Genomic DNA, 72,089 nt, shown 5'->3' with positions numbered 1-72,089 from the left:
ACTATTATATAATTGAATACTTGTAAGAGTAAGATCCACCTTGATACCCTTCCGAATGGTTGTGGCTTGTGGACCAAATATAGTAGTGCCTAGTGGTTGACATGGAAGACCACTATGTTAAGAAAAACATAGTGCTGGAATTTCTGCAAGGCATATATCATGCCCAAGCCTTCCCTTTCAGTTACTAAATAGTTTTGTTTGACTGGTGATAAGGTACAACTGGCATAGATAACCAGCTGGACCCACCCTTTTTTCAAGGTTTGCATTAATACTGCCCCCATGGCAATGTATGATGCATCCACAAAACATGAATCTCCCATGTCAAGTCTAATGGAATAAGAATATGTACTACTACCAACATTTTCTTCAGTAACTGAAATAATATTTGTTGCTCTTCTCTCCAATAAATTGCTCATTGGGATTAACCAATCTTGATAGTGATTGACAAACACAGGACAGATACCTGAGAAATTATTATGCCATTCTACTTGCCCGATAAATCTCATGACTTCTTTTGTGTTTCTAGGCACTTTAGCCTCTTTGGTTGCCGAGAATTTCCTTGGATCTATATCCATTCCTTTGGCTAAATGATGTGTCCAATTAAAAAATCCTGACAGACTACAAATGCACATTTCATCATATTTAGGCTCAATTGGGATTCCTGACATGTTTCAAAATAGAGTCAAAGATGTTCGATGTGTTCATATTTTGTTCCAAACACACCAAAGCCATCTAGAAACACTCTCAGGTATGGTGTGAAAATTCTATTCATCCATCCTTGAAATGTGGGTGGAGAAATTTTTAATCCAAAATTCATGACATTGCTTGCATATACTCCCCATTCTATGACAAATGTCATTTTGTCCTTATCTTCTTCAACCATTTGAATCTGATTATACCCACTAAATCCATCTAGAAAACTACACACCTCGTGGCCCACTACTGCATCTAGCATTGTGTCACAAAAAGGTAGAGGAAAGGAATTGGTTATAGGGGGTGCATTAAATTTTCTATAGTCCACATAGACCGACAATTTGCCATTTTTCTTGGGAACTATGATTATAGGAGAAAGCCATGTCACATTATCCACCGAGTATATGAAACCTACTTTGAGCAATTTATCAATTTCTTCTTTGACCAACTTAGCATAGTTGGGATTCATTTGGTATCTTTGGTGCACTACTAGAGCTTCATCCTTTTTCAAATTAATACGGCAAACACAGACAATCGTATCTATGCCCTCCATGTCAGTGTATTCCCAAGCAAAAATATATTTAAATTACATTAGTAATTGCATCAGTTTTGTTTTGAAAGTACCTTCCATATGCACACTCAATTTTTAGTCTGTAGCTTTTCTGTCGTACCCAAATTTAGTTCTTCCAACTCATCTTCTTCTATCCTTGTTGTTTTTTGCATCTACTCCTCATAAGCTTCTACTTCCTTACTAGTGATATCTTTGCCCCATTTTTGCTGGGCGGATTCCTCATCCCAATTGTGTTTGGATTCCATATTAGCCTTATTTTTTTCAGACCTTTGTTGGACTTCCACTAGCTCTCCCAACATTACTTGATAGGCTTCCACCACTTTTACATGTTGCTGCTCTATATGGCCAACATCTAACTCAAAGAGTGGAATGATGGTTTGGATTTATATCCAAAAATTCTTGCTCCTCATCATCATCCATTTTTTACAGCACGTTGATGCACTGCACATTCAATGGTCTATTTTCCTTTTCCAATATCACTTTTGGGACCATGTGTATGCAGAGTTTCTTTTTCCTAATTTGGATTGTGGTTTTAGAGGCACCCTAATCCTATATCACCTTGGATGTTTTAAACCATGCCCTTCCTAGCAACATTGGATAGAAGAAATGTCTCTTTTCCATCTAAAGGATCACAGAATTTAGTTTAAATGACATGCCTTGAATTACAATTAGCTGATTTCGAACAATACCTAGTGGTGGAACTCTCTTTGATTAACCATTTTGACCCAAAAAAGTGCTTCATTCATCTCTCACAAATTGATGGGAGAAATCCAAGGATCCAAAAACAAGATCAACACTTCCTGTGCTCACGAGCAGCATCTACTGGGACAATTAGAACCCTCCAAACTTCTCTTTCATAACTACGATTTACTTATGCTGAGCTTGAGCCAACGAGCTACCCTTGATCAAAGAACTAGCAGCTCCTCTTTGTTTCTCGTGAAACAATAACTTATGGAACCACCACAAGGTTTCCTAACCAAAATATGCCACCCACAAAAATTGATGGCACATCCTCATGTGAAGAGAGTGGGAGAGAAGGAAGGAGTCTCACTTGCAGCGTTCTCACATACACAATGAGGGAATATACACAAAAGTGGAGGCTGAAAATAGTTTTTCTCTTCTTAGTTGTGAAAGCCAAAAGAACTCTCTTAGTACAAAAGAATAGGTGAACCTTATATGTGGGTCTCAAACCAAACTCGGCTAACTAAGGTGGCATACTAACTCAGCCACTAACTAGAGTACATAAAGAAAGCTATCATCTAGCTATTATTCATGGGCGGTGTACCAATCGCATCTGCAGCTAACAAGTCGGTGACATAAATGCACAATGGTCACCCTGGCATATCATTAAAATAACTTGTTTTAAGACCCTTGCAAAGTTTGGTGCTGATCCAACGGTCTGGTATTAGGATCTCTGTGTCCATTGTTCTTGATTCCTTCACATACATAGCATCCATGTGTGAATATGCACATTCTTATTCCCCGGTGGCAGATCTGGCATCCGCTGCACCTAATCCTTTCCAAGGACATTATTACCACTTGTTCTAAGACCCTTGCAAATTTTGGTGCTTATCCGACGGTGGGATATTCGGATGTGGATGTCAATTGTGCGTTCTTCCTTCACATACATAGCATCCACATGCAAATACGGGCATTCTTGGTCCTCGGTGTCCCATCTAGCATCCAATGCACCTGCCACTTTGCAAAGACAATAAAACAACTTCTCTTAAGATCCTTGCACAGTTTGGTGCTGATCTGGTCTGGTATTAGGGTGTGCGCTTGTTTCCCTCACGTACATAGCATCCACATGCGAATAAGCACATTCTTGTTCCCCGGTGGTAGATTGGGCATCCAATGCACGTAATCCTTTGCAAGGACATTAGTACCACTTTTTCTAAGACCCTTTCAAATTTTGGTACTTATCCGATGGTCGGATATTCAGATACGGATGTCCATTGTGCATTCTTCCTTCACATACATAGCATCAACATGCAAATACGGGCATTCTTGCTCCCCGGTGTCACATATGGCACTTGATGCACCTTACACTTTGGAGAAACATTAAAACAAAGTGTTTTAAGACCCTTTCAAACTCTAGTGCTGATCTGACAGTCTGGTATTAAGATCTCGGCGTCCGTTGTGCTTGTTTCCTTCACATACATAGCATCCACATGTGAATATGCATATACTTGTTTTCGGGTGGTAGATCCAACATCCGATGCACCTAATCCTTTGCAAGGACATTAATAACACTTGTTCCAAGATGCTTGCAAATTTTGATGCTTATCCGACGGTGCGATATTTGGATGCGGATGTCGATTGTGCATTCTTTCTTCACATACATAGCATCCACATGCAAATACAGGCATTCTTGCTCCCCGGTGTCACATCTGGCACCTGATGCACCTTACACTTTGGAGAAACATTGAAGCAAAGTGTCTTAAGACCCGTGCAAACTCTAGTGCTGATCCGACAGTCTGGTATTAGGATCTCGATGTCCGTTGCGCTTGTTTCCTTCACATACTAGTATCCACCTGCGAATATGCACATTCTTGTTCTCCGGTGGCAAATCTGGCATACCATGCACCTAATCCTTTCCAAGGACATTAATACCACTTGTTCTAAGACCCTTGCAAATTTTGGTGCTTATCTGACGGTGGGATATTCGGATGCGGATGTCCATTGTGCATTCTTCATTCACATACATAGCATGCACATGCAAATACGGGCATTCTTGCTCCCTGGTGTCACATCCTGCATCTGATGCACCTTACACTTTGCAAAGACATTAAAACAACTTGTTGTAAGACCCTTGCAAAGTTTGGTGCTGATCCGACGGTGTGGTATTAGGATCTCGATGTCTATTGTGCTTGTTTCCTTCACACACATAGCATCCACGTGCGAATATGCACATTCTTATTCCCCATTGGAAGATCCGGCATCCGATGCATCTAACACCCTTGCAAATATTGGTGCTTATCCAACAATGGGATATTTGGATGCGGATGTCCATTGTGCATTCTCCCTTCACATACATAGCAGCCGCATGCAAATATGGGCATTCTTCCTGCCCGGTGTCACATCTGGATCCGATGCAAGGGTCTTGAAACAAGTTGTGTTAATGTCTATCCAAAGTGTAAGGTGCATCGGATGCTACATGTGACACCGGGGAGCAATAATGCCCCTATTTGCATGTAGATGCTATGTATGTGAAGAAAGAATGCACAATGGACGTCCGCATCCGAATATTCCACCGTCGGATAAGCACCGTCGGAGAAGTGTATGTTAGAATTAGTGGTGTTAATGTCCTTGCAAAGGATTAGGTGCATCGTATGCCGGATCTACCACCGGGGAACAAGAATCTGCATATTCACATGTTGATGCTATGTACGTGAATGAAACAAGCACAACCAACACTGAGACCCTAATACCAGACCGGATCAGCAGCAAAGTTTGCAAGGATCTTAAGACAAGTTGTTTTATTGTCTTTCCAAAGTTTAAGGTGCATCGGATGCCAGATGTCACATCGGGGACCAAGAATGCCCGTATTTGCATGTGGATGCTATCTATGTGAAGGAAGAACGCACAATGGACATCCGCATCCAAATATCCCACCGTTGGATAAGCACCAAAATTTGCAAGGGTCTTAGAACAAGTGGTAATAATGTCCTTGGAAAGGATTAGGTGCATCGGATGTCGAATCTGCCACCGGGGTATAAGAATGTGCATATTCGCATATGGATGTGATGTATGTGAAGGAAACAAGCACAACGGACACAGAGATCCTAATACAAGACTGTTGGATCAGCACCAAACTTTGCAAGGGTCTTAAAAAAAGTTTTTTTAATGTCTTTGCAAAGTGTAAGGTGCTTCGGATGCTAGATTTGACACCGGGGAGGAAGAATGCCTGTATTTACATGTGGATGCTATGTATGTAAAGGAAGAATGCACAATGGACATCCACATCCGAATATCTCACCGTTGGTTAAGCACAAAAATGTGCAAGGGTCTTAGAACAAGGTTTATTAATGTCCTTTCAAAGGATTAGGTGCATCGTATGATGGATCTGCCATCGGGGAACGAGAATTTGCATATTCACATGCGGATGCTATGTATGTGAAGGAAACAAGTGCAATGGACACCGAGATCTTAATACCAAACCATCGGTGGATCAGCACCAAACTTTGCTAGGGTCTTAAAACAAGTTGTTTTAATATCTTTGCAAAGTGTAAGGTGCATCGGATGCCAGATGTGACACTAGGGAGCAAGAATGCCCGTATTCACATGTGGATGCTATGTATGTGAAGAAAGAATGCACAATGGACATCCGCATCTGAATATTCCACCGTCGGATAAGGACTAAAATTTTCAAGGGTCTTAGAATAAGTGGTAATCATGTCCTTGCAAAGGATTAGGTGCATCGGATGCTGGATCTGTCACCGAGGGACAAGATTGTGCATAGTTGCATGTGGATGCTATGTACGTGAAGGAAACAAGGGCAACAGACATCGAGATCCTAATACCAGACCATAGGATCAACACCAAACTTTGCTAGGGTCTTAAAACAAGTTGTTTTAATGTCTCTGCAAATTGTAAGGTGCATTGGATACCCAATGTGATAGTGAGGAGCAAGAATGCCTGTATTTGCATGTGGATGCTATAAATCTGAAGGAAGAATCCACAATGGACATCCGCATCCAAATATCCCACCGTTGGATAAGCACCAATATTTGCAAGGGTCTTACAACAACTGGTAATAATTTCCTTGCAAAGGATTAGATGTATTGCATCCAAATAACCCACTGTTGGATAAGCACCAAAATTTGCAAGGGTCTTAGAACAAGTGGTATTAATGTCCTTACAGAGGATTAGGTGCATTAGATGCTGGATCTGCCACTGAGGAACAACAAGGTGCATATTTGCATGTCCATGCTATGAATGTGAAGGAAACAAGCGCAATGGACACCGAGATCCTAATACCAGACCATTGGATCAACACCAAACTTTGCAAGGGTCATAAAACAAGTTGTTTTAATGTCTTTGCAAAGTGTAAGGTGCATCGGATAGCAGATGTGCCACGAGGGAGCAAAAATGCCCGTATTTCCATGTGGATGCTATGTATGTGAATGAAGAATGCACAATGGACATCCGCATCCGAATATCCCACCATTGGATAAGCACCAAGATTTTCAAGGGTCTTAGAACAAGTGGTATTAATGTCTTTGCAAAGGATTAGGTGCATTGGATGCCGGATATGCCACTGAGGAAACAAGAATGTCCATATTTGCATGTGGATGCTATGTACATGAAGGAAAGAAGCGCAACGGACACCGAGATCCTAAGACCAGACCATCGGGACCAGCATCAAACTTTTCAAGGGTCTTAAAACAAGTTCTTTTGATGTCTTTGCAAAGTGTACGGTGCATCAGATGGTAGATGTGACAGCAGGGAGCTAGAATGCCTGTATTTGCATGTGGATGCTATCTCTGTGAAGGAAGAATGCACAATGGAGTTTCGCATCCGACTATCCTACTATCGAGTAAGCACCAAATTTTGCAAGGGACTTTGAACACATTGTATTAATGTCCTTGCAAAGGATTAGGTGCATCGTAAGCCGGATCTGCCACCAGGGAACAAGAATGTGCATATTTGCATGTCAATGCTATGTATGAGAAGGAAACAATCACAACAACATACACCAAGATCCTAATACCATACCGTTGGATCAGCACCAAACTTTGCAAGGGTCTTAGAACAAGCTGTTTTAATGTCTTTGCAAGGTGTAAGGTGCATGGGATGTCGGATGTGACACCGGGGAGCAAGAATGCCCGTATTTGCATTTGGATGCTATGTATGTGAAGGAAGAATGGACAATGGACATCTGCATCCCAATATCCCACCGTCGGATAAGCACCAAAATTTGCAAGGGTCTTATAAGAAGTTGTATTAATGTCCTTGCAAAGGATTAGGTCCATCGGATGCCGGATCTACCACCGGGGAACAAGAATGTGCATATTCGCATGTGGATGGTATGTACATGAAGGAAACAAGCGCAACGGACACTCAGATCCTAATACCAGACCGTCCGATCAGCACCAAAGCTTGCAAGGTCTTAAAACAAGTGGTTTTAATATCATTGCAAAGTATGAGGTGCATCGGATGCCAGATTTGACACGAGGGAGCAAAAATGACCATATGTCCATGTGGATGTTATCTATGTGAAGGAACAATGCACAATGGACATCTGCATCCAAATATCCCACCGTCGGATAAGCACCAAACTTTGGAAGGGTCTTAAAAAACGTTTTTTTAATGTCTTTGCAAAGTTTAAGATGCATCGGATGCCTGATGTGACATTGGGGAGCAAGAATGCCCGTATTTGCATGTGGATGCTATGTATGTGACCGAAGAATGCACAATGGACATCTGCATCCAAATATCCCACCGTCGGATAAGCACCAGAATTTGCAAGGGTCTTAGAACACGTGGTATTAATGTCCTTGCAAAGGATTAGGTGCATCGGATGCCAGATTTTTCACTAGGGAACAAGAATGTGAAAATTTGCATGTCGATGCTATGTACGTGAAGGAAACAAGCGAAACAGACACCGAGATCCTAATACCAAACCGTCAGATTAGCACAAAACTTTGCAAGGGTCTTAAAACAAGTTTTTTTAATTTCTATTCAAAGTGTAAGATGCAACTACAAGATGCATCGGATTCGAGATGTGAGACACGGGAGTAAGAACGCATGTATTTGCATGTGGATGGTTTGTATGTTTAGGAAGAATGCACAATGGACATCCGCATCCAAATATCCCACCGTCGGATAAGCACCAAAATTTGCAAAGGATTCAGAACAAGTTTTATTAATGTCCTTGCAAAGGATTAGGTGCATTGGATGCCAGATTTGCCACCGGGGAACAAGAATGTGCATATTCGCATGTCGATGCTATGCACGTGACGGAAACAAGCCCAACGGACACCGAGATCCTAATACTAGACAGTCAGATCAGCACCAAACTTTGCAAGGGTCTTAGAACAAGATGTTTTAATGTCTTTGCAAAGTGTAAGGTGCATCGGATGACAAATGTTACACTGGGGAGCAAGAATGTTCTCTGCCATCGGGGAACAAGAATGTGTGTGCATATTGGCATGTGGATGCTATGTACATTAAAGAATCTGCATGTGGATCCTATGTATGTGAAGGAAGAATGCACAATGGACATCCGCATCTGAATATCCCATCGTCGGATAAGCACCAAAATTTGCAATGGTCTTAGAACAAGTGGTATTAATGTCCTTGCAAAGGATTAGGTGCATCGGATGCCGGATCTATCACCGGGGAACAAGAATGTGCATATTCGCATGTGGATGTTGTGTACGTGAAGGAAACAAGCGCAACAGACAACGAGATCCTAATACCAAACCGTCGTGCACCAAACTTTGCATGGGTCTGAAAACAAGTTTTTTTAATGTCTTTACAATCGGTAAGGTGCATCGGATGCCAGATGTGAGACCAGGGAGCAAGAATGCCCGTATTTGCATGTGGATGCTATGTATGTGAAGGAAGAATGCACAATGGTCATCTGCATTCGAATATCCCACTGTCAGATAATCACCAAAATTTGCAAGGGTCTTAGAACAAGTGGTATTAATGTCCTCGCAAAGGATTAGCTGCATCAGATGCCGGATCTGCCACCGGGGAACAAGAATGTGCATATTCACATGTGGATGCTATGTACATGACGTAATTTGCATGTGGATCCTATGTATGTGAAGGAAGAATGCACGGTGGACATCCGCATCCGAATATCCCACCATAGGATAAGCACCAAAATTTGCAAGGGTCTTAGAACAAGTGGTATTAATGACCTTGCAAAGGATTAGGTGCATCGTATGCTGGATCTGCCACCAGGGAACAAGAATGTGCATATTCACATGTCGATGCTATGTACGTGAAGTAAACAAGCACAACGGACATCGACATCCTAATACGAGACTCTCAGATCTGCACCAACCTTTCCAAGGGTCTTAAAACAAGTTGTTTTAATGTCTTTGCAAAGTCTAAGCTGCATGGAATGCCGGATGTGACATTGGGGAGAAAGAATGTGCATATTCACATGTTGATGCCATGTACATGAAGGAAACAAGCTCAACGGACACTGAGATCCTAATAGCAGACCATCGGATCAGAACCAAACTTTGCAAGGGTCTTGAATAAGGTTTTTTTAATGTCTCTGCAAAGGGTAAGGTGCATCGGAGGCCAAATGTGACACTAGGGAGGAAGAATGCCCATATTTGCATCCGGATGCTATGTCTGTGAAGGAAGAATGCACAATGGACATCTGCATATGAATATCCTACCCTTGGATAAGCACCAAAACTTGCAAGGGTCTTAGAAAAAGTGGTATTAATGATCTTGCAAAGGATTACGTGCATCGGATGCCAGATTTGCCACCGAGTAAGAATGTGCATATTTGCATGTGGATGCTGTGTATGTGAAGGAAACAAGCACAACGGACACCGAGATCCTAATACCAGACCATCGAATCAGCACCAGACCTTGCAAGGGTTTTAAAACAAGTTGTTTTAATGTCTTTGCAAAGTGCATGGTGCATTAGATGCTAGATGTGACATGGGGGAGCAACAATGCCTGTATTTGCATGTGCATTCTATGTATATGAAGGAAGAATGCACAATGGACATCCACATCTGAATATCCCACCGTTGGATAAGCACCGATATTTGAAAGGGTCTTAGAACAAGTGGTATTAATGTCCTTGCAAAGGATTAGGTGCATCGGATGCCAGATTTGCCACTGGGAAACAAGAATGTGCATATCCACATGTGGTTGCTATGTAGGTGAAGGAAACAAGCAAAACAGACATTGAGATCCTAATACCAGACCGTCGAATGAGCACCAACTTTTGCAAGGTATTAAAACTAGTTGTTTTAATGTCTTTGCAAAGTGTAACATGCATCTAATGCCAGATGTGATACCAGGGAGGAAGAATGCCCATATTTGCATACGATGCTATGTATGTGAAGGACGAATAGACAATGGACATCCGCATCCGAATATCCTACTATCGCATAAGGATAAAAATTTGCAAGGGTCTTAGAAAAAGTGGTATTAATGTCCTTGCAAAGGATTAGGTGCATCGGATGCCGCATCTATCACTGCGGAGCAAAAACGTGCATATTCACATGTCGATGCTATGTACATGACGGAAACAAGCGCAAGGGACACCAAGATCCTAATACCAGACCGTCGGATCAGCACCACACTTTGCAAGGGTCTTAAAACATGTTCTTTTAATGTCTCTGCAAAGTGTAAGGTGCATCGGATGCCAGATGTGACACCAGGGAGCAAGAATTCTTGTATTTGCATGTGGATGCTATGTAAGTAAAGGAAGAATGCACAATTGACATCCGCCTCCGAATATCCCACCGTCGGATAAGCACCAAAATTTTCAAGGTTCTTAGAACAAGTGGTATTAATATGCATTCAAAGGATTAGGTGCATCGGATGCCAGATTTGTCATCGGGGAACAAGAATGTGCATATTCACATGTAAGTGCTATGTAGGTGAAGGAAACAAGTGCAACGCACAGTGAGATCCCAATACCAGACCATCGGATAAGTACCAAGCTTTGCAAGGGTCTTAAAACAAGTTGTTTTAATTTCTTTGGAAAGTGTAAGGTGCATCGGATGCTGGATGTGACACCGGGCAGCAAGAATGCCCATATTTGCATGTGGATGCTATGTATGTGAAGGAAGAATGCACAATGGACATCCGCATCAAAATATCCCACCGTCAGATAAGCACCAATATTTGCAAGGGTCTTAGAACAAGTGGTATTAATGTCCTTGCAAAGGATTAGGGACATCGGATGCCTGATCTACCATCAGGGAAGAAAAATGTGCATATTCGCATGTGGATGCTATGTATGTGAAGGAATTTGCATGTGGATCCTATGTATGTGAAGGAAGAATGCAGAATGGACATCCGCATCCAAATATCCCAGCGTCAGGTAAGCACCAAAATTTTCAAGGGTATTAGAAAAAGTGGTATTAATGTCCTTGTGAAGGATTAGGTGCATCGGATGCCGGTCTGCTCCCGAGGAACAAGAATGTGCATATTTGCATGTGGATGCTATGTACATGAAGGAAACAAGCACAACGGACACCGAGATCCTAATACCAGACCATCGGATCAGCACCAGACTTTGAAAGGGTTTTAAAACAAGTTGTTTTAATGTCTTTGCAAAGCGTAAGGTGGATCAGATGCCGGATGTGACACGGGGGAGCTAGAATGCCTATATCTACATGTGGATGCTATGTATGTGAAGAAAGAAGGCACAATGCACATCCGCATCTAAATATCCCACCGTCGGATAAGCACCAATATGTGAAGGGGTCTTAGAACAAGTGCTATCAATGTCCTTGCAAAGGATTAGGTGCATCGGATGCCGTATCTACCACCGGGTAACAAGAATGTGCATATTCGCATGTCGATGCTATGCACGTGAAGGAAACAAGCGCAACAGGCAGCGAGATACTAATACCAAACCATTGGATCAGCACCAAACTTTGCAAGGGTCTTAAGACAAGTTGTTTTAATGCATGCACCAACAGTGCGATATTCACATGCGGATGTCCATTGTGCATTCTTCCTTCACATACATAGGATCCACATGCAAATACGGGCATTCTTGATCCCGGGTGTCAAATCCGGCATTCGATGCACCTTACACTTTGCAAAGGCATTAAAAAATTTGGTTTTAAGACCCTTGCAAAGTTATTAGGATCTCGGTGTCTGTTGCGCTTGTCTCCTTCACGTATATAGCATTGACATGCCCCGTTGGTAGATCCGGCATCTGATGCACCTAATCCTTTGCAAGGACATTAATACCACTTGTTCTTAGACCCTTGCAAATTTTGGTGTTTATCAGATGGTGGGATATTCGGATGCAGATGTCCATTGTGCATTCTTTGTTCACATACATAGCATCCACATGCAAATACAGGAATTCTTGCTCCCTGGTGTCACATCCAACATTGGATATACCTTACACTTTGCAAAGACATTACAAAAGCTTGTTTTAAGACCCTTCTGAAGTTTGGTGCTGATCCGACGGTCTGGTACTAGGATCCCGGTGTTCGTTGCGCTTGTTTCCTTCACGTACATAGCATCCACATGCGAATATGCACATTCTTGTTCCCCGGGGGCCGACATCCGATGCACCTAATCCTTTGCAATGATATCAATACCACTTGTTCTAAGGCCCTTGCAAATTCTGGTGCTTATCTGATGGTGGGATATTCGGAGGTGGATGTCCATTGTGCATTCTTCCTTTACATACATAGCATCCACATGCAAATACGAGCATTCTTGCTCCCCGGTGTCACATCTGGCATCCGATGCACCTTACATTTTGCAGAGACATTGAAACAACTTGTTTTAAGACCCTTGCAAAGTGTGGTGCTGATCCGACGGTCTAGTATTAGGATCTCAGTGTCCCTTGCACTTGTTTTCGTCATGTACATAGCATCGACGTGTGAATATGCACGTTCTTGCTCTCCGCCGATGATAGATCCGGCATCTGATGCACCTAATCCTTTGCAAGGAGATTAATACCACTTTTTCTAAGGCCAATGCAAATTTTGGTCCTTATGTGATGGTAGGATATTCGGAACCAGATGTCCATTGTCCATACTTCCTTCACATACATACCATCCGTATGCAAATATGGGCATTGCCTCTGATGCACCTTGCACTTTGCAAAGACATTAAAACACCTTGTTTTAAAACCCTTGCAAAGTATGGTGCTGATCTGATGGTCTGGTATTAGAATCTCGGTTCCGTTGCGCTTGTTTCCTTCACGTACATAGCTACCACATGCAAGTATGCACATTCTTGTTCCTTGATGGCAAATCCGGCATCTGATGCATGTAATCCTTTGCAAGGACATTAATACCACTTTTTCTAAAACCCTTGCAAATTTTGGTGCTTATCCAACGGTAGGATATTCGTATGCGGATGTCCATTGTGCATTCTTCCTTCATAGACATAGCATCCGCATGCAAATATGGGCATTCTTCCTCCCTAGTGTCACATCTAGCCTCTGATGCACCTTACCCTCTGTAGAGACATAAAAACAACTTTATTTAATACCCTTCCAAAGTTTGGTGCTGATTTGATGGTCTGGTGTTAGGATCTCAAGGTCCGTTGAGCTTGTTTCCTTCATGTACATAGCATCAACATGTGAATATGCACATTCTTGCTCCCCAGTGTCACATCCGGCATTCGATGCACCTTACACTTAGCAAAGACATTAAAAAAACTTTTTTTAAGACCCTTGCAAAGGTTGGTGCAGATTCGAGAGTCTCGTATTAGGATGTTGATGTCCATTGCGCTTGTTTACTTCACGTACATAGCATCGACATGCGAATATGCACATTCTTGTTCCCCGGTGGAAGATCTAGCATATGATGCACCTAATCCTTTGCAAGGTCATTAATACCACTTGTTCTAAGACCCTTGCAAATTTTGGTGCTTATTCGACGGTGGGATATTCAGATGTGGATGTCCATTGTGCATTCTTCCTTCACATACATAGGATCCACATGCAAATTACATCACGTACATAGCATCCACATGCGAATATGCACATTCTTGTTCCCCGGTGGTAGATCTGGCATCTGATGCACCTAATCCTTTGTGAGGACATTAATACCACTTATTCTAAGACCCTTGCAAATTTTGGTGATTATCCGACAGTGGGATTATTCAGATGCAGATGTCCATTGTGCATTCTTCCTTCACATACATAGCATCCACATGCAAATACGGGCATTCTTGATCCCCGGTGTCACATTTGGCATCCGATGCACCTTACACATTGTAAAGAGATTAAAACAACCTCTTTTGAGACCCATGCAATGTTTGGTGCTGATCCGACGGTCTGGTATTAGGATCTCGGTGTCTGTTGTGCTTGTTTCCTGCACGTACCTAGCATCCACATGCGAATATGCACATTCTTATTCCCCGTTGATAGATCCGGCATCTGATGCACCTAATCCTTTGCAAGGACATTAATACCACTTGTTCTAAGACCCTTGCAAATTTTGGTGCTTATCCGATAGTGGGATATTCGGATGTGGATGTCCATTGTGCATTCTTCCTTCCCATACATAGGATCCACATGCAGATTCCTTCACGTACATAGCATCCACATGCCAATATGCACATTCTTGTTCCCCGGTGGCAAATCCAACTTTTGATGGACCTAATCCTTCATGAGGACATTAATACCACTTGTTCTAAGAGCCTTCAACTTTTGGTGCTTATTCGACGGTGGGATATTCAGATGCAGATGTCCATTGTGCATTCTTCCTTCACATACATAGCATCCACATGAAAATACAGGCGTTCTTACCACCCAGTGTCACATCTGGCATCCGATGCACCTAACACTTTCCATAGACACTAAAACAACTTGTTTGAAGACCCTTGCAAAGTTTGGTGCTGATCTGATGGTCTAGTATTAGGATCTCGGTGTCCGTTGCGCTTGTTTTCTTCATGTACATAGCATCCACATTCGAATATGCACATTCTTGTTCCCCAGTGGTAGATCTGGCATTTTATGCACCTAATCCTTTGCAAGGACATTAACACCACTTGTTCTAAGACCTGTGCAAATATTGGTGCTTATTCGACGGTGAGATATTCGGATGCAGATGCCCATTGTGCATTCTTCCTTCACATACATAGCATCCACATGCAAATATGGGCATTCTTACTCCCCAGTGTCACATCTAGCATCTGATGCACCTTACAATTTAAAAGTACATTAAAAAAGCTTGTTCTAAGACCCTTGCAAAGTTTAGTGCTGATCCGATGGTCCGGTATAGAATCTCGATGTCCGTTGCGCTTGTTTCCTTCACATACATAGCATCCACATGTGAATATGAACATTCTGATACACCTAATCCTTTGAAAGGACATTAATACCACTTGTTCTAGGACCCTTTCAAATTTTGGTGCTTATCCATTAATGGGATATTCGAATGCGGATGTCCATTGTGCATTCCTCCTTCACATACATAGCATCCACATGCAACTACGAGCATTCTTGGTCTCTGGTGTCACAAACGGCATCCAATCCACCTTACACTTTGCAAAGACATTAAAACAATTTGTCTTAAGACCCTGGCAAAGTTTGGTACTTATCCGACGGTTTGGTATTAGGATCTCGCTACCTGTTGCGCTTGTTTCCTTCACGTACATAGCATCCACATGTGAATATGCACATTCTTGTTCCCCGATGGCAGATCCGGCATCCGAAGCACCTAAACCTTTGCAAGGACATTAATACCACTTGTTCTAAGACCCTTGCAAATTTTGGTGCTTATCCGAGGGTGGGATATTCGGATGCGGATGTCCGTTGTGCATTCTTCCTTCACATACATAGCATCCACATGCAAATACGGGCATTCTTGCTCTCGTGTGTCACATTCGGCATCCAATGCACCTTACAATTTGCTAAGACATTAGAACAACTTGTTTGAATACCCTTGCAAAGTTTGGTGCTGATTCGGCGATCTGGTATTAGGATGTCGGTGCCCGTTGCGCTTGTTTCCTTCACATACATAGCATCCACATGTGAATATGCACATTCTTGTTCCCCGCTGGCAGATCCAGCATCCGATGCACCTAAACCTTTGAAAGGAAATTAATACCACTTGTTCTATGACCCTTGCAAATTTTGGTTCTTATCCAATGGTGGGATATTCAGATGCGGATGTCCATTGTGAATTCTTCCTTCACATAAATAGCATCCACATGCAAATACACGCATTCTTGTTCTCGGGTGTCACATCCGGCATCCAATGCACCTTACACTTTGTAGAGACATTAGAACAACTTGCGAATTTTCCACCATCAGGTAAGCACCAAAACTTGCAAGGGTCTTAGAACAAGTGGTATTAATGTCCTTGCAAAGGATTAGGTGCATCGGATGTGGGATCTACCACTGGAGAATAAGAATGTGCATATTCGCATGTGGATGCTATGTACGTGAAGGAAACAAGCGCAACGGACACCGAGATCCTAATACCAGATCGTCGGATCAACACCAAACTTCAGAAGGGTCTTAAAACAAGTTTTTGTAATGTCTTTGCAAAGTTTAAGGTGTATCGGATGCTAGATGTGACACCAGGGAGCAAGAATTCCCGTATTTGCATGTGCATGCTATTTATGTGAACGAAGAATGCACAATGGACATCCGCATCCGAATATCCCACCATGGGATAAAAACCAAAATTTGCAAGGGTCTTAGAACAAGTGGTATTAATGTCCTTACAAAGGATTAGGTGCATTGGATGCCGGATCTACCAACGGGGAACAAGAATGCACATAATTGCATGTCGATACTATATCTCAGGGGGGTCACTATGTATAAACCCTCTATATCACGTGCGTTCAAGGCCTATATTTAAAATCCCTTATCTGTAAATTTTTTCATTAATAAAATGTACCCCTTTTCTATACAAATCTGTAAATTTTTTCCAAAACTATTTTAAATAGTCCCTTATGTATATTTATTTCTGTAAATTTTAGAAATAAAAAATATCCTTCTGTTGAACTCACGTGATAGGGTTACATATGATGAGTGACCCCCCCGAGTACTATATACGTGAAGGAAACAAGCACAACAGACACCGAGATCCTAATACCAGACCATCGGATCAGCACCAGACTTTGCAAGGGTCTTAAAACAAGTTGTTTTAATGTCTTTGCAAAGTGTAAGGTGCATTGGATGCCGGATCTGACACACGAGAGCAAGAATGCCCATATTTGCATGTGGATGCTATGTATGTGAAGGAAGAATGCACAATGGACATCCGCATCCGAATATCCCACCATCCAATAAGCATCAAAATTTGGAAGGGCCATAAAACAAGTGTTATTAATTTCCTTGCAAAGGTTTAGGTGCATCGGATGCCGGATCTGCCACCGGGGAACAAGAATGTGCATATTCACATGTGGATGCTATGTACGTGAAGGAAACAAGCGCAACAGGCAGTGAGATCCTAATACCAGACTGTTGGATCAACACCAAACTTTGCAAGGGTCTTAAGACAAGTTGTTTTAATGCACCAACGGTGCGATATTCACATGCGGATGTCAATCGTGCATTCTTCCTTCACATACATAGCATCCACATGCAAATACAGGCATTCTTGATCCCGGTGTCACGTCTGGCATTCGATGCACCTTACACTTTGCAAAGCCATTAGGACAACTGGTTTTGAGACCCTTGCAAAGTTTGGTGCTGATGTGACGGTCAGGTATTATGATCTTGGTGTCTGTTGCGCTTGTTTCCTTCACGTATATAGCATCGACATGCGAATATGTGCATTCTTGTTCCCTGTTGGTAGATCCGACATCCGATGCACCTAATCCTTTGCAAGGACATTAATACCAACTGTTCTAAGACCCTTACAAATTTTGGTGTTTATCCGATGGTGGGATATTGGGATGCAGATGTCCATTGTGGATTCTTCGGTCACATACATAGCATCCACATGCAAATACGGGAATTCTTGCTCCCTAGTGTCACATCCAGCATCCGATACACCTTACACTTTGCAAAGACATTACAAAAAGTTGTTTAAAGACCTTCCAAAGTTTGGTGCTCATCCGACGGTCTGGTATTAGGATCTCAGTGTCCATTGCGCTTGTTTCCTACACATACATAGCATCCACATGCGAATATGCACATTCTTGCTCCTCGGTGGCAGATCCGGCATCCGATGCACCTAATCCTTTACAAAGACATTAATACCACTTGTTCTAAGACCCTTGCAAGTTTTGGTGCTTATCTGACGGTGGGAAATTTGCAAGTTTTTCTATTGTCTCCAGAAAGTGTAAGGTGCATTGGATGCCGGATGTGACACCCAAGAGCAAGAATGCCCGTATTTGCATGTGGATGCTATGTATGTGAAGGAAGAATGCACAATCGACATCCGCATCCGAATATCCCACCATTGGATAAGCACCAAAATTTGCAAGGGTCATAGAACAAGTGGTATTAATGTCCTTTCAAAGGTTTAGGTGCATCGGATGCCGGATCTACCACCGAGGAACAAGAATGTGGATATTCACATGTGGATGCTATGTACATGAAAGAAACAAGTGCAACGGCAATCAAGATCCGGCTACTAGATCATCGAATCAGTGCCAAAATTTGCAAGGGTCTTAAAACAAGTTGTTCTAATATCTTTGCAAATTTTAAGGTGCATTGGATGCCGAATGTGACACACGAGGTCAAGAATGCCTGTATTTGCATGTGGATGCTATGTATGTGAAGGAAGAACGCACAATGGACATCCGCATCCGAATATCCCACCCTTGGATAAGCACCAAAACTTGCAAGGGTCTTAGAACAAGTGGTATTAATGTCCTTGAAAAGGTTTAGGTGCATCGGATGCCGGATCTGCCACCGGGGAACAAGAATGTGCATATTCACATGTGGATGCTATGTACGTGAAGGAAACAAGTGCAACATGCAGCGAGATCCTAATACCAAACCGTCAGATCAGCACCAAACTTTGCAAGACTCTTAACACAAGTTGCTTTAATGTCTTTGCAAAGTCTAAGGTGGATCAGATGCCGTTTGTGACACCAGAGACCAAGAATGCTCGTAGTTGCATGTGGATGCTATGTATGTGAAGGAAGAATGCACAATGGACATCCGCATTCGAATATCCCATTAATGGATAAGCACCAAAATTTGCAAGGGTCCTAGAACAGGTGGTATTAATGTACTTTCAAAGGATTAGCTGTCTCGGATGCCAGATCTGTCACCGGGGACCAAGAATGTGCATATTCGCATGTGGAGGCTATGTATGTGAAAGAAACAAGCGCAACGGACATCGAGATCCTATACCAGACCATCGGATCAGCACCAAACTTTGCAAGGGTCTCAAAACAAGATTTTTTAATGTACTTTTAAAGTGTGAGGTGCATCGGATGCCAGATGTGACATTGGGGAGTAAGAATTCCCATATTTGCATGTGGATGCTCTGTATGTGAAGGAAGAATGCACAATGGGCATCCGCATCTGAATATCCCACCATCGAATAAGCATCAATATTTGCAAGGGTCTTAGAACAAGTGGTGTTATTGTCCTTGCAAAGGATTAGGTGCATCGAATGCCAGATCTGCCACTGGGGAACAAGAATGTGCATATTCGCATGTGGATGCTATGTAGGTGAAGGAAACAAGCGCAACGGACACCGAGATCCTAATACTAGACCATCAGATCAGCACCAAACTCTGCAAGGGTCTTAAAACAAGTTGTTTTAATGTCTATGGAAAGTGTTAGGTGCATCGGATGCCAGATGTGACACTGGGTGGTAAGAACACATGTATTTGCATGTGGATGCTATTTATGTGAAGGAAGTATGCACAATGGACATCTGCATCTGAATATCCCACCGTCGGATAAGCACCAAAAGTGGAAGGGTCTTAGAACAAGTGGTATTAATGTCCTCACGAAGGATTAGGTCCATCAGATGTTGGATCTGCCATTGGGGAACAAGAATGTGCATATTGGCATGTGGATGCTATGTACATGAAGGAATCTGCATGTGGATCCTATGTATGTGAAGGAAGAATGCACAATGGACATCCGCATCCGAATATCCCACTATCGAATAAGCACCAAAATTTTCAAGGCTCTTAGAACAAGTGGTATTAATGTCCTTGCAAAGGATTAGGTGCATCGGTTGCCGGATCTATCACCAAGGAACAAGAATGTCCATATTCGCATATGGATGTTGTGTACGTGAAGGAAACAAGCGCAACAGACACTGAGATCCTAATACCAAACCGTCGGATTAGCACCCAAACTTTGCATGGGTATCAAAACAGGTTGTTAGAATCTCTTTGCAATGTGTAAGGTGCATCGGATGCCAGTATTTGCATGTGGATGCTATGTATGTGAAGGAAGAATGCACAATGGACATTTGCATCCGAATATCCCACTGTTGGATAATCACCAAAATTTGCAAGGGTCTTAGAACAAGTGGTATTAATGTCCTCGCAAAGGATTAGCTGCATCAGATGCCGGATCTGCCATCAAGGAACAAGAATGTGCATATTCGCATGTGGATGCTATGTACGTGATGTAATTTGCATGTGGATCCTATGTATGTGAAGGAAGAATACAGAATGGACATCCGCATCCGAATATCCCACCGTCGGATAAGCACCAAAATTTGCAAGGGTCTTAGAACAAGTGGTATTAATGACCTTGCAAAGGATTAGGTGCATCGTATGTTGGATCTGCCACCGCGGAACAAGAATGTGCATATTCACATGTCGATGCTATGTACGTGAAGTAAACAAGCACAACGGACATCGACATCCTAATACGAGACTCTCAAATCTGCACCAACCTTTGCAAGGGTCTTAAAACCAGTTGTTTTAATGTCTTTGCAAAGTGTAAGGTGCGTCGAATGCCGGATGTGACACTAGGGAGCAAGAATGTACATATTCACATGTTGATGCTATGCACATGAAGGAAACAAGCTCAACGGACGTCGAGATCCTAATACCAGACCATCAGATCAGCACCAAACTTTGCAAGGGTCTTAAATAAAGTTGTGGTAATGTCTCTACAAAGGGTAAGGTGCATCGGAGGCCAAATGTGACACTAGGGAGGAAGAATGCCCATATTTGCATGCGGATGCTATGTCTATGAAGGAAGAATGCACAATGGACATCCGCATATGAATATCGTACCGTTGGATAAGCACCAAAATTTGCAAGGGTCGTAGAAAAAGTGGTATTAATGTCCTTGCAAAGGATTACATGCATCGGATGCCGGATTTACCACCGATGAACAAGAATGTGCATATTTGCATGAGGATGCTATGTACGTGAAGGAAACAAGCGCAACGGACACCGAGATCCTAGTACCAGACCATCGGATCAGCACCAGACTTTGCAAGGTTTAAAAACAAGTTGTTTTAATGTCTTTGCAAAGTGCAAGGGGCATCAGATGCCGGATGTGACACAGGGGAGCAACAATGCCCATATTTGCATGCATTGTTGCTCCCCCGTGTCACATCTGGCATCTGATGCACCTTGCACTTTGCAAAGACATTAAAACAACTTGTTTTAAAACCTTGCAAAGTCTGGTGCTGATCCGACAGTCTAGTATTAGGATCTCAGTGTCCGTTGCGCTTGTTTCCTTCACATACATAGCATCTGAATATCCCACCGTCGGATAAGTACCAATATTTGAAAGGGTCTTAGAACAAGTGGTATTAATGTCCTCGCAAAGGATTAGGTGCATCGGATGCCGGATTTGCCACCGGAGAACAAGAATGTGCATATCCGGATGTGCATGCTATGTAGGTGAAGGAAACAAGCACAACAGACATTGACATTGCTATGTAGGTGAAGGAAGAATGCACAATACACATCCGCCTCCGAATATCCAACCGTCGGATAAGCACCAAAATTTGCAAGGGTCTTAGAACAAGTGGTATTAATATGCCTTCAAAGGATTAGGTGCATCGGATGCCAGATTTGTCACAGGGGAACAAGAATGCACATATTTGCATGTGAATGCTATGTAGGTGAAGGAAACAAGTGCAACGGACACCGAGATCCTAATACCAGACCATCGGATAAGCACCAAACTTTGCAAGGGTCTTAAAACAAGTTGTTTTAATGTCTTTGGAAAGTGTAAGGTGCATCGGATGCCAAATGTGACATCGGGTAGCAAGAATGCCCATATTTGCATGTGGATGCTATGTATGTGAAGGAAGATTGCACAATGGACATCCGCATGCGAATATCCCACCATTGGACAAGCATCAATATTTGCAAGGGTCTTAGAAAAAGTGGTATTAATGTCCTTGCAAAGGATTAGGGACATCTAATTCCTAATCTAGCATCAGGGAAGAAAAATGTGCATATTCGCACGTGGATGCTATATACGTGAAGGATTAGGTGCATCAGATGCTGGATCTGCCACCGAGGAACAAGAATGTGCATATTCGCATGTGGATGCTATGTACATGAAGCAAAGAAACACAACAGACACCGAGATCCTAATACCAGACCATCGGATCAGAACCAGACTTTGCAAGGGTTTTAAAACAAGTTGTTTTAATGTCTTTGCAAAGCATTAGGTGGATCAGATGCCGGATGTGACCCGGGGAGCAAGAATGTGGATGCTATGTATGTGAAGAAAGTATGCACAATCCACATCCGCATCCGAATATATCCCACCGTCGGGTAAGCACCAATATTTGAAAGGGTCTTAGAGCAAGTGCTATCAATGTCCTTGCAAAGGATTAGGCGCATCAGATGTTGGATATGCCACCAGGGAACAAGAATGTGCATATTCGCATGTCGATGCTATGCATGTGAAGGAAACAAGCGCAATGGATACCGAGATCCTAATACCAGACCGTGCACCAAACTTTACAAGGGTCTTAAAACAAGTTGTGTTAATGTCTTTGCAGAGTTTAAGGTGCATTGAATGTCGGATGTGACACGGGTAAGCAAGAATGCATGTACTTGCATGTGGATGCTATGTATGTGAAGGAAGAATTCACAATGGACATCCGCATCCAAATATCCCATCGTCGGATAAGCACATAAATTTGCAAAGGGTCTTAGAACAAGTAGTATTAATGTCCTTACAAAGGATTAGGTGCATCGGATGCCAGATCTGCCACCGGGGAACAAGAATGTGCATATTCGCATGTGGATGCTATGTACGTGATGGAAACAAGTGCAACGGACGCTCAGATCCTAATACCAGACCATCGGATCCGGACCAAACTTTGCAAGGGTCTTAAAACAAGTTGTTTAAATGTCTTTGCAAAGTGTAACGAGCATCGGATGCCAGATGTGACACCGGGCAGCAAGAATGCACGTATTTGCATGTGGATGCTATGTATGTGAAGGAAGAATGCACAATGGACATCCGCGTCCGAATATCCCACCGTTGGATAAGAACCAATATTTGCAAGGGTTTTAGAACAAGTGGTATTAATGTCATTGCAAAGTATTAGGTGCATCGGCGGATCCCGGATTTGCTACCGGACAACAAGAATGTGCATATTCACATGTGGATACTATGTACATGAAGGAAACAAGCGCAACAGACGCCGAGATCCTAATACCAGACTATTGGATCAGCACCAAACATTGCAAGGGTCTTAAAACAAGTTGCTTTAATTTCTTTGCAATGTGTAAGGTGCATCGAATGCTAGATAGGACACCAGGAGCAAGAATGCCCGTATTTGCATGTGGATGCTATGTATGTGAAGGAAGAATGCACAATGGACATCTACATCCCAATATCCCACCGTTGGATAAGAACCAAAATTTGCAAGGGTCTTTGAACCAGCGCTAGTAATGTCCTTTCAATGGACTAGGTGCATCTGATGCCAGATCTGTCACCGGGGAACAAGAATGCGCATATTCGCATGTGGATGGTATGTATGTGAAGCAAACAAGCGCAACGGACACCGAGATCCTAATACCAAACCATCCGATCAGCACCAAACTTTGCAAGGGTATTAAAACAAGTTGTTCTAATGTCTTTGTAAAGTGTGAGGTCCATTGGATGCCGGATGTGACACCCGAGAGCAAGAATGCCCGTATTTGCATGTGGATTCTATGTATGTGAAGAAAGAATGCACAATGGACATCCGCATCTAAATATCCCACCATTGGATAAGCGCCAGAATTTGCAAGGGTCTTAGAACAAGTGGTATGAATGTCCTTGCAAAGGTTTAGGTGCATCGGATGCCGGATTTGTGACTGGGGAACAAGAATGTGCATATTCACATGTGGATGCTATGTACATGAAGGAAACAAGCACAATGGGCACCGAGATCCTAATACCGGACCGTCGGATCAGCACCAAACTTTGCAAGGGTCTTAAGACAAGTTTTTTTACTGTCTTTACAAAGTGTAAGGTGGATCGGATGCCATATGTGACACCAGGGACCAAGAATGATCGTATTTGCATGTGGATGCTATGTATGTGAAGGAAGAATGCACAATGGACATCCACATTAGAATATCCCATTAACGGATAAGCACCAAAATTTGTAAGCATCCTAGAACAAGTGGTATTAATGTCCTTTCAAAGGATTAGGTGTATCGGATGCCAGATCTATCATCGGGGACCAAGAATGTGCATATTCGCATGTGGATGCAATGTATGTGAAGGAAACAAGCGCAACGGACACCGAGATCCTATACCAGACCATCGGATCAGCACCAAACTTTGCAAGGGTCTTAAAACAAGTTTTTTTAATGTATTTTTAAAGTGTAAGGTGCATCGGATGCCAGACTTGACACTGGGGAGTAAGAATGCCCGTATTTACATGTGGATGCTATTTATGTAAAGGAAGAATGCACAATGGGCATCCACATCCGAATATCCCACTATCAGATAAGCTTTGCAAGGGTCTTAGAACAAGTGGTATTAATGTCCTTGCAAAGGATTAGGTGCATCGGATGCCGAATTTGCCACCGGGGAACAAGAATGTGCATAGTCGCATGTGGATGCTATGTACGTGAAGGAAACAAGCGCAAGGGACACCGAGATCCTAATACTAGGCCATCAAATCAGCACCAAACTTTGCAAGGGTCATAAAACAAGTTGTTTCAATGTCTATGCAAAGTGTTCGGTGCAACAAATGCTAGATGTGACACCGGGTGGTAAGAATGCCCATATTTGCATGTGGATGCTATGTATGTGAAAGGAGAATTCACAATGGACATCTGCATCTAAATATCCCACCGTCGGATAAGCACCAAAAGTTGAAGGGTCTTAGAACAAGTGGTATTAATGTCCTCGCAAAGGGTTAGGTGCATGAGATGCTAGATCTACCACCGGGGAAGAAGAATGTGCACATTGGAATGTGGATGCTATGTACGTGAAGGAATTTGCATGTGAATCCTATGTATGTGAAGGAAAAATGCACAATGGACATCCGCACCTGAATATCCCACCGTCGGATAAGCACCCGAATGTGAAAGGGTCTTAGAACAAGTGGTATTAATGTCCTTGCAAAGGATTTGGTGCATCGGATTCCAGATCTACCACTGGGGAACAAGAATGTGCATGTTCACATGTGGATGCTATGTACATGAAGGAAACAAGCGCAACCGACACCGAGATCCTAATACCGGATCATCGAATCAGCACCAAACTTTGCAAGGATCTTAAAACAAGCTGTTTTAATTTTTTTGCATAGTGAAATGTGCATCTGATGCCAGATGTGATACTGGGGAGGAAGAATGCCCATATTTGCATACGGATGCTATGTATGTGAAGGAAGAATGACAATGGACATCCACATCCGAATATCCTACTATCGCATAAGGACCAAAATTTCCAAGGGTCTTAGAAAAAGTGGTATTAATGTCCTTGCAATAGATTAGGTGCATCGGATGCCGGATCTGTCATCATGGAGCAAGAATGTGCGTATTCACATGTCGATGCTATGTACATGATGGAAACAAGCGCAAGGGACACCGAGATCCTAATACCAGACCGTCGGATCAGCACCAAACTTTCCAAGGGTCTTAACACAAGTTGTTTTAATGTCTCTGCAAAGTGTAAGGTGCATTAGATTCTAGATGTGACACCAGGGAGCAAGAATGCTCGTATTTGCATGTGGATGCTATGTATGTGAAGGAAGAATGCACAATGGACATTCGCCTCCGAATATCCCACTGTTAGATAAGCACCAAAGTTTGCAAGGGTCTTAGAACAAGTAGTATGAATATGCATTCAAAGGATTAGGTGCATCGGATGCCAGATCTGTCACCGAGGAACAAGAATGCGCATATATTCGCATGTGAATGCTATGTAAGTGAAGGGAACAAGTGCAACAGACACAGAGATCCTAATACTAGACCATCGGATAAGCACCAAGCTTTGCAAGGGTCTTAAAACAAGTTGTTTTAATGTCTTTGGAAAGTGTAAGGTGCATCGGATGCCAGATGTGACACCGGGCAGCAAAAATGCCCATATTTGCATGTGGATGCTATGTATGTGAAGGAAGAATGCACAATGGACATCCGCATCCGAATATCCCACCGTCAGATAAGCACCAATATTTGCAAGGGTCTTAGAACAAGTGGTAGTAATGTCCTTACGTCGAATAAGCACCCAAATTTGCAAGGGTCTTAGAAAAAGTGGTATTAATGTCCTTGCAAAGGTTTAGGTGCATCGGATGCCGGATCTGCCACTGAGGAACACGAATGTGCATATTTGCATGTGGATGCTATGTACATGAAGGAAACAAGCGCAATGGACACTGAGATCCTAATACTAGACTGTCGGATCAGCACCAGACTTTGCAATGGTTTTAAAACAATTTGTTTTAATGTCTTTGTAAAGCGTAAGGTGGATCGGATGCCGGATGTGACACGGGGTAACAAGAATGCCCGTATTTACATGTGGATGCTATGTATGTGAACAAAGAATGCACAATGCACATCTACATCCAAATATCCCACTGTCGGATAAGCACCAATATTTGAAAGGGTGTTAGAACAAGTGCTATCAATGTACTTGGAAAGGATTAGGTCCATCGGATGCCGGATCTACCACCGAGGAACAAGAATGTGCATATTTGCATGTCGATGCTATGCACGTGAAGGAAACAAGCGCAATGGATACTGAGATCCTAATACCAGACCGTCGGATCAGCACCAAAACCTTGCAAGGGTCCTTAAACAAGTTGTGTTAATATCTTTGCAAAGTGTGAGGTGCATTGGATGCCGGATGTGACACACGAGAGCAAGAATACCTGTATTTGCATGTGGATGCTATGTATGTGAAGGAAGAATGCACAATGGACATCCGCATCTGAATATCCCACCATCGGATAAGCACCAAAATTTGCAAGGGTCTTAGAACAAGTGGTATTAATGTCCTTGAAAAGGTTTAGGTGCATCGGATACCGGATCTGCCACCGGGGAACAAGAATGTGCATATTCACATGTGAATGCTATGTACGTCAAGGAAACAAGCGCAACAAGTAGCGAGATCCTAATATCAGACCGTTGGATCAGCACCAAACTTTGCAAGGGTGTTAAGACAAGTTGTTTTAATGCACCTAATACTTTTCAAGGACATTAACACCACTTGTTCTAAGACCCTTGCAAATTTTGGTGCTTATCCAACGGTGCGATATTCGCATGCGGACATCCGTTGTGCATTCTTCCTTCACATACATAGCATCCACATGCAAATACGGGAATTCTTGATCCTGGGTGTCACATCTGGCATTTGATGCACCTTACACTTTGCAAAGGCATTAAAACAACTGGTTTTAAAACCCTTGCAAAGTTTGGTGCTGATCTGACCGTCAGGTATTAGGATCTCGGTGTTCGTTGCGCTTGTTTCCTTCATGTATATAGCATCGACATGCGAATATGCGCATTCTTGTTCCCCATTGGTAGATCCGGCATCCGATGCATCTAATCCTTTTCAAGGACATTAATACCACTTGTTCTAAGACCCTTGCAAATTTTGGTGTTTATCTGATGGAGTGATATTCGGATGCAGATGTCCATTGTGCATTCTTCGTTCACATGCATAGCATCCACATGCAAATATGGGAATTCTTGCTCCCTGGTGTCACATCCAGTATCCGATACACCTTACAGTTTGCAAAGGCATTACAGAAACTTGTTTTAAGAGCCTTCCAAAGATTGGTGCTGATCTGACGGTCTGGTATGAGGATCTCGGTGTCCGTTGTGCGTGTTTCCTTCACGTACATAGCATCCACATGTGAATATGCACATTCTTGTTCCCCGGTGGCAGATCCGGCATCCGATGCACCTAATCCTTTGCAAGGACATTAATACCACTGGTTCTAAGACCCTTGCAAGTTTTGGTGCTTATTTGATGGTGGGAAATTTGCAAGTTGTTCTAATGTCTCTGCACCAAAATTTGCAAGGGTCTTAGAACAAGTGGTATTAATGTCCTCACAAAGGATTCCAATGTATTCATGAGTCTTAGTGGATCAAATTCCATCCTTCAGTTTGGATTCATGGACTCTACATTCAACACACAAAAAGCCCATTCAGCAGAATAATTTTAACACTTCCTTGTGCTCAAGTTCTGTCCACCGACGCTGTTTACAAAGAGGTGAGAATTCCCAACAAGAATCATGTTTAGTTTATAAATTCTATAAAAGTTGAAATTTTCAGGGTTTTTCTTGAAAAATGTTCTTTAGTGCATCGGATGCTAGATCTACCAACGGAGAACAAGAATGCGCATATTCGCATGTCGATGCTATATACTGTTGGGGTAAGTATGATCAAGGGCTTGCTCTATGGTGCATGTGTGCATCTAGGGGAGTCACATGTGTGTTTGTGTGTGTTGTAAAGGCACATCAAGTGCTATGATGTGTCTAGTGTGTGACCTAAGTGATGATGTAAGACAAAGGCGATCCCACTGATGTAGGGGCTGATTGCCACTATGTAGGTAAGGTATTACCTTCTCCCCTTTTCTATAAGAGAGAGTCCTCTCTCTCACAATCATAATACAGATCTACCATCTTTCTTTCATTGTGCTCTCACACCTCTTGCAAGATGCATCTATTCTATCCTATGGGATCCTACAAATGGTATTAGAGATTTAGGTTCTAGATCTAGCCTAGCCTAGCATTAGATGCTATCTCTAGCATAAACTACAAGTTTCTTCATCTTCTCCATTTTCCTCCTTCTTCCCAAAATCTTTGACGGCTCTGTTCTCTACCTACAAACGACCATTGCCCAAACCCTCTGAGCTACAAACTCCTCTTGTATGGGCAAACTTCGAGCTGCAAGCTTTTGGTGAAATTTTGACTGTACGTGAAACGCCAACACTCACACTCTCTGACAAAATTTCATGCAATGCTACCTCTATGCTTATCCTTCTATTAATTCCTCTAAGCCCGAGCTGCATGACAATGAAGGGAACCTGCTGTTGAAATCTGAGCTTGTTTGGACAAGGAATGGAGGCGCAACAGACGAAAAACCAATCGGTTTTCTCAAGCTTGGCTATGGCGACCTGACGCAACATTGCACCGCTCCTTGCTGGTAGCCCTTCTTTGGTATAAGGCCCTTCTTCCTACATAAAAATCCCCTTGAATAGAGCTATGAGCTATGAGAATTGCACCCTCCAATTTCAGGTCTTTGTTTTGGACAGTTTTGACAATGTTGTGAGTTTGATGCTACTTTAGCATTTCTGATGTTTTAAAGTATTGAATAGCTTCTACACAATATGGCTACAGCTTTGCTTGAAGTTGCTACACCTGGATTTGCTTGGAATGCTTTCATTTAGCCACCTCTATGAAGCATGCAAGTGAAAGCATCATTTCCATTATGTTTTGTAGTATGGAATTTGGTTACAAGTCTTCGCTTCTCTAAATGCTTGTATTTTGAAGCTCTTCAACTCTTTCTAGCCTTGTAAGAGAGTAGATACTGCCCATTTTGTGTTAGACCCTCTCATGGCTACCATCTTGAATATGGATAAGTTCAATGGTAAAGGCTTTCACACATGGTAGATGAAGATTAATTTTGCATTGATGAGGGAAAACCTCTGGGGGCTTGTCAAACCTACTTCAACTACTTCTTCAACAGCCTCTAATGCTGGAGAATCCTCAGCTCCAAAACATGTGGCAAGAGATCCTGCTAGAGAGAAGAAGGCCTATGGCATCATTGGCCTTAGCTTAGGAGATGACTATATTCATTACATTTCTCATTTAGAGTCTCCTTCTGAAGCTTGGCAGAAGCTTGACATTATTTTTGGTGCTAGCTCTCACATCTCAAAATTGTCACTTAAGATTGCTTTCTTTCAATTGAAGATGGCTAGTGGCACTCCTTTGGCTACCCATGCCAATTATATGCAGAGTCTCATGACTCAACTTGCTTCTATAAGCTCTCCAATCACTACAGATGATGCAATGGCAGTATTGCTCAAAAGTATGCCTGAAGATTATGATCATGTTGTTACCACTCTGAAAAATCTTCCTAATCCTACTCTTGAAGGTCTTATTACTACTCTTCAAGAAGAAGAAAGGCACATGGAACTCCGGAGAGGCAATGACACAGCCTACCAGAGAGGCAATGACACAGCCTATGCCATAAAAATTCAAAGGGGCAAGTTTCCACCTTGCAAACATTGTGGGAAATCTAATCACCTCTCAAAAGATTGCTTCAAGATCAATTTATGCAAACATTGTGGCAAAAACAATCACCATGAAAAGTATTGTAAAGCCAAAAAGGAAGAAACTACAAAGTCAGAAACTGCCAATCTACTTTTATTTGATGAGTCTCCACATTGTGAAGACTATGCTTTTTAGGAACTTTGTTTTTTTGTTTATCATCACTTGGTCAAATTTTGAGGCTCTCTGCCTGGAGTAGTACTCCAAAAAGAATATGTAAATCACCTCTGGTCACCATATGATGTAGACCATGTGATATGTGTTTTGACTATCCCATTTCTGTAAACCTCACACCCTTGGGAACCCTTGCTAGCATGAGATCCTAGCCATAGATTAATCCTTGACCACCATGAGATGGCATGAGAAACTATGAGACTAGATGTATCCTTGACACTGCAAGAGGCAATCCCTTGAGGGGGGTTTGTTGGGGTAAGTATGATCAAGGGCTTGCTCTATGGTGCATGTGTGCATCTAGGGGAGTCACATGTGTGTTTGTGTGTGTTGTAAAGGCACATCAAGTGCTATGATGTGTCTAGTGTGTGACCTAAGTGATGATGTAAGACAAAGGCAATCCCACTGATGTAGGGATTGATTCCCACTGATGTAGGGGCTGATTGCCACTATGTAGGGAAGGTATTACCTTCTCCCCTTTTCTATAAGAGAGAGCCCTCTCTCTCACAATCATAATAGAGATCTACCATCTTTCTTTCATTGTGCTCTCACACCCCTTGCAAGATGCATCTATCCTATCCTATGGGATCCTACATATACGTGAAGGAAACAAAGCGCAACGGACATCGAGATCCTAATACCTGATCCTTAGATTAGCACCAAACTTTGCAAGGGTTTTAAAACCAATTGTTTTAATGCCTTTTCAAAGTGTAAGGTGCATCGAATGCTAGATGTGACACCCAGGATCAAGAATGCCCATGTGGATGCTATGTATGTGAAGGAAGAATGCACAATGGACATCCACATGTGAATATCGCACCGGTGGATAAGCACCAAAAATTGCAAGGGTCTTAGAACAAGTGGTATTAATGTCCTTGCAAATTATTAGGTGCATCAGATGCCGGATCTACCACCAGGGAACAAGAATGTGCATATTGGCATGTGGATGCTATGTACGTGAAGGAATTTGCATGTGGATCCTATGTATGTGAAGGAAGGATGCACAATGGACATCCGCATCTAAATATCCCACTAAGCATCAAAATTTGCAAGGGTCTTAGAACAAGTGGTATTAATGTCCTTGCAAAGGATTGGGTGCATCGGATGCCGGATATGTCATCGGGGAATAAGAATGTGCATATTCGCATGTGGATGCTATGTATGTGAAGGAAACAAGCGCAACAGGCACCGAGATCCTAATACTAGACCATCGGATCAGCACCAAACTTTGCAAGGGTCTTAAGACAAGTTGTTTTGATGTCTTTGCAAAGTGTAAGGTGGATCGGATGCTGTATGTGACACCAGGGACCAAGAATGCCCATATTTGCATGTGGATGCTATGTATGTGAAGGAAGAATGCACAATGGACATCCGCATTCGAATATCCCATTAACGGATAAGCACCAAAATTTGCAAGGGTCCTAGGACAAGTGGTATTAATGTACTCTCAAAGGATTAGGTGTATCAAATGCCAGATCTATCACCAAGGACCAAGAATGTGAAGGGTCTTAGAACAAGCATGTTCTAAGACCAAGCATGATCTAAGACCAAGAATGTGAAGGGTCTTGTGTAGGAAATAAGTGCAATGGACACCGAGATCCTAATACCTGACCGCCGGATAAGCACCAAACTTTGAAAGGGTCTTAAATCCAGTAATTTTAATGTCTTTGCAAAGTGTAAGGTGCATCGAATGCCAGATGTTACACCCAGGATCAAGAATGCCCGTATTTGCATGTGGATGTTATGTATGTGAAGGAAGAATGCACAATGGACATTCGCATGCGAATATTTCATCCTCGGATAAGCAACAAAATTTGCAAGGTTCTTAGAACAAGTGGTATTAATGTCGTTGCAAAGAATTAGGTGCATCGGATGCCGGATCTGTCACCAGGGAACAAGAATGCACATATTCGCATGTGGATGTTGTGTACGTGAAGGAAACAAGGGCAACGGACATCGAGATCCTAATAGCAGACCATTGGATCAGCACCAAACTTTGCAGGGGTCTCAAAACAAGTTGTTTTAATGTCTTTGCAAAGTGTAAGGTGCATCGGATGCCACATGTGACACAGGGAGCAAGAAGCCCCTATTTGCATGTAGATGCTACATATGTGAAGGAAGAATGCACAATGGACATCCACATCCGAATATCCCACCGTCGGATAAGCAACCAAATTTGCAAGGGTATTAGAACAAATGGTAGTAATGTCCTTGCAATGGACTAGGTGCATTGGATGCTGGATCTACCATGGGGGAACAAGAATGTGCATATTTGCATGTCGATGCTATGTACATGAAGAAATTTGCATGTGGATCCTATGTATGTGAAGGAAGGATGCACAATGGACATTTGCATCTAAATATCCCACTAAGCATCAAAATTTGCAAGGGTCTTAGAACAAGTGGTATTAATGTCCTTGCAAAGGATTAGGTGCATTGGATGCCGGATCTGTCATTGGGGAACAAGAATGTGCATATTCGCATGTGGATGCTATGAACGTGAAGGAAATAAGCGCAACGGGCACCAAGATCGTAATACTAGATCGTCGGATCAGCACCAAACTTTGCAAGCGTCTTAAGACAAGTTGTTTTAATGTCTTTGCAAAGTGTAAGGTGGCCCATATTTGCATGTGGATGCTATGTATGTGAAGGAAGAATGCACAATGGACATCCGCATGCGAATATCGCATCGTCAGATAAGCACCAAAATTTGCAGGGGTCTTAGAACAAGTGGCATTAACGTCCTTGCAAAGGATTAGGTGCATCGGATGCCGGATCTATCATCGGGAAACAAGAATCTGCATATTGGCATGTGGATGCTATGTATGTGAAGGAAACAAGCACAACGAACATCGAGATCCTAATACCAGACCGTTGGGATCAGAACCAAACTTTCCAAGGGTCTCAAAACAAGCTGTTTTAATGTCTTTGCAAAGTGTAAGGTGCATCGAATGCTAGATGTGACATAGGGGAGCAAGAATGCCCCTATTTGCATGTGGATGCTATGTATGTGAAGGAAGAATGCACAATGGACATCCACATCTGAATATCCCACTGTCAGATAAGCACCAAAATTTGCAAGGGTCTTAGAACAAGTGGTATTACTTTCCTTGCAATGGACTAGGTGCATTAGATGCCGGATCTGCCACCGGGGAACAAGAATGTGCATATTCGCATTCACATGTCGATGCTATGGACGTGAAGGAAACAAGCGCCCGGACACAGAGATCCTAATACTAGACCATCAAATCAGCACCAAACTTTGCAAGGGTCTCAAAAGAAGTTGTTTTAATGTCTTTGCAAAGTGTAAGGTGCATCGGATACTAGATACGCACCGAAGAGCAAGAATGCCCGTATTTGGATGTTGATACTATATATGTGACAGAAGGGTCTTAAGACAAGTTTTTGTAATGTCTTCGCAAAGTGTAAGGTGCATCGGATGTCGGATGTGACAAATGGGAGCAAGAATGCCCGTATTTATATCTGGATGCTATGTATGTGAGGGAAGAATGCACAATGGAAATCCACATCTGAATATTCAACCACCGGATAAGCACCAAAATTTGCAAAGGTCTTAGAACAAATGGTGTTAATGTACTTGCAATGGACTAGGTGCATGGGATGCCGGATTTGTTACCGGGGAACACGAATGTGTATATTCGCATGTTGATGCTAGGTACGTGAAGGAAACAAGTGCAACGGACACCGAGATCCTAATACTAGACCGTTGGATCAGCACCAAACTTTGCAAGGGTCTTAAAAGAAGTTATTTTAATGTCTTATGATGCATGACACCGAGGAGCTAGAATGCCTGTATTTGCATCGGGATGCTATGTATGTGAAGGAAGAATGCACAATGGACATCTACATCCAACTATCCGACCATCGGATAAGCACCAAAATTTGCAAGGGACTTAGAACAAGTGGTATTAATGTCTTGGAAAAGGATTAGGTGCATTAGATGCCGGATCTGCCACCGGGGAACAAGAATGTGCATATTTGCATGTCGATGCTATGTACGTGAAGGAAACAAGTGCAATGGACACCGAGATCCTAATACCAGACCGTCCGATCAGAACCAAACTTTGCAAGGGTCTTAAAACAAGTTGTTTTAATGTGTCTTTGCAAAGTGTAAGGTGCATCAGATGCCAGATGTGACACACAGGAGCAAGAATGCCCATATTTGCATGTGGATGCTATGTATGTGAAGGAAGAATGCACGATTGACATCCGCATCCGAATATCCCAACGTCGGATAAGCACCAAAATTTGCAAGGGTCTTAGAACAAGTGGTATTAATGTCCTTGCAAAGGATTAGGTGCATTGGATTTCGGATTTACCACTGGGGAACAAGAATGCGCATATTCGCATGTGGAGGCTATGTACGTGAAGGAAACAAGTGCAACAGACACTCCTAATACTAGACCATCGGATCAGCAACAAACTTTGCAAGGGTCTCACAACAAGCTGTTTTAATGTCTTTGCAAAGTGTAAGGTGCATCGGATACCAGATGTGCACCGGGGAGCAAGAATGCTTGTACTTGCATGTGGATGCTATGTATGTGAAGGAAGAATGCACAATGGACATCTGCATCCGAAGATCCCACCATCGGATCAACACCAAAATTTGCACGAGTCTTAGAACAAGTAGTATTTATGTCCTTTCAAAGGATTAGTTGCATCAGATGTTGGATATGTCACCGGGGAACACGAATGTGCATATTCGCATGTGGATGCTATGTATGTGAAGGAAACAAGCACAACAGACACCGAGATCCTAATACCAGATCGTTCGATCAGCACCAAACTTTGTAAGGGTGTTAAAACAAGTTGTTGCAAAATTTAAGGTGCATCGGATGCCAGATGTGACATCGGGGAGCAAGAATGCCCGTATTTGCATGTGGATGCTATGTATGTGAAGGAAGAATGCACAATGGACATCCGCATCCAAATATCCCACCGTCGATTAAGCACCAAAATTTGCAAGGGTCTTAGAACAAGTGGTATTAATGTCCGTGCAAAGGATTAGCTGCATTGGATGCCGGATCTGTCACCAGGGAACAAGAATGCGCATATTCGCATATCGATGCTCTATACATGAAGGAAACAAAGCACAACGGACACCAAGATCCCAATAGCAAACCGTCGGATCAGCACCAAACTTTGCAAGAGTCTCAAAACGAGTTGTTGTAATGTCTTTGCAAAGTGTAAGGTGCATCAAATGCCGGATGTGACACGGGGGAGTAATAATGCCCGTATTTTCATGCACAATGGACATCCGCATCTGAATATCCCACCGTCGGATAAGCACCAAAATTTGCAAGGGTCTTAGAACAAGTGGTATTAATGTCCTTGCAAACGATTAGGTGCATCGGATGCCAGATCTACCACCAGGGAACAAGAATGTGCATATTCGCATGTCAATGGTATATACATGAAGGAAACAAAGCGCAACAGACACCGAGATCGTAATACCAGAGCGTCGGATCAGCACCAACTTTTGCAAGTGTCTTAAGACAAGTTGTTTTAAAGTCGTTGCATAGTGTAAGCTGCATCGGATGCCGGATGTGACACGGAGGAGCAAGAATGCCCGTTGCATGTGGATGCTATGTATGTGAAGGAAGAATGTATAATGGACATCTGCATCCGAATATCCCACTGTCGGATAAGCACCAAAATTTGCAAGGGTCTTAGAACAAGTGGTTTTAATGTCCTTGCAAAAGGTTAGGTGCATTGGATGCCGAATCTGCCACTGGGGAATAAGAATGTGTATATTCGCATGTGGATGCTATCTACGTGAAGGAAACAAGTGCAACGGACACCGACATCCTAATACCAGACCATCGGATTAACACCAAACTTTGCAAGGGTCTTAAAACAAGTTGCTGTAATGTCTTTGCAAATTGTAAGGTGCATCGGATGCCGGATGTGACACCGGGGAGCAAGAATGCCCGTATTTGCATGTGGATGGTATGTATGTGAAGGAAGAATGCACAATGGACATCCGTAGCCGAATATCCCACCCTCGGATAAGCACCAAACATAGATGATTTTTTCCTATTAGTTTCATTAAGAAGTGAAACTTTTATATTGGTATTGAAAGTTTGTATGCCCTAATAAAAATCAAGGTTTGAAAAATTGGCCAAGATTTGAAACCTGTCTGAGAAAAAAATTAAAGTTTTGCCAAAATTTATAACTTTTTCTTTAAAATTCAAAAGAAAATATATAAAATTGTATATGTTCTACAAATATTGTGAAACTAAAAAAACTAGCTTGATAAACTTTCGCCAAGATTTTATATTAATATATAAGTATAGCTTCGATAAAAACATCCCTGGCACCAAAATATGCAAGGGTCTTAGAACAAGTGGTATTAATGTCCTTGCAAAGGATTAGGTGCATCGGATGCCGAATCTTCCACCGGGGAACAAGAATGTGCATATTCGCATGTCGATGCTATGCACGCGAAGGAAACAAGCGCAATGGACACCGAGATCCTAATACTAGACCGTTGGATCAGCACCAAACTTTGCAAGGGTCTTAAAACAAGTTGTTTTAAATTCTTTGCAAAGGGTAAGGTGCATTGGATGGCGAATGTGACACGAGGGAGCAAGAATGCCTATATTTGCATGTGGATGCTATGTATGTGAAGGAAGAATGCACAATGGACATCCGCATCTGAATATCCCATTGTCGGATAAGCACTAAAATTTTCAAGGGTCTTAGGACAAGTGGGATTAATGTCCTTGCAAAGGATTAGGTGCATCGGATGCTAGATCTGGCACCGGGGAACAAGAATGTGCATATTCGCATGTTGATGCTATGGACGTGAAGGAAACAAGTGGAATAGACACCGAGATTCTAATAGCAGACCAGATGAGCACCAAACTTTGCAAGGGTTTTAAAGCAAGTTGTTTTAATGTGTTTGCAATGTGTAAGGTGCATTGGATGCCAGATGTGGCACTGGGGAGCAAGAATGCCCATATTTGCATGTGGATGCTATGTATGTGAAGGAAGAATGCACAATGGACATCCGGATCCGAATATCCCACTGTCGGATAAGCACCAAAATTTGCAAGGGTCTTAGAACAAGTGGTATTAATGTCCTTGCAAAGGATTAGGAGCATCGAATGCCGGATCTGTCACTGGGGAACAAGAATGCACAGATTCGCATGTGGATGCTATGTATGTGAAGGAAACAAGCGCAACGGATAGCGAGATCCTAATACCAGACCTGGATAATACCGTCGTATAGGGTTTAGGGTTTAGCTTGTAGGATTTAGGGTTTAGGGGTTTAGGATATATGGGTTAGAGTTTAGGGTTTAGGGTTTGGGATTCAAGGTTTACGGTTTAGGGTGCAGGGTTTAGGATTTAGGATTTAGGGTTTGAATATTAATTACATTGTATTCTTAATTGAGATTTTCATTTAAATATCAAATTACATTGCATAGTGTATTTTTATCATTATACATTTGGCAATTCGAGTATTATGCTTAGGATTAAATCGATTTCATTTTTAAATTCTTTAAATGTTTATTGGATGTATATAATAAGTAAAATAGCATTTAAAAGATAGAATCAAGATAATTATCATATAATTTAATTAATATAATTAGCTTCTTATGTAAATTGCAAGATATTCTAGTTCATAAACATTTTATGATCATTTTTAAAATTAAAAAATCTTTTCAACATTTAGAATACAATGTTTTAACTTAAATTTCATAGATAATAAACAACTCATTTCCTGTAGACATACTATAGCAACTTTATTATTAATGACTTATTATACCATGCAGAGTAGAAGATATATTCTTAGATGCTAATTTCCTAGATAAAGACTAATATATATAGAAAGCAATTCGTATTTGCTTTTTAATGTGCCATGTCTACGTCTAATTAATCGCTTATACATAAATAAAGATATTTTCCTAATTAGAATATATATATATAGGAATATGTAACACTCTTCTAATTTCCTAGGTGACCACCCCTTTTCCTAGATAGAGGTATATATCTTAACTAGAGAATGAGATTTCCTATATAGGAATGCAACACACACGTCTTATTTCCTAGGTGAAAACCTCGTTTTTCTAGATAGAGGTATCGATTTCCTATATAGAAATATCAATTTCCTATCTAAATATGTAACACACTCATCTAATTTCCTAGATAACAACCTCTTTTCCTAGATAGAGGCATGCATTTTATATTTTTCCTAGATAGAGGTATCGATTTCCTATATAGAAGTGTACCAGAGGACAATCTCTTTTCCTAGATAGGGGTATACATTTTATCTAGGGAAGAAGTTTTCCTAGATATACATACCAAAATGCCTAGTTATATCAAATTTCCTCCTTTTTCCTAGTTTGTGAGGTTTTCCCTATATAATGAACGGCTAGAAGTTCCTTGTGTAATGGCTCTTTGGAAACAATCAACCAAATGTTTTAGAAAGGTGACGAAAGGTTCTAATGGCTCTTTGGAAACAATCAACGAAATGTTTTAAAAAGGTGATGATGTTCATTTCAAAAAGTCTTAAACGTGTTCATTTGAAAAAGTCTACTAAGTGAAGAGAGACGGAGAAGTAGCGAGATTGTTGCGCGTAGCGTGAGGGTGGATGGATCGTGTTAGATGGAGATGCTATTGGGTACCCCACGAAAGGTGAGCCCTTTGGAGGAGGAGGGGAAAAGTAATGTGTAGGGAAGCTGCACGGGGCCAGCGCGGTGATGGAGTCTATGGCAGGCGGCATTCCGCTCCTCCACCGCTATCTCCACCAAAGCCAGGTTTCGACGGAAGTTGGCCAACGCTTCCAATGCCCGTGGATCCGCTGTCCACTCTGGATCTTCTCTCTCACCCAAATACTCCTCGTCACTCATGTGTTGTGCCAGTATCTCTACCACTGCCATGATCAATGTCGTCTGCCCTTCTGTTGACACCGTCTCCAGATAGTATTTTGCTGGATCTTCTAGCATTCTCTGGTACTCTTCCGCGCCCTCCTCTGGGATCAGTCGCCGTGCAATAGTCGGGCTGTTGGGCATGAACCCTGCGTATGCATACTGCCCAAAGTTCACTGCTGCATGGTGGCCTGATGTTACCCAGATGATCGTCGTCACCGCCTCTACCAATTCCTCCATACTTGTCATGCTTGCCCACCACTGGGCCCCCGCATGGTCACCGTGCCCCACGTTCTTGATCTCCATCCACCAGCTCTGTAGCTCAATATCTTGTTGTATGGCCTCGTCATTCTTATAGTAGATTGCTAGGTATTCCGTCACCCATTGCTTTATTGCTGCCCACAGGTCCAATCCATCAGCTGCAAATGGATAATCCTCAATGTTTAACCTCAGCCCATACTTTGCCAACGGATCTTCCTCTGCCATCCCCCTACAATAGATCAATCCAAAATCATTCACACTGGATTGATAGCGTTACAAAGATACATCGACATAAATCACTCTACCCTGATGCAACCATAAGAAAATTAGTACAATATCCAAAAATAGCCACTCGTGACCCATTCCTAGATAACCACGCAAGGTTTACCTTTTCAAAAGGTCTTTTGGCAAAGCTTGCTCATCAAAACGCCAATTCTTGTACATAACTGATGATATTTCCAAAGAGTATTTTCCCGGAGAGAATGAGCTCTCTATGATTCCATCAGCATTTATAAGAGCTGTTCTTGCCATGGCGTTGATGTTCATTGTGTCCTTGAAATGGGGAGCCAGCAATACGTGGAGTGGATGCAAGGAACTTAGCTGTCGAGATGTAGCGATGATGAAAGGCTCCATGCAGGCGTGGGTTCGCAACCTATCCAAAACCAAGGTTGCACTATCATCCTTCCGAGGGAAATCATGACATTAAAAAACAATTACTTTTTCGCATTTTGGGGGGAGGGGGGGAGAGAGAGAGAGAGAGAGAGAGAGAGAGAGAGAGACACCATAGAAGAACATTCAACATGAAAGTAGGTAATCAAGTACATGCTAGCTTTCCTTGGGCTCACCTAGAAATATTTAAGTGTAACGCGGGCTCAATTGGAGGGCTTTTTTCAAGGTAAATTTATAAAAATGTATTTACATATGAGAATTTTGAGAAAACCAATATAAAAAAGGGCCCTTTGTATCCATACTTGCTCACCTCTCAATGCACATCATATCTAGGGCTTCCTAATAGTGTATCCCAAGGCTACTACTAAAGTTCTAGTCATTAAGGAATGTATAATGGAGGACTATGACCTCAATGTTGGCACTAAGCCTCATGGGGGCCTTGATCTTTGTAAGGTTCAAGAATGCTTGTTATTGGAGGTATTTGATTGGTCGTATAAGTTGGTAGAAGCTTTATGATTGGACCATGCAAGGCATGCGAGATGATTGGTTACCTTCGCATGGTAAGTCACGTGGCTAGTGCATCCCTTCGAGGCTTTGATGCATAGTGACTCTTCTAGAACTGACATTGCATGTCGGTTACTCAGCATGTGCTCTTCACACATAGGTGATCATAGAAGCGGTGGTCTTCTACGAAGAGAGCTCAGTGCAACTATCTTCACCCTCTTTTTCGAGGCCACGAGCCTGTGTCTCCCATGAGAGTCGTTGCTTGTTATCAGATCTTTATGTAGTGTCTAGGCTGAGCAGTTGCTCCAAGTCGTATGAGTCTGTAAAGTCCTTGGAGGTGTCTTGAATCCTTTGTAAACTGCAACAGTAAAGCCAGTAGGCATGAGCAATAGTTTGTTGTAGGTGTCAGATAGGTTAAAAGGTCCTGCAAGCATGAGGGTCCAAGTGATAGAGATGATTCGTGAGATTCTCTAAGAGAATTCCGAAGTGATCGATGTTTTCACCGAAGGTCTTTTGATCGTGAGTATACTCAGAAGAGAGCGTCAAAGCTAATTCAATGGAGCCATGTAGGAACGGAAAAGCTGGCAGATGTTTGTGGTGACTGAAGATAATTTTTATAAAGATTGGGCCTTTTAGGTCGAAAAATAGGTTTCAAAATTGCGTTGTGATGGCAATTGTTTTAGATAGTCGGGCCGATCATATATCAGTAGGTTTGCCGTAGCTTTTACTCGAACATATGAGAAAGGCACTTTGCATTTGCTGTTATGGATACTTGGTCCAAGAGTCAAAAAGCGTACTGTTAGTGGAAAGAATGAAGTTTTTTATCTCGACAAGAGATTCTCAAAGCTTTCTGCAATAGATGGATTAAAAAATGCTATTGTTTGGGCTTCCCAGGAGACTTGCAGTTTTTGAAGAAGAGCTGAATCTTATTTCAGACATTGATTTGTAGTTGCAGGTGATGCTTCTTGTTGCAATTGCAAATGATGATTACATAGATGAAGATTGAGCTTTTTGAGGTTAAGAACATGTTTTAGGATTTCCTAGTAATGGCAATTGTTTGAGATGGTCAGATCTGTTGGTAAGATTGACCCTATTTCAGGTGTTCATGATGTAGCTGCTCAAGTCTTCCTTTTGCTGTTGGTGCAATGATTGGGCATCTTTTGTACTCGGACATAGTGTCAAAATTGCTTTGGCCTTTAGTAAGCATGCAATTGTTTTGGTGATCTTGACCCTTAGTGGGTAGATCCTTTTCAGATGTTCTGGTAGAGTGTGGCTTGAATTTTTGTGTTTCTTCCCCATTCGGCTTCTAGGGGGGATATATTTTTGGCAGTAAGCCTCATGGGGTGCTTGATCTTTGTAAGGTTCAAGAATGCTTGTTATTGGAGGTATTTGATTAGTCATATAAGTTGGTAGAAGCTTTGTGGTTGGACCATGCAAGGCATGTGAGATGATTGGTTACCTTTGCATGGTAAGTCACGTGGCTAGTGCGGCCCTTCGAGGCTTTGATGCATGGCGACTCTTCTAAAACTGACGTTGCATGGTGGTTACTCAGCACATGCTCTTGACACATAGGTGATCATGGAATTAGCGATGGTCTTCTACAAAGAGAGCTCAGTGCAACTATCTTCACCCTTTTTTCCCAAGCTGAGTTCCACACCCATCATATCCCAAAACTCCTAGAGGAACTCCATTGTGAACCCATCAAGACCGGGGGCCTTCTCCCTTTCCATAGCATCCAGTGCCTCTTTTAGCTCTTCTAGAGAGAAACATTATCTTGAGATGGCTGTCCACCAATCATTAGCAACCCGAGGTTCCATGTCTTTTAATGTGAGGTTTAGATTCTTTGACCAAGTGGAATCCTCCACCGTCGGCTCACAAACTATTGCACATAGCTACTGTCGAAATACCTATGCCACATGGGGGCCACATGCCGGTACTACATTACTAAATTTCCTTAAGAGTCCTCAACCCTATCAATCAAGTCTCATGTCTATTTTCTTTTAAGGGATTGAAATAAGGCCTTCAGAGGGAAGTCACCCACAGACAACTAGAGCTGTGGACTTTTAATCATTTTCGCCTAAACTCCCACTCATTCATAGCATGCCCTACCTCCATCATTAGAGTTGAGAGGATCAGGTCTACCAGTGAAACACTGCCTAAGTGTCTTCTAGTTCTACTCATGCATGGTGTGCTCTACCTCCACCATTAGAGTTGAGAGGATCCGGTTTGCCAGGGAATCTTTGAGAGCCACCACTATCACTTTCTTTGCTACAACCTATCACCAACACACCATCCAATCTTTTCCTTTTGACTTTGTACTCCTTGTCTAGCTCTCTAGCCTTGACATGGGTCCCCCTAATCGTATGGTCCTAGAGACCACATGAATATGCGGTGTTGGTTCTAGCCTCCTCCCAAACAAAGCTAATCTTAGAACCGAATCTATAGATAGTTTGAACCTAGGTGGACCTTGTTAAATTTAAACAGCATGTCATTGGATTCACCTCCCTCCATCGGAATGATGAAGATCTACACAATTGGTTGGTGATAACAAATGCTTGTTCCCACAATAGTTCCCCCCTCATGGGGCTACACATCCACCACCATTCTTTGGTGGCATAAAACCTATCTAATCTACTAGCCCAGACCTTCTCTGACTAGGTAAACTCTTGCAGACCTCTAACAAAGCTCTTGATAGTCAATCAAGCCTTGAGATAGGCAGAACTCCTCCCAAGCTTACGTTTCAAACCATGATGCCAACACACTATCATGCGACCTGTCTACCCTTGCCTCTATAAACTTCCAATCACTGCCACACTCCATCTACCACCTTTCATCTCTCGCTAAGTAGTGTCCAATAAGCCCCCCCCGATCCGCTAAATGCAAGTCTCCTCATCTGCTCTTCGCTAAGCTACCAGGTCTCTAACTCCTCGAACTCTTTTAATTTGGTGAGGCTGAAAAGATTGGAGTAATTTGGAGAGGAAGAGGATAGAGTAAAGCATTGGTAACTTTGTATGACGTGGCTCTTTCTTCCAAAAGATTTTCTGCTATCTCTACAGAATGCATTTTGGCAACTAAAACAGACACTTTTTTTGTGTTACATGACACCCATATGAAAGGTTTTGCAGCCGCCTTCGACCAACCATTGCTTAAAGACCCTCTGAGAGGCTCCCAGGAATGTAGCACAAAGCCACGGCTATTCCACACTCCAAACAAAACAAACATGAACAACCAGTCATAATGCAAACCGGTCGCACCTCAGCTCCTCGTATCCCATAAACTCCTCAATTCATCTTTCATGCTCTAATACCAGCAATGAAGCATCTACTGCAATAGAGGGCTCTCTTCCTGTTACCACCCAGCCATAGATTCCAGACAAGCTCGTTGCTACTTCCTACTTCCTGTGGGGAGTTCAGGGTATACACACATTGAGCAACCTTAAACTGAAACCCATTGGATGGACAAAAACAGTAGAGCCTAATGCGCCTTCATAGCCACCCTCATCCACATTTAAAACAAGCGAACAACACTATCAGAAGGTAAAAGGCATTTATTCAACATCCTTGTCTCTACACCCCTTTACATTCAATTCATACACTGGCCACATTTCCTCCCAAGCTTAAAAAACTCAAAAAGAATCTAGTGGATTACACTGCTCAAGACAAGCTCTCTAACTGACTGAGATCAAGCTCAGAGAATACATAGAAGACCCATGAAACATAAAACTCCAGAAAATGACAACTTCAGAACTGCATAGCTACCATGAACACTTCCTGACAGCTCATGGTATAAACAACCATGCTCATATCTCCCCTGACTAAATCCGTGAAGAACAATCCCGGCTCTCTTTGACTTCAAGTAGCATATGCTCAAACACCACCCTGTGAGAGAACCCACACTATGAACGATACAAGCATGTAATAGCACCTTGGACTCCATGAAGCTCACTTTTCTTCATTTACATGCTGCCCATAGCCTCATCATCACAAGCAAGGCTTCTTTTATAATCAACAATGAGCACCGGGTATGCTACAAGCATACAAGCATACACTATATCTTTACAAGATATGCATGGGGATGTACATAGCCCCGTCACTGTAAAAAACTTGCCATCTAGAAACTCCCATTAAATCATTTGTGTATTTATGTGAGATAAGCTCCTTTGATGCAACTCGCCATCCCTGAAATTCCATTAGCCAAGGTATCCAGCTACAACTGGGCACCCACTTCTCCCTTCTCTTTCACACATAATATCGATGTTCATGGTTATCCAGCCTGCTTGTAGAGACTCTACTCCCCAACAGTCGATGTCGACATCCCCAGCAACCTCTAGCTCACCACAGTTGCCTTTTCTGTCCCCTTCATCAAATCTAGCCACTACTTGTGAAGGCAACAGATGACTCTTTCAGGACTCTCCAGCTGAGGTCACGTACTTTCATCTCCCCCACACAGTAGTGCCGTTCATCCTTTTTCCATTAGCTCACGGCTTTAGCAATAGTCCACCTCCCCATCTTGAACTGAGAAGCTTTCCAAAGCAACAGTCACTCCCTCCTATAGAGATGCTCCCCAGAAGCTCATTGACCACCTCGTGAAGAAACTGCCTCCCGACTTCTCCTCTGAACATGGGGTTCACGTCCGTCCTACGTGAAAATAGCTAGCAACCTTCTATAGTGAAGCGCCACCTCCAAAAACCCGTCGCCTTTCATCTCTAGCCTATAAGGAGCGACGCCTTTTCCTTACCAGAAGCTATGCCTCTGCAGTTCTCAGAATCTTGTCACCTGTCATGTCTATCTCCCTACATACCTCCTCCTATCTCACTTTGCATGAAGCTAACCAGCCTGTGTGCATGCATCATAACAGAGCATCTGCCTCCAAGTAATGGTCTCCTTTACCATCTCCTCAAGAAGCGATGCCCCAGCTCTCCATAGCTCCCTTACCACCGATTGCTTGGACCCCCTCCTCCAAAGTACCTCTGGCTTCCATCATTCCCCGAGCAGGATTCCTCAAAGCCAAGTCCCCCCTGCTCTAGTATGGATAGTCATCCTCCTCATCAAATCCAGCCGCTCCCCTAGTCACAGTCCCTCTCCCAGCCTGCATCATAGTGACCACAGTCTAGTCCGTCCGTTCCCACACTGTTAACCGTCGACTCTCCAACAAGATCCAGAGTCTCTCATTGCTGTCAACCCACGTAGCTGCCAACTCGTCATTTAGAAGTATTCCCTTTCCATCACGTAGCCACATGCATGCATGCCTTTTTTGATATGAGCCACATCATCACATTATTTTTACCACTCTTCCACCCTTCCTTCAAACTATACCAAGGCCATTAATGCCCAAATCATCGACTATGTGCACACAAATGCATGCCATCAACACTTAGTGCCTAATTGCCTAGACTACCACATATGGTGAACACAATACCGACACAATGGATTTACAAAATAACCACGACAAAAAAAATGCTCATGCCCTCATACAGAAATGATTCGGGACAACCATGAAAGGCGCATGTCATCCCACAACAAAACACCGTCACACTCTAGATACCCTTGCTTTGGAAGTCTGGACCTACAACCACATTGCATTTCATCATTTCCCAAAAGTCCCCGTAGAAGTATCTACCATCTCAAGAAAATATCTACATTAGTGTAGAGTCTTTTATGAGAGTGTCCATCGCTCAAAGCCACCACCAACTAGCTATGTACATAGCTATATGCACCTACCCATCAGCATGCAACAAGTGAAAAACATATTTACCTTTTTATCCACACATCATGGCCACTTTTGAGACAATTGTGACGCAGCCTTTAGCATCTATAAATTCCAGTCTAGAATCCCAAAGAATTAGCCACAAGAACTGCCGAACCACCTTTACCTCTATTGGGGAAATTAACAAAAACCTCATAGCCAGTTTGCCAACATGCAAACCAAATGCCTCCTCACCATAACACTTAATTCCCTCCATGAGAATAATTTTTGGCATGAGTCTTCTGAAGAACGTAAGACACTCCTTGTGCTTTATGGGATCATAGCACCCGCTTGTATTCTAGCTCATCACTCTGAGCTTCTTGATACCATTCTTATCCACCACCACAACACCCTGACTATTGCGTGAATGCCTTGTAAGCATCTTAAGGAAATTGAATGGCTCGTCGAGCTCGTCGATCTAGCCACATCGATATCTTTGATCCTCATCAAAAATCTATGGTGGATCTCTCCTTAACCACCCTCACCTTTGAGGCTTTCCCCCCTCCTATCTTCAAGTACTCTCCTCTTGTGATAGGCATCTGGGAGGACTTCCTAACTGGCATGCACTCCAACACACCAGCACCTAGCTCCCCATGCATACCTCTAGAGGACCTTGCAGTGTGAGACACCTGGTGTGGCTTTCTTAGGCAAACCCGAGGAGATTTCCTTTCCTCTGTCGCTCAACTATGAATCAAGCACCACCACTAAAACTCGATCCTTCTTACCAATGGCATGCTAGTTCTCCTTCGATGCATGCAATTCGATCGTATGTCTTGCACACGTCGGGGTCTGAATGGGGCGGTGGAATGTCCTCCGTTTGCACTTGTGTTCGTCGGGTCTTATCCCCTTGTGCCAAAGCTATGTTAGCTGCTCTCTCCAGGCAAGACCTCATGAAGTATTCAATCTTTTTGCAAATAACGCAGGCATTCGAGAACGACCCAAACCTGACATGTTGCGCTATCGACATGCCATCCACAAACTTGACCTCACCGTAGTCCGGAAAATCTTGTGCCCTATCCTAGATGATCCACTCACATTTTTGACCCAATGGTGAGTCCAAGGATGGTGGGATGAGGAGAGCCTTTTCGAGTGTGGTCATCACCCTGCCAGAACTACCTAGCCAACGAGGGATGTTCGGGAAGTCCACCCTTACCAGGTACTCTAAAGAGAAATGCTGAAGGAGGCACTCCAAGGAACCACTAGCATAGACGCTCCTGCAAACATGAATGATCTTCCAAAGAATATCGTTTCTAAGCATCTCTGACACATAGTGCACCAAATAGAACCCTCTCCCCACAAACTTAGTAACATAACCATTAGCAGGTATGTCATATTCATTCGCCAGTAATTGCTCGAGTTCATCCAAGCTCGGCACACGGGCCGTGATAAAAAGATAAACACCTCCTATGTCAAGTTGCTCCAACTCAGGCTTGACATCATCGACTTGCAGCTCACAAATCGACGAATGTTTATGACTTGCTTTGAACTAACCTTTACATGCCACCTCCTTGACCCCCTCCCTCCACCTCGGCCTATAGATTCAAATTTCTAGTCTCTTCCTCCTTGAGCAGGGAGAAACCCATCTGTAGCTTTCTCACCACAACTTCCATATAGGATAAGCTTTCATGTCCATCCCCTTTGAGGCTACTTCTACAGCACTACTCACACCGGCTCCCTCCCTACACGGTCTCTTTAATCCCAAATCTCCCCATCTAGAGAACTCAACCTACCTACTTGTTAAGGGATACGACACTCCCTCCAAGGCTTTGGCCTAGTGGTTTGAGTGTTGGGCTGCCAACCCTCAGGTCATGGGTTCAAGTCTTGGTGGCTAGGGCATGGAGTCCTAGCTTGTGGTTGGGTGTGCGTGTGTGTGGTGTGTGTGAGTGCCAAAGCTATGGATCCATTGCCCACCGGTTCAGGGCGGGGTGCCCCTCGATAGGACCACGGGTGCATGAGTGTGTTGTGGGTGTGTTAGGAAAAAAAAAAAAGATGCGACGCCAAGAGGCCATTCTCAACGATAAAGACTTTAATATAGTAACCTTTCTTTGGGGGAAAAAAAGGGAAAGGAAATTGATTTAGAGAAGTCGTACCAATGGCTGATAAGTTGATGGAAGCCTGTGTCAACCACAGCTACGTGTGCTTTGGCCAAGCGCCACAACCACTCCTCTTGCACTCCCTCAGCACAAGGAGTAAACACACGCTGTACACCTTTGTCTCCTCTCTGCTTTGGAGGAAGGCTCAGCTCAATCGCTATAGGCGTCAGCACACCTTCTTTTGTCAGAAAGAAAATGGTTCGAGAGGCATACAGTTTACCATCCAGCTCGTTGATCCTGTTCACGTATGGCATGAAGACATCATGGTAGTCGAGTATGTAAAGACGTTTCTGCTTGAGCGTCTGCAGAGAAAGTGCGTTTTCAATTGTTATAGTAGTGAGGCGAAGAACCATAAATTCTTGCTATAAAATGTTAGTCACAACAGTGCTTAAGCAGGACGACACATTTCAATGGCTTTCGCTCGAGATTGCGAAATAGGAACGTAATTCATGCGGTACACATACAAATCTTCTACAAAGAAAAGCTCCAGCAGGTCTAGGCGATCTTCATGTTATTTTGTTTGCAAAAGAGAGAGTTGGAGTTTAGAGCTTGAGACCTCTTCCACCGTTAAGCCTTCAAGGAATGTCTCGACATGTTTAGGCGTTATGGAGGAAGTGGCTGGCCCATAGATCTCAGGATCCAATTTGCTGACTGGCGGAAACTCCTATGAACCCGTCCAATTTCTCAGTCAGACTAATGAATTGAGAAGGCGATCCAATTAACGACCTAAAATGGCCAAAAAAATGTGCCCGCCGACCACCCTGCGCATTTACCTTGACACGCTCGATGACTAGGGGATTTGCACCCGCAAGCCTCTGACGACCGAATTCTTGGTCCGATTTCCATCCTTCTCTATTCGCTGCCATCACAGACCAGTATATAAAAGATTGTTACCTAGTTGCGTTCAGAAGACCCGAGAACCTTGGAACAAAAGCAAATTGCTACGAACTTTAAACAATCAGCTCTGCAAATTGGTAGGGCGTTGTGTTCAGGTCGACCTTGTACTACACCCGGTGGAGGAAAATCCATCACTGTCCCATCTCGGGGATTTCGTATGCGGGATTTGGACCGAAGGTCTCCTACGTAAAGGTCGTGTACCTCATCGAGCGCATTGAAAGACCTGGCCTCGTCTACAAGATTCTGAAGGGCTGGAAGAATGTCGTGGCCAAAGCATCGAACAGCAGCAGCGATGACCAGTCGTAGCTTGAGAGGACTGAATCTTTCGTCTCGCGGCATATAGGTTGCATCAAAAGATGCGGGTTTCTCGGACTTGGGATCTAATTTATAGAAATCAGTGGAGAATAAGTTTCAATCACGTAAGTCGCACAATATATATGCGTCTTAAGGCCAACGAAAACAAGTCGATAGTGACAATGACAGAAGAGTGCACGAGGTTCACAAAATTAATTCGGGGTAGGGGCGCGCACCCCCCCGCGCGCCAGGGGGATTTTTTAATCGAAGGGGGTACAAGACGGACATGCAGGAATCCCCTGCCTGTCTGCTGTGAAAACTGAATTGTGCTCTGTTGAGTTACCTGTCTTCAGGCTTTCACCACCAGTTCGGCACCTACGCGGATATGGAAGCTCCGGCGTGCCCCCCAATACAGGCCTCGCAAGCTTCTCGTCTTTGTCTGGGTTGCCCAGATCATTGTACACGTCATAATCGTAAACTCGTTCACCCAATCGCCTCTTACCTTTTCCGTCTCCCCTCAATGCGATGAGATCGTCGAGGCGAAACTCGGCAAGCGCAGGAGGCGTTTCATTAGGCAAATAAAACTGCAAGGAAGCAAGAAAGGCCCCAAGTCAAGAAAAGGTGTTGACAGCGGTAGTATGGAAGAGTAAAAGCTCAGACAGGGTCTCAAATGTGTCCCCCTGCTCGTCAAGAATTACAAATCTATAAAAATTACTGTGTGAGAGTGGGCAGTGTGTAGGAGTGATGTAAAAGAGGGGGGGGAGCTAGCCTGATTGGCAAAAAATACTCTAGGCCGTCCAAAGGTGAACTTCACGTCGACAACCCAGGAGTGGCACGGAAAATGGATTACGGTAGTATCGGGCATCTCGAGGTTGATTGACTTGAGTAAAAACTCGTTCGTATGCTGGCTGTCGATCAGGATGGCTCCTGGCTTCCCAAAATCTTTGGGCACAGAAAATCGAACGGTGAGGCGACTGTCGTCATCATCATCTACGCCTCCCCAAAGTTTCATGTAGGACTCGGAACTGCGCTTTGCTTCTTTGGTATCTGCTAGTAAAAAATATAAATTAGTTGCATCCCGAATACAGACACGATACTGTAGCAAATGATACTAGAGCCGGACCGAATGGATCACGTTAGACTTACCTGGATCGATATCCAGACTGATAAGCTGCATCTTCACCTTGTGGCCCAGCACGTCACTGAGAGCATGGGAGGTAAGATCGAAGAAGCCCTCCTTGAGAATGTCCACGGTAGCAGTAATGATATCAAGCTGCTTATTCTTGAAGCGAGCGAAAAATTGATCGAGGTTTTGTGGAGTGGACGTAGACTGCTCGTTCTGTGCCGAGCAACGGACAGTCGGATGGACTATGTTCGTCTTTTTCGTTTGCCGGAAGCTGGACGGCTTGAATCTGCCCAGTTTGCAAGCCTCCGAAGCTGGTTCAACAATTGACCGCGAGCTAGTTCCATTAACGAAACTGCAAGCACGCGAAATGCCAGCAGCAAGTGGGGTAGCTACAGAATAAAGCTGGGTGGGTGGAGGAAGCATAGTGAAGGCAATTCGCTAAACTAAAGAAATTCTATGCGAGGAAAGGTAGTAGAAGAGTTAAGCCTTCGTGGTCCTTATAAACAGTCGACAATTCTGTCTACAAAATGATCACGAGAAACATGTCTTGTACACACGCGGATACAAGTCGACAAAACTGCAACACGGACAAATTGATCTTTATGTACGTATGAAATAGAAATGCAATGCAACGCAGTCCATCCTAGTGGTCCCTCCCAATGTTGTGAGAAAATCTGAAAGGGGCTTTTCCACATTACGCTTCACCGACCTGGAAAAAGGGGCTTTATAGGCGTATCCTTAGCTAATTTGCTAATTTGCCTCCGAAGCTAGTTCAACAATTGGCCGCGAGCTAGTTGCATTAGCGACACGCAAAATGCCAGCAGCATTAGGTGGGGTAGCTACAGAATAGAGCTGGGTGGGTGGAGGAAGCATGGTGAAGGCAATTCGCTAAACTAAAGAAATTCTATGCGAGGAAAGGTAGTAGAAGAGTTAAGCCTTCGTGGTCCTTATAAACAGTCGACAATTCTATCTACAAAAGATCATGAGAAACATGTCTTGTACACATGATAATTGTAGCACGGATAGCAGTCAACAAATTGATCTTTATGTACATATGAAATAGAAATGCAATGCAATGCAGTCCATCCTAGTGGTCCCTCCCAATGTTGTGAGAAAATCTGCAAGGGGCTTTTCCACATTATGCTCCACTGACCTGGAAAAAGGGGCCTTATAGGCATATTCTTCGCTAATTTGGCTCTGAGTAGTAGCCATTGATGAACAACCTTTCACCACAAAAACCTCGCCTTGTCAATCATGCATGCTTCCAAATTCCTTGCAAGATTCTCTTCCACCACGATCGGCATCTTCTAACAGCCCAATTCATGTTTAGCTCAGGCATAATGGAGTATCCTAAATCAGCTACCAATACATTGTCCAGGATGAGAGTCGACCAAGGCGGGTTCTAATCAGACTTCTAATCAGACACCATTGATTCACCCTCCCTTTTGAGCCACCAATTTGGGATATGCTCGAGGATCACCTTGAGAAGGTCCTCCTCACCTTGATTCAAGCAATATCAAGCTTGGATCTACTCAATCAAGAGCTAATTACTAATTAGCCTTATTTGCATCCCAAATGTCATTCCAATTCCTTATGCCTTTGGCTCTTGTGATGTCATACAAGGCAAAGGGATCTACTCCTCTGCAATCGTAGCTCCACTAAGAGGCTAGAGCCTAGCATCACTCTCAGTCCACCGCAAGGAACTTTTGACCAATCTCTATATAGTAAAGTGCTTGCAAACTAGCAAATTCATGAATATTTGTACTAGATAGAATTCTCAAGAGGCGGGCCGGTGGGAGGGGGGGGGCATTCAATGATATATGTGACTATCATGTGAGTTCAACACAGGTCTTTATATGGAGAATCAAGTGAAATTTTAGTTTGCTACGTAGGGAATTGTATTTCCTATGTAGCCCAAGTATCTTTCTATCTAGGAAATGTGAGTTTTCATATGGAGAATGAAGTAGCATTTAGTGAGAATATATATATTCCTATGTAGTAATCATACACAACAACACAAAGCAACTATAGACGCGCTTGGTAGACGCGCAAAATAGCGGGCGCGTCTATAGGCGTTGCTTTAGTAGAGAAATTACGGGCGCGTCTATAGGTGCGGCTAAACGCTCGTTTATTTGCGCGTTAATCACCGCGTCTATTTGCGTGTTTGACTTGAGAAAATACGGGCCTGTCTAACATCCCGTTTATTAGCGCGTCTATTTGCGCGTGTGTTTGCGCGTTTATTTGCGCGTTTACACTGAGAATCAGACACGCATTTAGACGCGTAAATAGACGCGCTGCAGAGAATACAGAAAGTGAGATTTTGGTGTACATCATTGCTTTCCAAACATTGCCCATGATTACCAAAGCACATAATTTTTTGCAAGCCCACATATACAAGAATTAAGTGAAATGAGGAGAATGAGACAATATGTAAAATAGTTTTGCCAATATCAATTGTGGGGCTACGGTTCAATCTCATCCTCAATGAGATCAACCCTTGCCAAACTATCTACTTCAAAATCCAAACAAGTGTTTAGATCTACAAATACATTCAACCCACTACTACTTGTGCCACTCATGTGCTCATCGAAATCAACATCTCCAATGGTAGGCTCGTCCTCACAGGTAATGTTGGCCTCAATATCTATATCTCCTATCTCATGATCATCCTCCTCTCTTGTATCACGGTCATCATCACGTCCATGGCCATGATCATCCTCCATACGCTCCATATTAGTAAATGTACTATACATCACTTTGGAACGTGGCATAATAGGTATGACATGCCACCATCTATTATTATCCACCATTGGTTGATAGACAACCTAATTCAAACACAAATACAATCATGTTACTTTTCTTGCATCAAATATTTAAAAGCGAGTATTTTTATGTGTGTGCACAGTACCTGTTCACATTGTTGCGGTAGTACTAGTGTGTCCTTCCTACTTTGCCAAAACTTTGTGGAGTCAATAGTTACAAAGCCACTTGCATGACGTTTGATTGTTGCATTAGGGCCTCTTTCCACCACGTCCTTAAACCACTTTACATCCAAAACATACACAAAGAAGCGTCGAAAGTCAATCATAATGATATCTTGGATTATGCCACAATAATCATCCATGGCTCCATTGGCTCCCTCAAAGCTAGCAATGACGCCATAATCTTGTGTGTTTCTCTTATCATCAATCCGTTGTGTTCGAAAATGCTTGCCCTCACACCATATAGCATTGAACATAGTGCACTACACCAAGAAAAAATCAATTAAATAAGCAATCTAAATTATAAAAAGCTCCTAACTTGTGCATAACATTCTATATACCGACCTTGCTCATGCATCCCCTAGCATACTCCCATTCTTCCATTGTGATATGCATCCCCTCGTCTTTCTCTGCTTTCTTCATTTCATCAAGTAGCCAATCCACATGAATATCCTTTGGAAGTGCTCTTAGATGCTGAGGGTATGGCACACGAGATCCGTGGTGTGTACGAAAGAGGGCCCTTTCTTCTTGTCTTCTTGCCTTTGCATCCTCGTATCTTGTCACCCATCTTTTCATCACATCACTATTAAGCACACAAAAGAGGTTGATACTATTATGGAACTCCGTGTCTATTACTTTGGTGCGTCCTTTTCCTTGAGGCACAATAGAGGTCATCCTTAGGTCTTCATCATCTCTCCATAGTCGTGGGAGAGAGCTATCCACATCAACAAGAAACTCAGAAATATATATAAGTGACTCTTGTACCAACCAACCCTCGGCCATGCTACCTTCAGGTCTTGCATTTTGTCTCACGAAGCCCTTCAACGTCTTCATGAAGCGCTCGAGGAAGAACAACCATCGTGCATGTATAGTACCGCATATAGCAATCTCATCCACCAAATGTACTATGAGATGTAGTTGGCTTGTGAGAATAGAACGTGGAAATGTCTCCTCCACTAAACAAACCGCCTCCACTGACATAACTCGAGCATTCTCAAGCGTGGTGGGATCTATTTCCTTTGAGCTCACATACCTCACAAGCTCGCCCATCTTGTAAATACAATCTTTCATATCCTTTGATGCACTACGTGAAATGCTAGTAGGTAGTATGAACTGAACCCGCGAGGAGGTGGTTGATTAGTTGCTTATAGCTATTCACTCACAAATTTGAAAGGAAAAAGATATTATGCATATAAAATACTTACTTGGAGCATCTTGTGCCAATCATGAGATTTCAAGCCATATAATTGCTCTACACCTCTTTTCTTGCTCTTTGTAAAGGCTCCCTTCAAACACCTCATGCATCCAGTGGGAGTACGAATTGTAGTAATAGCGCGCTTCACCGTCGCCATCTCTACCTTTGATAACATCCACGGTGCACGAGGTAAAAAAACACGCCCATTCGGTCTCTCTTGAGGCCAAGCTTCACGCATCCTCCCTGTGGTACGTAGATCCTCCCTTATGCCTGCCGAATCTCGTGTCCCATTCAAATGCTCCCAAATGGTAGATGCCACATTCTTGAAGATATGCATGGGATCGAGCAGGTGATTGATCTTGAGGTGGGACCAATATGGTAAATGATAAAAGATGGAGTATCTAAACAAAATAAAGTGTTAGCATGCAATCTTTACTTTCAACCAATATAGCCAATCTTTACTTCCAGCCAATAGTTACAAATCCTTACCGGCTCATGCCAAGTGGTGGAGGAGTCGTGGAACCGTCCCAAATTCTCATCCAATCTCCCGCGGTGAGTGATTGTGGGAGGACTTCATTCCAAGGGGCAACATATCTAGGATGATCAGGTGGGAGAAATCGATGGTGATTCTCATAGATGACCTTATTCAATGTGTCTGCCCGTGAGGCAACTAGCAAAGGACCACAAACAGGACATGCATGGTAACCCGATGTAGTGAGACCTGAAACAATAGATGCAATTAAGAGTGGAAGGTGGGTTTAGGGTGCCACGTCCTTTGCCTATTCATAATTAAAAAATGCAATGCTTACCTGAACACTCGCCATAGCCTGGGAGGTCATGCATCATCCACATCAAGACTGCTTTGCAGTTGAAGTCTCGTGACGAGGGAGGCCTGCTCACATCATGCACCTCGATACCTCTCCAAAGTATCTCTAGCTCATCAATCAAAGGCTCCAAATAAACATCAGGGTTTTTGACTTTATGTTTCCCTGGAATTAGAAGGGACAGCATGACATGTCCTTTCTTAATAGCCATAGAGGGTGGAAGATTGTAATTTACCAATACCACTGGCCATACACTGTAAGACGTGCTTTTGAGACCAAATGGGTTCACACCGTCCATACCCAATCCAAGTCTCAAGCTCCTAGGTTCTTCCTTGAAGCTTGGCCATGTGTCTTCAATATGCTTCCACGCAGGAGAGTCCGCGGGAGTTCTCCACTTGCCATCGGTTGATCAATGGGAGGAATGCCATGACATGAGCTCTGCAATAGATTTGCACTTGAACATATATTGGATGCGAGGGATTATGGGAAAATGTCGCAATACCTTACGAGGCACGTCCAAGGATTTGAGATCTGCTCTATATCTTGCCTCTCCACAAGTAGGACACTCTCTTGCATCCTTATGTAGTCCACGAAACAAAACGCAATCGTTGACACATGCATGGATGCGCTTGTAATCTAATCCTCTAAGAGAGGTCACATGTTGCCTTGCCATATCTCTTGAGGTCGGTAATTTATTCTCCCTTGGAAGCATTTTATACAATAGCCTGCACGTGAAGATCATAAATGAGGAAAAGCATTCGAGTAATTGACCCACACGCATAATTCACCATGTTTGCAAAATCGACTTTAAAGCTTACTTGAGTAATGCATTCAAACTTGCATTGCTCCATCCATAGATGGTTTGCAAGTTTAGTAACTCAAGGGAGGCACGTAGAACAGAGAATGTGCACCCCTCAAACAGTGGAGTCAATGCTGCGGTAAAAAGATCATCCTGCTCCATGCTATTATCCCTCCCTTGATGGACATATAAATCCCGCACCATATCATCAAACACCTCCTCCTCCACGGCTTCATGAGGTAATGGCGGAGGGCTACTATCACCATCACTCCATGCATCCGTAACGGTCCCTCCTGAAGATCCCACCTCATATCGCCGACGCTTCGCCTCCTCACGACGGGCATAGGGTAACATGTGCGGATGTGGCACTGCATCCTGTATCAAATTAAAATGGGATCATAACTCAAACATATGAACACCCATAGGTATCTCAATCAACCTTAACTTACAAACCCTTACCCTGTTTACGGTCACATCCCATTCTCCATACTTTGAGATATGATTGAGCGTAATCCTGCGTGCATGATACATGTTTCCTCGACATCGATCACACATACATTTGATTTTTTGCTCCAACCACATTTCGCGATGGTGGATACGGAGGGATTCATCCTCACTGGAGCTACTTGTTGAAGATGGAGACATCCTACAAACAAACAACCCACCAAATTTACTCTTCTTCAAATGCTTAATTTAAACTCTGTGTTGCGTCTATCGCCGCGTCTATAGTCGCGTCTAACATTGCATCTAACCGCGCGTCTAAACTGTGTATTCAGACGCGACTATAGACGTGCTTATAGACGCGACTATAGATGCGCTAATAGACGCGACTATAGATGCGGCTTTTAAACCTGCTTTTTGGCGCGCCGCTCGCTTTGCTTTTCTTTCACAACAACACAAAGCAACTATAGACGCGCTTGGTAGACGCGCAAAATAGCGGGCGCGTCTATAGGCGTTGCTTTAGTAGAGAAATTACGGGCGCATCTATAGGCATGGCTAAACGCTCGTTTATTTGCGCGTAAATCACCGCGTCTATTTGCACGTTTGACCTGAGAAAATACGGGCCCGTCTAACATCTCGTTTATTAGCGCGTCTATTTGCGCGTGTATTTGCGCGTTTATTTGCGCGTTTACACTGAGAATCAAACGCACATTTAGATGCGTAAATAGACGCGCTCCAGAGAATACAGAAAGTGAGATTTTGGTGTACATCATTGCTTTCCAAACATTGCCCATGATTACCAAAGCACATAATTTTTTGCAAGCCCACATATACAAGAATTAAGTGAAATGAGGAGAATGAGACAATATGTAAAATAGTTTTGCCAATATCAATTGTGGGGCTACGGTTCAATCTCATCCTCAATGAGATCAACCCTTGCCAAACTATCTACTTCAAAATCCAAACAAGTGTTTAGATCTACAAATACATTCAACCCACTACTACTTGTGCCACTCATGTGCTCATCGAAATCAACATCTCCAATGGTAGGCTCGTCCTCACGGGTAATGTCGGCCTCAATATCTATATCTCCTATCTCATGATCATCCTCCTCTCTTGTATCACGGTCATCATCACGTCCATGGCCATGATCATCCTCCATACGCTCCATATTAGTAAATGTACTATACATCACTTTGGAACGTGGCATAATAGGTATGACATGCCACCATCTATTATTATCCACCATTGGTTGATAGACAACCACAACAAGATAAAGCACCCATAGACGTGCGCACAGACGCGTTTTATGAACTAAAAAAAAAACTTACGGGCGCGTCTATTTGTGCGTCTATTTGCGCGTCAGGAGACCCGCGTCTAATTGCGCGTCTATATAACAGACTTACGCGCATATAGACGCGCTCAGACATGCGTAAATAGATGCGCCTATAAACGCATTGGTAGACGCATGTATAAACGCAATTCGAACAGACAGACGCGCATATAAACGCGTTTTTAAACGCACTGATAGACGCGCCTTTAAAAAAAAAAAAAAAAATTTACAGAATATTGTGTATGTTGTGTATGCTATATAGTTACAAGAGTCCCATATCCACAGCATTTTAATTACAATTCCAAATAAAATATTACAACTCCAAAACGCAATAAAATTGAAAGCTCAAAAAGTGCTTGTATATACATATAGCACGAAGCTAAGCCACGTCATGTGGCTCCAAGTACAAAGAATAAGGAAGCTAAGCCATGTCATGTGGCTTCAAGTACAAAAAATAAGAGGAGTCTATATACAAGAGGCACGAAGCCAAGCCAATGGCTTTAAGTACAAAAAAGAATAGTAGCACTACTTCTACGACTAATCCTCGCTGCCTTCCACGCTCCCTTCTGCGCTCCCTTCTGCGTCTTCCTCGTCGTCTTGTCCAGGGGCGCCCTGTAAACAAGGGACAACATATATCAATGTATGAAAAATCAAATCTTTACTTATAATTTTGGCATTATTTAATTACTTTCAAATACCTGGGGGGCCTGTCCAGTAGCTCGGGTATACTGCTCCTCAGTAATCAACCCGTCATCATAGAAGTGCCTCCATGTATCTCCTCTGCGATGGTGGCGGTGGTAGGCTGTCTCCACTGGAGTAGGGTATCTGCCCACGATCTCAAGCTGCATGACCGCGATACACTTTGTGGAGGGATTAGTACAAAGAAACAACCAACCTCCTAATAAACTACATAAGCAATATAATTTGAGATCGATACTTACAAATTGGGCCTCCCATGAGTCAACACCCCCTGCTCCAAAATGCGCGCTCCCATACTCCTCCATCTGGATCCTCTGTGCCTCCACGTGCTGTAGACTGGGCTCCTCCCTCGCTGACTTCATTGCCTTCTTCCACTCACGCTTGTGAGCGGTGTGGGGCGGGCCCCTTGGAGGTTGACCTGCCTCAAGTCTAGCAAGCTCCACTAGTGCCTGCCTCTTAAGGGAAGATCTCTTATTGCTAAGTATCGTAACAATCTTTGACTTCCCCCATTTATCTGTGAACTGGCGATTGGGGGGGTTAGGATACCTAGAGCGAATAGTAGCGAGGGTCTCATCAGCCAACCTCTTTGGGTGGTCTTTATAGTGGATAAAGCAATCTCTGTAATTGTTAGCAATTACAGAGCGCATGAAGGCCATTATGTCCTTCCCCCGCGCATCCATCAAGATGCCTCCTGTCTGGGTGATGTCATAATAAATCGTACCATCACCCAGAGGCACGTCTAAATCATCTGAATCATCCTCCTCCTCACCGCCACATGGCCCAAAGCAGCATCCGCCACCGCTCTCCCTGCTACTACGCCTGCTACCCTGTCGTGTCGAGCTCGTACGCTGGCCACTCGTAGCTGGGGACCGCGCGGGACTACGCTGACCACTCGTAGCTGGAGAACCGAGTCTCGACGGCTGGGGAGTACGTCGACGGCTCGCTGAGGCAGAAGGACCTCCTGAAGGCATGGGGGAAGGGGCATAAGACGGGATGGCAGAAGGGACATAAGACGGCATGGGGGAAGGGGCATAGGACGGTACGGGGGAAGGGGCATAGGATGGCTGTGCGGACTCCGCTGGGGTGATCTCAGGCGGTGTGGGGTGGCTCGGAGTCTGTAGTGCCGACTCCTGGGGAGTGTTAAGGGTACCCGTCATATACCCGTACAACTCCGCAGGACTAGGAGGGTGTCCTAAAAGATTATATAAATCCTTCCATATCGATTCCCGCGTGAGCTAGAAGCACTTCCTGGCCACATCTTGAACTGGAAAAAAATAAACAAATCTATTACTTTGGGAGCTGAGAAGAAAAGGGGGGAAAAAAAAAAGAGGCTCTGTCAGAGCGCGTCTATAGATCCGTCTGATCTGTGCGTTTATAATCGCGTCTATCAGACCGTCTAAAAGTTCGTTTAAAACTCCGTTTAAAAGAGCGTCTAACAGTCCGTTCTAGATTCCGTCTATCAATGCATTACACAGAGCGTCTAAAATCGCGTCTAAACCTTCGTTTAAAACATCGTTTAATAGGACGTCTATGCCCGCGTCTGTGATGTTCAGAGCAACTCAGACGTGCATATAGACGCGCCCATAGACGCAGGTTTAGACGCGCTCTCAGACGCCTCTATACACGCGTTCCGACAGTCGAGAATACTCAAAAGTGGAAAAGGACGTTTCGCCCGACAAAAGAACGTGTTGCTCATACCTAGATGCTGCGTTTCGTGGATGCGAAAAAGTACAAAACTAGAAAAGGCAAGCAAGAACAACTTCAAAAGGACTTCCCTGGAAAAGGTACGAAAGGATCTTTCTTTTCCAAGCTTGTTTCTTCTCTTTGTTTGTACTCCTCCTCTTCTTTAGGCTTGGAAGCAAGTTGTGCAGGTACGGCTCTTTTGTCTTGAGTGAAAGCTTAAAACTGTGTATGGGAGCTTTGTGTATGAGAGCTTCGAATCTACAGAAGTGCTAATAAAGAAGAAAGAAAACCGCTCGGGATGTTTAAGTAGTCAAAAGAAAAGCAAAGCGAGCGGCGCGCCGAAAAGCAGGTTTAAAAGTCGCGGGTATAGTCGTGTCTATTAGCGCGTCTATAGTCGCGTCTGAATACACAGAGTAGTCGCGTCTATTAGCGCATCTAAAGGCGCGTTAAAATACACAGAGTAGACGGGCATTTAGACGCGCAATTAGACGCGATGATAGACGCGAAGATAGATGCAACACAGAGTTTTTAAAGATTTGAGGAAGAGCAAATTTGGTGGGTTGTTTGTTTGTAGGATGTCTCCATCTTCAACAAGCAGCTCCAGTGAGGATGAATCCCTCCGTATCCACCATCGCGAAATGTGGTTGGAGCAAAAAATCAAATGTCTATGTGATCGATGTCGAGGAAACATGTATCGTGCACGCAGGATTACGCTCAATCATATCTCAAAGTATGGAGAATGGAATGTGACCGTAAACAGGGTAAGGATTTGTAAGTTAAGGTTGATTGAGATACCTATGGGTGTTCATATGTTTGAGTTATAATGATCCCGTTTTAATTTGATACAGGATGCAGTGCCACACCCGCACATGCTACCTTATGCCCGTCGTGAGGAGGCGAAGCGTCGGCGATATGAGGTGGGATCTTCAGGAGGGACCGTTACGGATGCATGGAGTGATGGTGATAGTAGCCCTCCACCATTACCTCATGAAGCCGTGGAGGAGGAGGTGTTTGATGATATGGTGCGGGATTTATATGTCCATCAAGGGAGGGATAATAGCATGGAGCAGGATGATCTTTTTACCGCAGCATCGACTCCACTGTTTGAGGGGTGCACATTCTCTGTTCTACGTGCCTCCCTTGAGTTACTAAACTTGCAAACCATCTATGGATGGAGCAATGCAAGTTTGAATGCATTACTCAAGTAAGCTTTAAAGTCGATTTTGCAAATTAAACATGGTGAATTATGCGCGTGGGTCAATTACTCGAATGCTTTTCCTCATTTATGGTCTTCACGTGCAGGCTATTGTGTAAAATGCTTCCAAGGGAGAATAATTTACCGACCTCAAGAGATATGGCAAGGCAACATGTGACCTCTCTTGGAGGATTAGATTACAAGCGCATCCATGCATGTGTCAACGATTGCGTTTTGTTTCGTGGACTACATAAGGATGCAAGAGAGTCTCCTACTTGTGGAGAGGCAAGATATAGAGCAGATCTCAAAACCTTGGACGTGCCTCGTAAGGTATTGCGACATTTTCCCATAATCCCTCGCATCCAACATATGTTCAAGTGCAAATCTATTGCAGAGCTCATGTCATGGCATTCCTCCCATTGATCAACTGATGGCAAGTGGAGAACTGCCGCGGACTCTCCTGCGTGGAAGCATATTGAAGACACATGGCCAAGCTTCAAGGAAGAACCTACGAGCTTGAGACTTGGATTGGGTATGGACGGTGTGAACCCATTTGGTCTCAAAAGCACGTCTTACAGTGTGTGGCCAGTGGTATTGGTGAATTACAATCTTCCACCCTTTATGGCTATTAAGAAAGGACATGTCATGCTGTCCCTTCTAATTCCAGGGAAGCATAAAGTCAAAAACCCTGATGTTTATTTGGAGCCTTTGATTGATGAGATAGAGATACTTTGGAGAGGTATCGAGGTGCATGATGTGAGCAGGTCTCCCTCGTCACGAGACTTCAACTGCAAAGCAGTCTTGATGTGGACGATGCATGACTTCCCAGGCTATGGCGAGTGTTCAGGTAAGCATTGCATTTTTTAATTATGAATAGGCAAGGACGTGGCATCCTAAACCCACCTTCCACTCTTAATTGCATCTATTGGTTCAGGTCTCACTACATCGGGTTACCATGCATGTCCTGTTTGTGGTCCTTCGCTAGTTGCCTCACGGGCAGACGCATTAAATAAGGTCATCTATGAGAATCACCATCGATTTCTCCCACCTGATCATCCTAGATATGTTGCCCCTTGGAATGAAGTCCTCCCACAATCACTCACTGCGGGAGATTGGATGAGAATTTGGGACGGTTCCACGACTCCTCCACCACTTGGCATGAGCCGGTAAGGATTTGTAACTATTGGCTGGAAGTAAAGATTGGCTATATTGGTTGAAAGTGAGGATTGCACGCTAACACTTTATTTTGTTTAGATACTCCATCTTTTATCGTTTACCATATTGGCCCCACCTCAAGATCAATCACCTGCTCGATCCCATGCATATCTTCAAGAATGTGGCATCTACCATTTGGGAGCATTTGAATGGGACACGAGATTCGGCAGGCATAAGGGAGGATCTACGTACCACAGGAAGGATGCGTGAAGCTTGGCCTCAAGAGAGACCAAATGGACGTGTTTTTTTACCTCGTGCACCGTGGATGTTATCAAAGCTAGAGATGGCGACGGTGAAGCGCGCTATTACTACAATTCGTACTCCCACTGGATGCATGAGGTGTTTGAAGGGAGCCTTTACAAAGAGCAAGAAAAGAGGTGTAGAGCAATTATATGGCTTGAAATCTCATGATTGGCACAAGATGCTCCAAGTAAGTATTTTATGTGCATAATATCTTTTTTCTTTCAAATTTGTGAGTGAATAATTATAAGCAACTAATCAACCACCTCCTTGTAAGTTCAGTTCATACTACCTACTAGCATTTCACGTAGTGCATCAAAGGACGTAAAAGATTGTATTTACAAGATGGGCGAGCTTGTGAGGTATGTGAGCTCAAAGGAAATAGATCCCACCACGCTTGAGAATGCTCGAGTTATGTCGGTGGAGGCGGTTTGTTTAGTGGAGGAGACATTTCCACGTTCTATTCTCACAAGCCAACTACATCTCATAGTACATTTGGTGGATGAGATTGCTATATGCGGTACTATACATGCACGATGGTTGTTCTTCCTCGAGCGCTTCATGAAGACCTTGAAGGGCTTCGTGAGACAAAATGCAAGACCCGAAGGTAGCATGGCCGAGGGTTGGTTGGTACAAGAGTCACTTGTATATATTTCTGAGTTTCTTGTTGATGTGGATAGCTCTCTCCCACGACTATGGAGAGATGATGAAGGCCTAAGGATGACCTCTATTGTGCCTCAAGGAAAAGGACGCAACAAAGTAATAGACACGGAGTTGCGTAATAGTATCAACCTCTTTTGCGTGCTTAATAGTGATGTGATGAAAAGATGGGTGACAAGATACGAGGATGCAAAGGCAAGAAGACAAGAAGAAAGGGCCCTCTTTCGTACACACCACGGATCTCGTGTGCCATACCCTCAGCGTCTAAGAGCACTTCCAAAGGATATTCATGTGGATTGGCTACTTGATGAAATGGAGAAAGCAGAGAAAGACGAGGGGATGCATATCACAATGGAAGAATGGGAGTATGCTAGGGGATGCATGAGCAAGGTCGGTATATAGAATGTTATGCATAAGTTAGGAGCTTTTTATAATTTAGATTGCTTATTTAATTGATTTTTTCTTGGTGTAGTGCACTATGTTCAATGCTATATGGTGTGAGGGCAAGCATTTTCGAACACAACGGATTGATGATAAGAGAAACACACAAGATTGCAGCGTCATTGCCAGCTTTGAGGGAGCCAATGGAGTCATGGATGATTATTGTGGCATAATCCAAGATATCATTATGCTTGACTTTCGACGCTTCTTTGTGTATGTTTTGGATGTAAAGTGGTTTAAGGACGTGGTGGAAAGAGGCCCTAATGCAACAATCAAACGCCATGCAAGTGGCTTTGTAACTATTGACTCCACAAAGTTTTGGCAAAGTAGGAAGGACACACTAATACTACTGCAACAATGTGAATAGGTACTGTGCACACACATAAAAATACTCGCTTTTAAATATTTGATGCAAGAAAAGTAACATGATTGTATTTGTGTTTGAATTAGGTTGTCTATCAACCAATGGTGGATAATAATAGGTGGTGGCATGTCATACCTATTATGCCACGTTCCAAAGTGATGTATAGTACATTTACTAATATGGAGCATATGGAGGATGATCATGGCCATGGACGTGATGATGACCGTGATACAAGAGAGGAGGATGATCATGAGATAGGAGATATAGATATTGAGGCCGGCATTACTCGTGAGGACGAGCCTACCATTGGAGATCTTGATTTCGATGAGCACATGAGTGGCACAAGTAGTAGTGGGTTGAATGTATTTGTAGATCTAAGCACTTGTTTGGATTTTGAAGTAGATAGTTTGGCAAGGGTTGATCTCATTGAGGATGAGATTGAACCGTAGCTCCACAATTGATATTAGCAAAACCATTTTTTACATATTGTCACATTCTCCTCATTTCCCTTAATTCTTGTATATGTGGGCTTGAAAAAAATTATGTGCTTTGGTAATCATGGACAATGTTTGGAAAGCAATGATGTACACCAAAATCTCACTTTCTGTATTCTCTGGAGCGCGTCTATTTACGCGTCTAAATGCCCGTCTGATTCTCAGTGTAAACGCGCAAATATACGTGTAAATAAACGCGCAAATACATGCGCAAATAAACGCGCTAATAAACGGGATGATAGACGGGCCCGTAAATTCTTTGGTCTAACGCGCAAATAAAGGCGAATATTGACGCGAAAAAAAACGAGGATTTAGCCGGGCTAATAGACGCGCCCGTAATTTCTCTACTAAAACAACGCCTATAGACGCGCCCGCTATTTTGCGCGTCTACCAAGCGCGTCTATAGTTGCTTTGTGTTGTTGTGAACCTAATTCAAACACAAATACAATCATGTTACTTTTCTTGCATCAAATATTTAAAAACGAGTATTTTTATGTGTGTGCACAGTACCTGTTCACATTGTTGCAGTAGTACTAGTGTGTCCTTCCTACTTTGCCAAAACTTTGTGGAGTCAATAGTTACAAAGCCACTTGCATGACGTTTGATTATTGCATTAGGGCCTCTTTCCACCACGTCCTCAAACCACTTTACATCCAAAACATACACAAAGAAGCGTCGAAAGTCAAGCATAATGATATCTTGGATTACGCCACAATAATCATCCATGGCTCCATTGGCTCCCTCAAAGCTAGCAATGACGCCGCAATCTTGTGTGTTTCTCTTATCATCAATCCGTTGTGTTCGAAAATGCTTGCCCTCACACCATATAGCATTGAACATAGTGCACTACACCAAGAAAAAATCAATTAAATAAGCAATCTAAATTATAAAAAGCTCCTAACTTATGCATAACATTCTATATACCGACCTTGCTCATGCATCCCCTAGCATACTCCCATTCTTCCATTGTGATATGCATCCCCTCGTCTTTCTCTGCTTTCTCCATTTCATCAAGTAGCCAATCCACATGAATATCCTTTGGAAGTGCTCTTAGATGCTGAGGGTATGGCACACAAGATCCGTGGTGTGTACGAAAGAGGGCCCTTTCTTCTTGTCTTCTTGCCTTTGCATCCTCGTATCTTGTCACCCATCTTTTCATCAGGTGGGAGAAATCGATGGTGATTCTCATAGATGACCTTATTCAATGCGTCTGCCCGTGAGGCAACTAGCGAAGGACCACAAACAGGACATGCATGGTAACCCGATGTAGTGAGACCTGAAACAATAGATGCAATTAAGAGTGGAAGGTGTGTTTAGGGTGCCACGTCCTTTGCCTATTCATAATTAAAAAATGCAATGCTTACCTAAACACTCGCCATAGCCTCGGAAGTCATGCATCGTCCACATCAAGATTGCTTTGCAGTTGAAGTCTCGTGACGAGGGGAGGCCTGCTCACATCATGCACCTCGATACCTCTCCAAAGTATCTCTAGCTCATCAATCAAAGGCTCCAAATAAACATCAGGGTTTTTGACTTTATGTTTCCCTGAAATTAGAAGGGACAGCATGACATGTCCTTTCTTAATAGCCATAGAGGGTGGAAGATTGTAATTCACCAATACCACTGGCCATACACTGTAAGACGTGCTTTTGAGACCAAATGGGTTCACACCGTCCATACCCAATCCAAGTCTCAAGCTCCTAGGTTCTTCCTTGAAGCTTGGCCATGTGTCTTCAATATGCTTCCATGCAGGAGAGTCCGCGGGAGTTCTGCACTTGCCATCGGTTGATCGATGGGAGGAATGCCATGACATGAGCTCTGCAATAGATTTGCACTTGAACATATGTTGGATGCGAGGGATTATGGGAAAATGTCGCAATACCTTACGAGGCACGTCCAAGGTTTTGAGATCTGCTCTATATCTTGCCTCTCCCCACAAGTAGGACACTCTCTTGCATCCTTATGTAGTCCACGAAACAAAACGCAATCGTTGACACATGCATGGATGCGCTTGTAATCTAATCCTCCAAGAGAGGTCACATGTTGCCTTGCCATATCTCTTGAGGCTCTCTTGAGGTCGGTAATTTATTCTCCCTTGGAAGCATTTTACACAATAGCCTGCACGTGAAGACCATAAATGAGGAAAAGCATTCGAGTAATTGACCCATGCGCATAATTCACCATGTTTGCAAAATCGACTTTAAAGCTTACTTGAGTAATGCATTCAAACTTGCATTGCTCCATCCATAGATGGTTTGCAAGTTTAGTAACTCAAGGGAGGCACGTAGAACAGAGAATGTGCACCCCTCAGACAGTGGAGTCGATGCTGCGGTAAAAAGATCATCCTGCTCCATGCTATTATCCCTCCTTGATGGACATATAAATCCCGCACCATATCATCAAACACCTCCTCCTCCACGGCTTCATGAGGTAATGGCGGAGGGCTACTATCACCATCACTCCATGCATCCGTAACGGTCCCTCTTGAAGATCCCGCCTCATATCGCCGACGCTTCGCCTCCTCACGACGGGCATAGGGTAACATGTGCGGGTGTGGCACTGCATCCTGTATCAAATTAAAACGGGATCATAACTCAAACATATGAACACCCATAGGTATCTCGATCAACCTTAACTTACAAACCCTTACCCTGTTTACGGTCACATCCCATTCTCCATACTTTGAGATATGATTGAGCGTAATCCTGCGTGCACGATACATGTTTCCTCGACATCGATCACACAGACATTTGATTTTTTGCTCCAACCACATTTCGCGATGGTGGATACGGAGGGATTCATCCTCACTGGAGCTACTTGTTGAAGATGGAGACATCCTACAAACAAACAACCCACCAAATTTGCTCTTCTTCAAATGCTTAATTTAAACTCCGTGTTGTGTCTATCGCTGTGTCTATGGTCGCGTCTATCGCCGTGTCTATGGTCGCGTCTACCATTGCGTCTACTCTATGTATTTAGACGCGACTATAGACGCGCTAATAGACGCGGCTCTAGACGCGCTAATAGACGCGGCTTTTAAACCTGCTTTTCGGCGCGCCGCTCGCTTTGCTTTTCTTTTCATTACTTAAACTTCGCGAGCGGCTTCCTTCCTTCTTTATTAGTAGTTCCATAGATTCGAAGCTTAAGAGAGAGCCTCTCATACACAGTTCCAAGCTTTCACTCAAGAGAAAGGGACCGTACCTACACTTGCTTCCAAGCCTAAAGAAGAGGAGGAGTACGAACAAGGAGAAGAAACAAGTTTGGAAAAGAAAGATCCTTCCATACCTTTTTCCAAGTAAGTCCTTTTGAAGTTGTTCTTGCTTGCTCTTTCCAGTTTTGTACTTTCTTGCATCCACGAAACACAGGGTCTAGGTATGAGCGACACGTTCTTTTGTCGGGCGCAACGTCCTTTTCGACTTTTTAGTATTCTCGCCTGTCGGAGCGCGTCTATAGGGGTGTCCAAGGATGCGTCTAAACGTGCGTCTATAAGCGCGTCTATCCGCACGTCTGTTTTGTTGCAGACACACACAGACGCGTCTGTAGACGGTCAAATAAACGCTCTGTTAGACGGACTTTTAAACGCACTGTTAGACGCGCTTTTAAACGCACTGTTAGACGGACTGTTAGACGCGCTTTTACTTGAATTGATAAACGCTTTGTTAGACGCGTCTATAGACGCGCAGATCAGATGGGTCTATAGACGCGCTCTGACAGAGCCTGTTTTTTTTTCCCCTTTCTTCTCAGCTCCCAAAGTAATAGATTTGTTTCCTATTTTCTAGTTCAACATGTGGCCAGGAAGTGCTTCTAGCTCAACTGATTCGCGGGAATCGATTTGGAAGGATTTATATAATCTTTTAGGGCACCCTCCTAGTCCTGCGGAGTTATACGGGTATATGACGGGTACCCTTAACACTCCCCAGGAGTCGGCACTACAGACTCCGAGCCACCCCACACCGCCTGAGATCACCCCAGCGGAGTCCGGACAGCCGTCTTATGCCCCTTCCCCCGTACCGTCTTATGCCCCTTCCCCCATGCCGTCTTATGTCCCTTCTACCATCCCGTCTTATGCCCCTTCCCCCATGCTGTCAGGAGGACCTTCTGTCTCAGCGAGCCGTCGACGTACTCCCCAGCCGTTGAGACTCGGTTCTCCAGCTACGAGTGGTTAGCGTAGTCCCGTGCAGTCCCCAGCTACGAGAGACTAGTGTACGAGCTCGACACGATAGGGTAGCAGGCGTAGTAGCAGGGAGAGCGGTGGCGAATGCTGCTTTGGGCCATGTGGCGGTGAGGAGGAGGATGATTCAGATGATTTAGACGTGCCTCTGGGTGATGGTACGATTTATTATGACATCACTCAGACAGGAGGCATCTTGATGGATGCGCGGGGGAAGGACATCATGGCCTTCATGCGCTCTGTAATTGCTAACAATTACAGAGATTGCTTTATCCACTATAAAGACCACCCAAAGAGGTTGGCTGAGGAGACCCTCGCTGCTGGTCGCTCTAGGTATCCTAACCCCCCCAATCGCCAGTTCACAGATAAATGGGCCAAGTCAAAGATTGTTATGATACTTGGCAATAAAAGATCTTCCCTTAAGAGGCAGGCACTAGCGGAGCTTGCCAGCCAGGTCAACCTCCAAGGGGCCCGCCCCACACCGCTCACAAGCGTGAGTGGAAGAAGGCAATGAAGTCAGCGAGGGAGGAGCCCAGTCTGCAGCACGTGGAGGCACGGAGGATCCAGATGGAGGAATATGGAAGCGCGCATTTTGGAGCAGGGGGTGTTGAATCATGGGAGGCCCAATTTGTAAGTATTGATCTCAAATTATATTGCTTATGTAGTTTATTAGGAGGTTGGTTGTTTCTTTGTACTAATCCCTCCACAAAGTGTATCGCGGTCATGCAGCTTGAGATTGTGGGTAGATACCCTACTCCAGTGGAGACAGCCTACCACCGCCACCATCGCAGAGGAGATACATGGAGTCATTTCTATGATGACGGGTTGATTACTGAGGAGCAGTATACCCGAGCTACTGGACAGGCCCCCCAGGTATTTGAAAGTAATTGAATAATGCCAAAATTATAAGTAAAGATTTGATTTTTCATACATTGATATATGTTGTCCCTTGTTTACAGGCCCATGCACAAGACGACGAGGAAGACGAGGAAGGAGGTGCAGAAGGGAGTGCAGAAGGGAGCGTGGAAGGCAGCGAGGATTAGTCGTAGAAGTAGTGCTACTATTCTTTTTTGTACTTAAAGCCACTGGCTTGGCTTCGTGCCTCTTGTATATAGACTCCTCTTATTTTTTGTACTTGAAGCCACATGACATGGCTTAGCTTCCTTATTTTTTGTACTTGCAGCCACATGACGTGGCTTAGCTTCGTGCTATATGTATATACAAGCACTTTTTGAGCTTTCAATTTTATTGCGTTTTGGAGTTGTAATATTTTATTTGGAATTGTAATTAAAATGCGGTTGGCTGTAAGAATTGAATTACAGAATGTGGATATGGGATTCTTGTAACTATATAGCATACACAACATACACAGTACTATTCTATAAAATTAAAAAAAAAAAGGCGCGTCTATCAGTGCGTTTAAAAACGCGTTTATATCCGCGTCTGTCTATTCGACTTGCATCTATACGCACGTCTATAAAAGCGATTACGAGCGCATTTATTTATGCGTCTTTGTGCACGTCTATACGCACGTAAGTCGGATATATAGACGCGCAATTAGACGCGGGTCTCCAGACGCGCAATTAGACGCGCCCGTAAGTTTTTTTTTTAGTTCATCAAACGCGTCTGTGCGCGCGTCTATTGGTGCTTTGTCTTGTTGTGTTTTCATTACTTAAACTTCGCGAGCGGCTTCCTTCCTTCTTTATTAGTAGTTCCATAGATTCGAAGCTTAAGAGAGAGCCTCTCATACATAGTTCCAAGCTTTCACTCAAGAGAAAGGGACCGTACCTACACTTGCTTCCAAGCCTAAAGAAGAGGAGGAGTACGAACAAGGAGAAGAAACAAGTTTGGAAAAGAAAGATCCTTCCATACCTTTTTCCAAGTAAGTCCTTTTGAAGTTGTTCTTGCTTGCTCTTTCCAGTTTTGTACTTTCTCGCATTTACGAAATGCAGGGTCTAAGTATGAGCGACACGTTCTTTTGTCGGGCGCAACGTCCTTTTCGACTTTTTAGTATTCTCGCCTATCGGTGCACGTCTATAGGTGCGTCTAAGGGCACGTCTAAATGTGCATCTATAAGTGCATCTATCCACACGTCTGGCTTGTTGCAGACACACACAGACGCGTCTGTAGACGTTCAGACAAACGCTCTGTTAA

General features: G+C 43.4%; 1 protein-coding gene across 1 annotated transcript; it reads right to left on the bottom strand.

Annotated features, from left to right (window-relative positions):
• Positions 1-39,236: 39,236 nt before the first annotated feature.
• Positions 39,237-51,655, bottom strand: LOC147881409 (linoleate 9S-lipoxygenase-like). Its single transcript, XM_087402215.1, has 9 exons — positions 51,221-51,655; positions 50,844-51,121; positions 50,418-50,658; positions 49,882-50,160; positions 49,657-49,742; positions 49,440-49,547; positions 48,881-49,185; positions 40,261-40,524; positions 39,237-40,101 (listed from the first exon to the last, which is right to left on the bottom strand). The coding sequence occupies exons 1-9, from the start codon at positions 51,621-51,623 to the stop codon at positions 39,345-39,347; spliced, it is 2,721 nt and encodes a 906-aa protein (XP_087258341.1). The 5' UTR covers positions 51,624-51,655; the 3' UTR covers positions 39,237-39,344.
• Between the last annotated feature and the right edge of the window lie 20,434 nt (positions 51,656-72,089).

Source organism: Dipteris shenzhenensis, chromosome 31, assembly GCF_047967505.1.
Source record: "Dipteris shenzhenensis isolate YYH24624 ecotype China chromosome 31, Dip_SZ_1.0, whole genome shotgun sequence".
NCBI classification, from domain to species: domain Eukaryota; kingdom Viridiplantae; phylum Streptophyta; class Polypodiopsida; order Gleicheniales; family Dipteridaceae; genus Dipteris; species Dipteris shenzhenensis.
This window is presented reverse-complemented; position numbering and strand designations above follow the sequence as displayed.

Bases quoted from the DNA above. Each gene is read 5' to 3' on its own strand.
- LOC147881409 (XM_087402215.1), bottom strand. From the start codon at position 51,623: ATGCTTCCTCCACCCACCCAGCTTTATTCTGTAGCTACCCCACTTGCT. The intron at 40,525-48,880 runs GTACGACTTCTC...GGTTTTGGATAG, and splicing joins CATCAACTTATCAGCCATTG to GTTGCGAACCCACGCCTGCA. The intron at 40,102-40,260 runs GTAAACCTTGCG...GATCTATTGTAG, and splicing joins CCAAAAGACCTTTTGAAAAG to GGGGATGGCAGAGGAAGATC.